The sequence below is a fragment of the Erpetoichthys calabaricus genome, chromosome 9, assembly GCF_900747795.2.
Source record: "Erpetoichthys calabaricus chromosome 9, fErpCal1.3, whole genome shotgun sequence".
Lineage (NCBI taxonomy): Eukaryota > Metazoa > Chordata > Cladistia > Polypteriformes > Polypteridae > Erpetoichthys > Erpetoichthys calabaricus.
Genome location: NC_041402.2, coordinates 93,293,342 through 93,365,430, shown reverse-complemented (window position 1 = coordinate 93,365,430; position 72,089 = coordinate 93,293,342). Strand labels below are relative to the sequence as shown.

The following is a 72,089-nucleotide window of genomic DNA, read 5'->3' as shown; positions in this document are numbered from 1 at the left end:
GGAGTTACAGTGTTGTTGGTAGGCAATTTTCGTCAAACATTACTAGTAGTGCCCAGAGGAACACAAACAGATGAAGTCAAAGTATCTGTGGCCATCGGTGACCATACTCAAACTCACCAAAAATATGAGAGTCCATCTAAGAGGTGATGTGTTCTCTGGTCAGTTTTCAGACCTATTGCTCAAAATAGGGCATGGCGATTTTCCAGAATTGGATGGTAAACTTACAATCCCTTCAGAACTGTGTTCTATCGTGACCACTGTGGAAGACTTAATTTCCAAAATATATCCTGATATTGCCTACATCCTTAATAAGCCTATAGAATGGATATTCAAGCATGCTATTTTGACCCCTAAAAATGATCATGCTTGCATCTTATTAAATTCTTTTGAAAGGGCTTTAATGGAATACAAATCGGGAGATTCGGTGCTAAATATGGATGATGGTACAAACTATCCCGTAGGCTTATTTTGAAAGTGGGTGCTCCAATGATGTTGCTGCAAAACCTACACCGACCCAAACTTTGTAATGGAACTAGGCTGCAGGTAACAGAATTAAAAAGCAATATTATTGAGGTGACAATATTGAGCAAATGTGCTTGAGGGGAGTCAGTGCTCATACCACGAATAATCTTAATACCCTCTGATTTCCTCTTTGAATTCAAGAGATTGCAGTTCCCCCTTAAAGTCTATTTTGCCATGACCATCAATAAGTCTCTGGGTCAGACATTAAGTTTCGCCGGAGAGGACTTAAGGGAAGGCTGTTTCTCACACGGTCAATTTTATATTACATGCTCGAGGGTCAGCTCACCCAGCAGTCTGGTCATTTTGGCGCAAGAGAAAAAGACTAGAAACATTGTTGATAAAGAAGTGCTCTAGCCATAATATGTAAAGGGTTAAACTGTTTTTTGATGACCTGCTGACCTTTATTGAATTTCACATGGATGAACTCACAGGCAAAATATATATATAAAATAAAATATATAAATACAATATATATATAAAATAAAATATATATATACATATATATATCAAATAATATAATAATAATAATAATATCATATTCTAATCAAATCAAAATGAATACAGCATTTTGTTTCATATTTCATCTATGAATAGCCTGGGCAATGCCGGGTAATCCAGCTAGTAGCCAATAAATTGTCAGCCTTTCCTCCTTGTGTTTATCAATAAATTGTACTATTCTGTTTCTTAGAATGAGTGTGTTTCAGTTAATTCAAGTTTAATGACCTCTTACAGAAACCCCACCTACAGAGAGAGGCATGGAAAATAAAATTGGAGCTTTACCGAATTATTGGAAAGCAAAACTAATAATTAATTAACTGATTGATTAACATAGATCAATCAATTCTTTTTCTCAAAATAAAACACAATATTCCTGCATTTATTTAGCATCCCTGGGTGAGCAGAATCAGAGATCCCTCAATTTCCAACAATGGTGTGTCACTCCCAGTTAAAAGAAGGTGGAAAGGACTGCCATTAAGAGATCTGATAATGAAAAGCCACAGGATATGCCAATTTCGGTTCTCAAAAGACAAAAATCAGTATATGTGCTCTTATAAAACTCTCATATCACTCCAGCAGAACCACAGACGAGGCTACCCAGTAAGGGAAGAGGGAAGAAAACACTCCAGACATTTTCTTGATGCAGGCAAAAACTACTGACTTTATTATTGAACATGCTTAAACTATATACAGTACATAACTGTTGCCTCTCCACTCATTACCCCGCCTCCTCCCGCACTGCACTGTGATTGAATGGTGTGTTTACAGAGACGCAGTGCATCCAGCTGCTACACCAGCACCCACCTTCTGACTGCATGTCTAAACAAATAACTAAAGTAAGTTATTATTACTGTCTTGTGTCAGAGTGTAGCTGTGGCGTTTTAACACATATATATCCATAGACCACATGCTTGCCTAATCTGTGTTTGCTGTTATTATGCCATAAAGTGAAACAATAGTCAAAATGACAACAAAATATCATAGCAAATACAAGCATTTTTCAAACATGGGGTGCAAAGTACCTGCAGTGGTTTACATTCGGCTATGTTGGGTGTGTCTATGTGTCTGTCTCTACTGTTGCTGCACTCATTACAATGTTCAAATTAATTATTAAGCTTCAGTTACCTTGTGCTACTGGAGCTCCTGAATTAATAACAGCAATTTTACATTTTTATTTTCTCACAGCATCAAGTCTTTTGTTCAGTTTCTTTTGTTCTCCCACTGACTTTTCATTGTTGCTTTACGTATTTGTCTAATACATGAGGAGAATTTTTTTGTTGTCTTTTTTGTGGTAAACTGCAACCCCAGCAATTTAAAGTGCATGGACAGGAGCAAATTTGGGATGGTTTTTAGGAAGAAACACTGCAAGCTGAGCCTTTTTAGCATCGGATTTCACTGCTGTTCAGTACAAACTTTAATGAGTTGTTCCCAGATAATATTTTCATTCAAAAATCACATCTGTGCATGTATGTGTATTAGCAATTTTTCTCTTCATTTATGTGTGAACTGTTTTTGCTTTTAATTTTCACTAAAACCTTACAAAATGAAAATACTTGTACTGTGAAAATTTTTGTGTACACATCACGCTAAATGCTTTGAGGTTTGTTACATGCAATCAGACTGCAAAGCAAAAACTACTAAGGATACATGGACATAGTGACCAAGCTTAGAATCGAACCAAGGTCTTGAGAATTGCGAGAAAGCAGTGTTAATAGTGCAGACATGTTTTGTGCAATGTGCCATACAAAATGACTCGTAATGGGACGATATTAAGTAGAGCAACATCTATTAATAACTGCTTTTAAAGAAATGCAATTTAAAATATTGAAAGGTTACTTTAAAAAAGGTCTCTTTAAGAATTTAAAGATTCTTTCCTGGTTTTGTTTGAGTACCAATTAAACAAAATACAAATACAGAAATGCTGTAGTTTCATCTGAAAGCATAGATGATTAGAAAGTTGAATCAACAAAGAGGAATGTTCTCTCTTTGTCTAGCCTCTGCAATTCACCAAACCATGCATTTTACAGCCAAGTCCTTAAAATCAACCAACACCATTCGAGACCTCAAGAGTTCTGTTTATGTGTACAAAATTTCTGCTATATGAGTCTTATAGTGCTCTTAGAGTCTATGACTCAGCTAGGGACAATGCTATAGTATAAGGATTGAACAAATATAATTAGTGAAATATGCAAGAGGTAAGCACACACCCACCAATCTATTTACAATTATAGCTACTTAAGATCATAATTCAGAGATGTAATCCATTAGAAGTGCCTGAGTGAGCCAAACATAGCATCATATATTTGCCAGTGGCTTACAGGAGTAAAAGACAGCAGAGTTTGATTTTGTTTTTCTGTCTCCAGGTAAATTTAACTGCCTTATTTTGTTGAAGAAATGTATGACAAAAACATATTAGTGTGTTAAAAACAGCTTACTATATTTTACTTTGCGACACTTAGCAATCTAAAGGGTATTTCCCACTGGCATTACAACATAAATTTATTTGATTGATCAATGCCTTTATCCAAAATGACTTACTAAAATTTGTGATACAACTGGTTACATTTGTTTTTGCTCAAGGTCACGCAATGTTAGTGGCAGTATTTGAACACACAACTTCAGAGGTTTAAGTCCAAAGACTTAACAACTGCACCATACTGCCTGCTGCCTAGGTTGTAATAAAATGTCTACACAGGTTGTAAGAGTTTAGTTTAAGTTTACTGTCATGTTCAAAGGGCATAATCACATTTTTATTTGCATGTCCCCCACAGCCTAGTGACAGAAGTATAATACAAGCCATGGACAAAGAATACAACAGCATACATCTAATTCAGCATATCACGATGTACAGTATTGTATTTATGAACACTCAGAGGTAAAACTTATCCAGTAATCAGAATAAATAACTTTTGCTTCATCTAGAAATTCAGTTAACACTGGGCTGATGATACAAACAAACCACCAGTGAAAGGCAGCAGAAACTACACAATACAAATGTTTAAATTGCATTTGTCTTACAAGCTTCTGTCTACATTAACTGTGTATTTTCTTTTTCATTTAATAAAATACTAATTACCTCCAGCACAAGGAGAAAAGACATTTTTAAAATGTGATTATACAATGAAATAGAGCTCATATTAAACTCTAATGAGAATTAATTCGTGAAGTACACCCTGTATTTTTTTCCTAAACTGAAGCCTGTGTCTTCAAGTTATAATCGCTGAATTGCTGGTCAAGGTCAGTACCCTGGCTGAAAATCACTAAGTTGAAAATACACACTCTCTCCCTTAACCTCAACAAACAAGTTGACTTTGTTTTATATAAAGTGCTTTCTGTGTTGAACACAATCCAAAGCTGTTTATAAAAGATGTGCAGTGCTATATACAACACTACTGTTTACAAATAACATGTACAAACAGGGTATTTAATTTCAAGACTCAAATCATTTTTAGATTCAATCATAACCTTGTTTATTTGGAATTCAAAACATCCACGTATCCAAAGTGTGACCCTACAAAGACCTAAGGCAGAACGTGGCATGGCTTTACCTAACTTTCAATTTTATTACTGGGAAGCAAACATACAAACTATAAAAAAACTGGACATAGACAGAAATAGACAAACATACACAGGCTTGGTCCACAATAGAAATAAAATCCTGCAGTACTTCTTTATATTCCTTGCTTTGTACCCCAATAATTACAAGTCATCACCAATATACTAACAACTCAATTGTGCTTCGCTCACTCAGAATATGGACAGAGAATCTTTTATCCGTGGCACCTCTACACCAGAACCAACTTTTTTCACCCTCTCAAATGTACGCAGTTTTTAATACCTGGAAACATTCGGGATTAAATCACTTAGACATCTGTACATAGACAACGTCTTTGCATCCTATGAACAATTACACTCCAAATTTAACTTTCCAGCAACACATTTCTTTCAATATCTTCAAATTCTAAACCGGTTTAAACAGAACCTGCCCAATTTCCCTCACCTCCCACCTCCCTCTATGCTGGAAAAAATATTGCTCAGTCTCAAGGACTCAGACGGCATTTCCGTAATATATAACACTATTTTACAGTCCCTCCCTTTCAAAGATCCAAGAGAACCAAGAGGAAAAGGATCTCTTACTCACCATTTCAGAAAAGGAGTGGAAGATAGCAATGTGGGGAATTCACTTGAGCTCCATATGTGCAAAGCATACAATTATTCAACTCAAAATTATATATCGAGTACATCTGTCTCACTTAAAATTGTCCAAAATGTTTCCAGGGCAAGATCCAACCTGCGAATGTTGCAATCAAGACCAAAATCTTTAAATGCCTATCAGACAGCCTTGGTGTCACAATCCCTCCTAACCCATTAACAGTTGTGTTTGGTGTTCTTGCAGATGGGCTTAAAGTGGAGAAGGACAAACAAACTGTAATTGCCTTTACTACACTATTGGCACGTAGACTTATTTTGCTCAACTGGAAGTGTCTGCGTGGGTTTCCTCCGGGCGCTCCGGTTTCCTCCCACAGTCCAAAGACATGCTGGTTAGGTGGATTGGCGATTCTAAATTGGCCCTAGTGTGTGCTTGGTGTGTGGGTGTGTTTGTGTGTGTGTTGGCTGGGATTGGCTCCGGCAGACCCCCGTGACCCTGTGTTCGGATTCAGCGGGTTGGAAAATGGATGGATGGATGGATGGATGGAAGAATCCTATCTCACCTATTCTAAGTCAGTGAGTAACTGATGCTATATATTATTTGAAACTGGAAAAAATCGTGCTTAGAGAATCTGTGTAAAACGTTTTCAGAACCTGGCAGGATCTAATCAATAACATTTTAGAATAAAAATTTAAATTACAGATGCAGGTTCTCTCCCCTCTTTTTCTCCATTTATCCTTATTCATTTATAAATGTATCTATTCACTTATCTTTACTAACATAAAGTTTTACACTGCTGGCCTAGCTCTCTTTCTCAGGGGTGGGAGTTGATTTGTTTAGAACCTTTTTTTATTATTTTTGTTTTTTGTAAAACTTGAGTTATGTGTATGGAATGTTATCTGATTTTAATAAAATCAATAAAATAAAAAAAAAATTTCAAGGCTCACCCAGGTGCCATAGGGCTGGCAGGTGTAGAGATGGAGCCATGGTAGCATAGAACAGAAGAAACATTAAGGCCCACACATTAGAATGAAATCCATAATGGTTGTCAGACTATAGCGCAAAATGCAAGGGCAGACAAACAGCAAATGCCAATATCAACATCCCTGGTGTTTTCAGAACTCTGGGAGACATGCCTGAAGGAATACGACTGAAAAATTGAAACCCTGGAGAACTAATAAAACATTTATGAAATTCCCAAGGCTGCTAGGGTGAAGCACACAGTTCCTAAGATAAACTTTGTACTCTGGGTTCCCTTTTTTAATTATAAGAGCATCATAAGCAATTTTATAATCATGTACTTCCTAAGACAAAACAGAGTTCACTGGTACAGTGGTCTCGTACAAAGGGTATTTGGATTAATATTCTCCAGACTTTATACATTCACTGCAGGCCCTCCAATTGGATTCCAATGACCCAGATGTGGATGGGGTGTCTTTTACCTGTAGACCAATTAGCATAGAGTCAGAATATAAGTTTGATCAAGGATTCACAGGAAAGACAAAGGATGGTAGACAATGAAGCGATAAAGAATAAAGAAAAGATGCCAGATCACTCTTATCTTGTTTGTCAATGCAGGTATGATCATTGATATTATAATGTGTGACAGACAGGTATTCATGAGGCAAATGCTATATTTTTGTGACAAAAAACAGGTTTTCAATTAAAAAAAATATATACTATGAAGAATCACTAGGGGGCATTGCAGCACTTCAAACCCCAGACACAACAACACAGGCAAAATCCCAGAAGCCAATAAGTATATTTATTGCCAGAAATGCCTTATACACACACTACAAATCCAAAAATATGATTCTTCCGTTCTCCACTCCTCCCAGGTGAGCCTTGTACCACTCTCCTGACTCTGACCCTCTAGATGAAGCTGAGAAGCTCTCTTATACCAGACCCAGGAGTATTTCCAGTGCTATCACACTGCATACATGAAACACTCTTTCAGTCAGGCGGAATCTCCCTGTGACAGAAGTGACTTCCTCCAGCAGCTCCCCTTCGCAGCACCTGAGGACCCCAACAGTGCTGCCTGTGAAAACTTTCAACTTACATGCAGCCCTTGCGGGTGTGTGAATGGAATGCACACCAGAGGGATGTTGCCACCCAGTGTATGGGGGTGGAGCACATGGCCCTGGGAAGCTGTCTCCCCCATCCGTCCATTATAAAAGCTTCCTGAGCAGGAAATGTACTAGCCTATTAACCAGCCTGGTCGGGATGCCCATCCACCTACATCCTTCCATTAAATAGGCCACCTGGCCAGGTAAGAACCCAATCAACCCATGTTGTGTATTACAACTATATATGTTAATGAAGATCTATTGTTGAGATAACAGGTGTTAAACAGATTCAAAGGAACATCCATCCATCCATTTTCCAACCCACTGAATCCAAACACAGGGTCACAGGGGTCTGCTGGAGCCAATCCAGGGCACAAGGCAGGAACCAATCCCGGGCAGGGTGCCAACCCACCGCAGAACACACACAAACACACCAAGCACACACTAGGGCCAATTTAGAATCGCCAATCTACCTAACCAGCATGTCTTTGGACTGTGGGAGGAAACCGGAGTGCCCGGAGGAAACCCATGCAGACACGGGGAGAACATGCAAACTCCATGCAGGGAGGGCCCGGGAAGCGAACCCGGGTCACCAGGTCTCCCAACTGCGAGGCAGCAGCGCTACCCACTGCGCCACCGTGCCGCCCTCAAAGGAACAAGTTTATCATAATCATTAACAACACAATAATCCACACAAAAAACACATTTTGAAATGGGTTGTAAATTAGAAAAATAAAAGTATGTTGCCCATTAAACAAACCTCTCAAATCAGATTGTGTGACCAATATACAAAAAAACATGGGAGATTAACATTTATTCCATACATCATTATTCTGTGATTCATAAAGACAATACTGGAAGCAATGAGTAATACAGTAGGTGATCAGAAAGTTTTAGGATGAAACAATAATGAGAAACAGTTGACACAAACAGGTTTTATTTACCGTATATACTCATGTTTAAGTTCTCCCGCAGATAAGTCAGGGTTTGATTTTACCGTATAATTTCCTGTATTTTTTTTTTTTTAATATATTTTACTAATTTTTATTGTAATCATTCCATACAAATAGATCAATTTATAACCAAACAAATTAAAGACAAATCAAACCCCTGTATTTTTTAATGTCGGTCGTATGAGTTGAATGCGGAAAACTCACTCTATTGATGCAAGAGATTATGATATGCTAATGCCCACCTGAGAGGGTAACCACCGAGCACACTGCCTTTTTTTATCTATGTATTGTGCCTATGTGACCACACGTTAATACCCGAACTATTCTGAAGCGGCGTTTGTACTGTTTTGTGTTTTTTTGTATCTCACACCCTCATACACCTTTATTGTAAAAGCATCCCTCATCTACAATGAAGCGTTCAATCAGAAGAAAATATGAAGCTGTTTTTTAATTAAAAGTCATTGAAGTGGTGAAAGAAATTGGTAATTGCACTGCTGCAACAAAATTTGATGTATCTGAGAAACTGGTGCGAGATTGGAGGAGGCAAGATACAAAAAAATAATAATAATTAAGTGTCATATTTTTGAACGGGCGTATAAGTCGGGTCTGATTTTATGATTGATTTTTCAGGTTTCAAGACCCAACTTGTACGCGAGTACTGTATATACGGTAGCAACAATATCCTTGTAAATACTAATATACTTGTTTTTATGTTCTCATTTTTTTTTCTTTGCCACTTAAATAAATGTTTTGTCTTTTCTGTGCAAACACTCTTCTAGAACTGATTTAAAGTCATCATCATAGGCTTAGCATGTCCCATGCATAATTCACAAGACATTACCCTGCATTTTAATTTTCACCCACTGCTGAAAAAGTCACCAAGAAAAATTTACATGTGCTCATTGCACTTTGTGGAAAAGAAGCCAGCAATATGATGCTCCTGTTTCAAGGAAGCAGTGAATCTAGGTGTTGAAAGAATGAGTATATATGTAGAAAGTCTTTTTTCAATTATTTGCGGAGATCATGCTTACCAGCCTGCGGTGGGTTGGCACCCTGCCTGGGATTGGTTCCTGCCTTGTGCCCTGTGTTGGCTGGGATTGGCTCCAGCAGACCCCCGTGACCCTGTGTTCGGATTCAGCGGGTTGGAAAATGGATGGATGGATGCTTACCAGCAAATACCTGAGTGCATTGTAGTCAGCGTTGCTACTGGACGTGAAGAGTTTGCTGTTCATATTACTATGGCTTGTCCTTCTTAATCTCAAAGCCAACCAATTCTAAACTTGTGGTGTTTCCATTTCAGTTTAGGGAGATATTTTTTGAGCAGCAAGTGATCACATGGCTATGCCTTTACTAAGAGTTTAATGGCTGTATTTAGTCAGATGAGGGTATCACAATAGCCTGATGCCAATCAAGGTAGAGTGGACAGCAGCATCCCATTGTTTGGTTGACTTTTTGTGATGTGAAACCTGCATGAAACTGCATGTTTTGCTAGTCAATAGCAAGAGAGGAACAGATATTATTAGTTAGGTGAGTTCATGTTTAGGTTAGAGAAGTCTGCACACATAAAAGAAATTTCTTCTATTGATCCACCAGAATTCTACTGTACAGAAACATCGCTGCGAAGCAAAGAAAAGAAATCAAATTCAAAGAATGGCTTTTAATCCATCCAAGGAGTGGAAAGGCATATTGAGAATTGATCTTATTAAAGTCACTTAAACATTAAAAATAAAATCCTGGCAAGTTGCCCGTCCATTGCAGGGTGTGTTTCTATTGTAATGGATGGAAAGGCAAACATGAATATAGAATAACATTTGTTGTATTTCATTTTTCTTCATTGTACCTTTCCCTTCCTGAATTCAAAGCCCTATGAAAGAATGAAATGCACCACATTAAGACAGTGTGAGATTTCTCCTCCTTTCAAAAAAAGAAATATTAAACAATATGGCTAATGGGAAATATACATTAGGTTTTGAAAAAGGCCAAAACAAGTATGCCTTAAGTTTGCAATTTAGCCTGAGATTGTACATTGAAAACAAATCAGAAGACACAACAAAGTAAATTTTATTATTTTTATAGTGTTTTACTTTTACATTGTTTAATTTTGTGAAGTTGTAATAGACCCAAATGCTTGAAGCAAAAGAAAAAAACAAAATAAGTCACAACGTACTAGCAAACTAGCAGGGTGTTTGCCCATTACCGTATGTTCAGTCCACTAACAACAAAGATGAGTGTGTTCAATTCCCATATTTACTTTCATTTTTCTTTGTTTTGGCACAAGATCAGATATGTCAGCTGAAAACAATGCTTCAATATATTATATTTATGAATTATTCTCAAGGAATCCAGTGTAACGTGGATTTTTAATTGTGATGAAACTGATCTAATGAAACTTTGCCTCAATAAGAGCTTTTTCGATCTCAGAAAGAAAATACCCAAACATGCATTACTTCCATGTGTAACATGATACTGTTTGCTTTCCCCCTGTACAGAGCAAATCTGGTGAACACTCCTATTGTGCAGTCAAAAATTCTTACACATTATGTCAGTGGTGTCAGGTGGAGACGCTGCTTTTTCCCCTCTCGTCTTTTCTTAAAGTGGAGGCATCATACACTGGATACCCTGCTTTTATGTCAAGGTCATGATAAAGACTAGGTCATACTCTCTGTTAGACATATTCTACTGCTAAAAGCATTCAACAGAGTACTGAATTTCAAAGAGTCTGCAAATTGCGATAACATGTATTCATTTTTTTTTTCAAAGTAAGATTATATTATTTAGAAACAAAGTAATCTTCCAATAAAGCTTTCTGCAGGCACTATGGCTTCCATCCTTAACATAAATAAGTGAATGTTAGCTAACTGATAGCTGTTTGCCTTAATGTGCCCTGTAATGCATTAGTAGCTCATCCATAAATTTGTTCCAGCCTTAAACCCAAAGCTGCTGGTAGCTTGTTACTTGTTTCTTGCTGGTTACCTTGTAATGGAATAAATGGGTTTGGAAAACACGTGGATGAATGAATTACCTTTCTCTTATTCCCACTGTAATCATCCATCCATCCATCCATTTTCCAACCCGCTGAATCTGAACACAGGGTCACGGGGGTCTGCTGGAGCCAATCCCAGCCAACACAGGGCAGGAACCAATCCCAGGCAGGGTGCCAACCCACTGCAGGACACACACAAACACACTAGGGCCAATTTAGAATCACCAATCCACCTAACCTGCATGTCTTTGGACTGTGGGAGGAAACCGGAGCGCCCGGAGGAAACCCACGCAGACACGGGGAGAACATGCAAACTCCACGCAGGGAGGACACAGGAAGTGAACCCAGGTCCCCAGGTCTCCCACCTGCGAGGCAGCTGCGCTACCCACGGCGCCACCGTGCCGCCCACTGTAATCAGTGTAAACATATACAAGTAATCTTCAGGTCTCATAGTGTTTTGGTCATTTGATTTGTTAAAGCTTGTGTATTTATTTTGCAGTTAACTGTGTGTTTAAAAATGTACTTCTTTAAAGGTTTAGAAATAACCAAGATGTCTAAATATCAATCTAATTCTAAATGGTAAACATTTCTTGACCTAAAAAATGTGGTATGGAACATAACAAGCTGGATGAAAACACAAAACACCTCATTAAATAAGATTGATCTAAAACATTCATCAGCATCGGACTATACAATAGGTTGAAATTAAAAACAGCAGGCACACCAACTGAAAACAGCTGCCTTGGTAAAGTATGAAAATTGAAAAGAAGATTCCAGAGCAAAGTGCACCACTAGATAACACCACTAGAGTGCAGTATACACTGACATGTCCTCATAAATCTTCCTTCAACTTCTCTGTTATTTTCATAATGCGATAATCTTCACAGTGCTTCTGTTTTCTTGTGGTATTTTTACTTAACTTTATTAACTAAAAATTTCTCTTATCCCAGTCTTACAATTCTGCTTTACCTGAATTTATTGAGTCATTGCACCAATATTAATAAAAATGCATAAAGCTAGAGAAAAAGTTTTTGCTTCCTTCCACCACGGGATTCAAAATGAACCTGAATATTTCAAGCTGGAGTATTTGTGAAATACTGAATTTATCTTCCACTGGTATGTACTCGTAAAGATTCTGACTTTTCCATCCACTCAAAGTAACTTTGATCAATTTTGGGTAACAGAGCCCAGTAGCATCAAGTAGAAGGCACGGTTCAGTTCTGGCTAGGGCGCTAGCCTAATTTTTCCAGATTCTTTATTATGACATCTCTCCATCCATCTACATATTCCTCCATTTTAAAAACCCGCCAATGCCATGACAGGACTGTAGGGAGCAAAAGCCTACTCCAACAGCAATAGATGCAAGACATCAGAACTGGTATTGGTCAAGATGGTAGTCTATCACTGTTCAAACTTAAACTTTAGCAAATACACACTTACAGTGGATGCAGAAAGTACGAAGACTCCTTCACTTTCTGCACACTTTTTTGTGTTGTAGATTTAATTTTCCATCCATCCATTATCCAACCCGCTATATCCTATCTACAGGGTCACGGGGGTCCGCTGGAGCCAATCCCAGCCAACACAGGGCGCAAGGGAGGAAACAAACCCCGGCAGGGTGCCAGCCCACCGCAGGATGCACACACACACACACACACCAAGCACACACTAGGTACAATTTAGAATCGCCAAAGCACCTAACCTGCATGTCTTTGGACTGTGGGAGGAAACCGGAGTACCAAACTCCACGCAGGGAGGACCCAGGAAGCGAACCCGGGTCTCCTTGCTGCAAGGCAGATTTAATTTTAAATGGAAAAATTTGCACATTAATTAAAAATAAAAAACTGCAATTCCTCATAGATATAAGTATTAAGAAACTTAATTCAGTACTTTGTAGAAGCCCCTTTTGTAGCAATTACAGTTTTCATTCTTTGTGGGTAATTCTCTACAAACTTTGCACACCTGGATTTGGGCAGTTTATCCTATTCTTTCAGGTAGATCATCTGAAGCTCCATTAGTTTGAATGTGAAGTGTCTATAAACTGCCAACTTCAGGACTCACATGTTCTTTGGGGTTTAAGTCTGGCCTTTGGCTAGTCCAATGAAAGACAGACAGAGACTTGTCCCAAAACCACCCCATTGTTCTCTTGGCTGTATGGTTCAGATCATTGTCACTTTGTGAACTGTCACCACAGTCTAAGGTTGTGTGTACTATGGAGCAGGTTTTCTTCAAGAACCTCTCTGTATTTGGCTGCATTCATTCTGTCCTCAGTTCTGACAAGTCTTCCTGTCCCTGCCACTAAGAAGCATCTCCATAGCATTATGCTGCCACCTCCATGTGTCAACATATATATTGTATTAGGGAGATGATGAGCAAGGTCTGGTCTTTGCCATACATATTGGTCTGCGTTCTACTGAAAGTGGTCAATTTTTGTCTTATCAGACATTTTTCCTTATATTATCAGAGTTCTTTAAATGTTGTTTGGCAGACTTCACGTGTCATATGGCATTTGTTCAAGAGTGGTTTCCATCTAGCCACTCAACCATAAATGTCTGATCAATGGACTGTTGCTGAGATGGTCATCCAACAGGTTCATCCATCTCAGCAGAAGGCTACTGAAGCTCTGTTAGAGTGACCATTGGGTTCTTGGTTACTCAGTTTGGCTGGACTGCCAACGCTAGGAATGGTCTAAACTTCTTCCATTTTTACAATTATTGAGGCAACTGTGCTCCTTAGAAAAGCTTGTCCTGATCTATATCTCACCACAGTTTTATCAAGGAAGTCTGCAAAGACTTTCTTAGACTACATGGCTTGGTATTTGTCCTGACATACAGTTTGAATTTTGGGGCCATACATAGGTAATGTCTTTTTTTCTCCATTAGCTTATAAAGTTTAAACTGTTTTAATTAGTGCTGGTACATATTTATAGGGCTGTCATTGAAAGCATTCTCACTTTCTCCATAACAGTCCAGTATGGCAAAGCATCTGCTCAGTCAAAACATAAAATTGCAGCAATTATTCAGACAGCAGAAAAGACGGTAGGCTTGAAACTGGTCTCCTTTGAGGTCCTGTATACATCACATATCAGGAAATGTGCTGGAAAAATAAACAAAGACTACACTCGTCTTGCCAAACATCTTTTCCAGTTATTGCCATTGAGGAAACGTTACTGGTCACTAAAGGCAAGATCTGTTGGACATGTAAACAGTTTCTTTCCTACTGCAGTCACTGTTGTTAAGCACAACCTCTGATTTATCTCTGTGTTTTCCTGAATTCTATTCTCCTCCTTTCAATAGCACTAGGGTGTTGTACCGTGTTAACCATTATGGATGCAATGAGAAATCAAGCAAAATGACACATTTCAATGACTAATTAAAAGGATTACAATTTGAAAGCTTTCGAGGCAACTCAGGCCCCTTCATCAGGTTTACATCTTCCCTGAAGAAGGGGCCTGAGCTGCCTCAAAAGCTTGCATATTGTAATCGTTTTAGTTAGCCAAAAAAAGGTGTGATTTTACTTGATTTCTCATTCCTCCTTTCAATATAAATTCTGTTTATTTGGTGTTAATTTTATATAGAATTTACCTAATATAGTGATATTCTGCTTTACCATATTGTTTAATATATCAGTGTTAACTGTATATAATATTGTTATATATTGTATATTGTGTTGTTTAATTGTATCTACCTTGTTATGTGTAAGGATGTAACCTCAAGAGAAATCCCTAGCAATAAAGTTCAAGTTCAAGTTGATGTTTGACACAGGTGGACTCCAATCAATTTCTAGGCCTGTTTCATGGACAACGAAAGCAAACTCGGTGCATCTGACCACAATTTGGAGTGGGACAGCAAAGGGTCTGAATGCTTCTACAAAAATTGGGGTGGAGTGGTGGCTCTGAGGCTAAGGATCTGCACTGGTATCCCAAAGGTTGCCGGTTCAAATCCCCATCACTGCCAAAAGAGATCCTACTCTGCTGGGCCCTTGAGCAAGGCCCTTAACCTGTAATTGCTCCAGGGGAGCTGTACAATGGCTGACCCTGCTCTCTGACCCTAAGGGGTATGCGAAAACTAACAGATTCCTAATACAAGAAATTGTATAAGGTGAAATAAAGAACAAAAAAAATTAGAGATTTCAGTTTTGATTAATAAATTTGCAAGCCTTTCTGAAAATGAACTGAATACTTTCTAAATTCACTGTACAGTATACTGAGACAAATTATAGTCTCTAAATTAACCGATCAGGCAAATTTTAGGAAGAACTAAGAATCAAGGGCAGCAGAAAAAAACCCAGACAGACACAAAGAGAGCTTGTCATACATAAAAGACAGACAGTGGCTGAGCTGAAAGTGTCTAACCCAAGTCCATGGGACAAAAGCACTTAGCAGTGTGTCCTCTTGATTACTAACAAAAACATTACAATTTTGCTACTAAATGGGAAATTATTAGGCTACCAACAGTCACGAAATGTTAAAGTAATTTATAACTGGACTTTTTGACATGATCAGTTCATATTCCTAACAGCTGCAGGGCTATTCCCTACTCTTCACTGTATGGTCATTCTTGTTAAAGCTGAACTGATAAGTTAAAATAAAAACTCTTTGGTTCTGTACCCATGAATACTATCACCCGTTCCTACTTCATATCAAGCTAATTATTGAAATGGTCTTAGATTTCAAGTGATTCATTAGTAGCATCATTTGGTTTTTTTTTCTCAGCTTGGAGGAAAGTCAAAACATGTATCCTGATCTCCTGCTTCTCTCCCCTGTGGTGTAGAAGTGATTTGTGGACCACTCTACACAGTCTCTGCCTTTTTTCTTCACATATCCTTCTCAGCAGCCAATGAGTTCAAAAGTTCACCTTTGCTGTCTGCTGCATATCCATGGAAACCAAATGATTGGAGAGAGCAAAGGTAATGCTGTCCATTTGTTGTTTACTGCTGACTTCCACTAATCCTTTATCTTTTACCATTTGTCACTCACTCACTCTCTTCCAAGCTTGAACTTCTTTATTTATTCTAATACTTTTTCATTCCCAAAAAATACTTGAATACATCCAATCACTTCAAGACAATGTGAAAAACGTTATTTAATTAAAAGGAACTGATACCAAATTAAAATGTAGTTAGTTTTTCTAAAAAGACAAAATCTTGTTAATAGCTAAAGTCCATTTGTTTCAATCTGGCACTTGTTGAGCATTTTAAACAATATATAATAAGAAGACTCTTCTTTAGGAAAGATGTATTTCATGAATGATAGCAGCATCTACAGATATAAACTGGCTTTGTAATGTTCTTCTTCTAGATTACACTGGACGTATACAGAGCAGTGAAGATAATGTTGAGGCAGCCATCTTCACTTAACTTTCTTAAATATTTGTTTGCAGATGACACCTTCAACTGTCATTTCCTGTAATGAAAAAAGATTAACAAGCAATAAGCACTTAGATATGGTATTTGAAAATAAGTAAACATATTAGTAGTATGTGTATAAACAGCTCTGTGCACGAAAACATTAAAATTAAGGTTTTATTCTCTGTTGTCAGATCAGAGGCAGTAACTGTAACACATTTTTGATGGTACAAACTTTTGAATGAGGACAAACATAATAAAAGTCATATGCTGCTTTTTAAGTTGGTTGGTGCAGGGCAAGAATTTTTGGCAGATGAAAAAAGAACAAAGTAAGAAATATTCTGGTTTCTCAAAAATATGTACAATAGTGAGGTAATCAGTCCACCCTACAGAGGTTGGAGTTCCTACTCTTTGATAAAGTTCATACTGTAGATACAGTAGATGCTCTGTGTGTTTTTTTTTTGTGAGAGTTTTATTTCTTACACACAAATAAAAACAACAAAACTCATAACTGTACAGTAGATTTTACACAAATGTTTTAGCATGCAGAAACATAGATAGATAGATAGATAGATAGATAGATAGATAGATAGATAGATAGATAGATAGATAGATAGATAGATAGATAGATAGATAGACTTTACTATTAATGCCTGTAAACTTGTTTTTAGTTTTGATGTGAAATTTTATTGTCTGTCCTGAACCATGTTCTTCTTCCCTGGAACCCTGGACTGGATAAACATTCTACAAAATTTACACAGGTGATCAGTACGCTGCCATGTATAATTATTTACTTTATACATTACTTAACATTGTTATTAGTGCCTAACTGATCAATTAATGAGGTTTTCAGTTCTGATTTTAGCTATGTAATTTTGTATCACTAGTATTAATTTTAATAACATTCTCCTCAACAGACTCTTCATTTAACGTCTTTGGCATATTCTTCCAGATTTATTTGTAAGAATCATTACATAGGTAGTGCTGTTTCACAACTCCAGTGATCCATACTTAAAACTTGATTCAGTTTTTGCAGCAATTTGCCCATTCTGCCCATGTTCATGTAGGTAATTTCTTTCAAAGATGTACACTTTAGCAGGTTTCACAACTCAAAATTAGCCATAAATGAGTGAACGTTGGTGTGTGCCCTTCAATTTATTCTCATACCCCCTAAGATGGGTTTCGGTCTTCAAGATAGTCCTACCAGGATGGCTCAGCATGCCACATCCATGCAATGGAAAAAACATGTTAATAAAATGGATGGATAGGTGGCATATTATATACAATGGATTTTTTAACTTTTTCGCAAAGACATGAAACAACAAATAGGCAAATAAAACATGGATTTCAGCTTACCAGATGCAATAAATCACCTTCTAACCAATGCTTCCAACCCCGATTGGCCTTTTCACCATTTTGAATGCAAACCAGGTAATCACCCTCCCAACGAACTGTAGTCTGTTTGAGAGAATATTGATTGATCAACAACAACATTTATTTATACAGTGCCTTCCAATACACCGTTCAAAATGCTGTTCAAATGGTAAAAAATGAAAATTAAAGTGAACTACATCAAAATCTATGAAAGCAGAGCAGTTCAGTCTATGTTTATAAAAGGGACTGCCTCATCTGCACAGCTTCCCTTTTTTATGTTACTCCCTCCTACATTCTTTCCCTGCTGTTCCTGTGAACACTAGGCCAAGACACTTCTGAGTCTAAGAGCAATGAACTTTTGAGACAGTCATTGTTTATCCTTATCCTCTCAAAGAGCATGGGAAATGTGCACAAGTAGCATTGGGGTATGCAGTAAGATTGATTTTAATGGTAACATTCTCTCAGCATACATTACTTTTTTAATTTAAAAATCACAAAAGTCTTTTCAAGTTGTTCAGTAAGCTCTTCTACTTTTACTATTAGTAATTACTTATTTGCTATTTCTGTAATTAAGCCAATTCTCAAGATAACAAAACTTTACATGCAGCCATTAATATATTAATGTAAAGGCCTAATGTGGCACACATTCTGGGTCCCCACATGGAGGGGGTAGGGGATTGGATGGTAGTGGCCCCTTGTAAAGAAAAATAAGAATGTAAGAAAGATTACATCACTACTAGGTCCAAAGAACTAAAGCCCTGGGACCTATTATATTCTTAATGCAGCTTTGTACAGTATAAAATCTTCCTACAACTCTAGAGTCTTAATATGATGTTGTCTCTACAGGTATTCTGATATTCATATCTTCCTAGAATTTGTTAAAGCAGTTACTTATAGTGAAAAGCTCACCCGGCATTTGCGTCCATCAACGGCACTTAGGTCTTCTTCAAACTCTTCATCAAGTGGAAAGTCCATCACATAGTTTCGAAAAGTGGTCAATGTTCGAATCACCATTCGGTTACCATTTTGTATAATCTCTTTGTCTGGCCGCAAGAGACAAACAATCTTCCTCAAAGCAATATTGATGTCTGAAAGGGAGAACACAAATGACAGAAGATATCACGTGAAAGTGACTTTACAGAATCAGATCAAAGAGCAATGCAGATGAGGTGAACATGACAGAACTGAGGAATGAGCAGCAGAAAATAAATGAATGAAAACCCTGAGTGCTATACAGTGGCACATTGGGTAGGAGTCCAAGTATGGACTGACAAGCACAATAAACAGAAAAGAAGAGTTAATGATTAGAGGGACCTGTGGAAAAAAACACACATGATAAATTAATTTTGTTAGAGCGACATGATTTGATACACGATTGATCAGACAGACGAGCAGACCCACCGAGAGCAGCCAAGTATGCTTCCATGTTCTCTTGGGAAACTAGCTGGTAATAGCCGCTAAGGTCGATGCCCATTTTTTTTTTTTTTTTTTTTTTGCTTCTCTCAGTAACCGAATATTCTCTTTTGCACTCCTGCCTTCGGAGTTTATCTTCTCCAGCTGTCCTCCCCTTTCTTTCTATCTCTCCCTCTTCCCTCTTACTCTCCCTCTTCTCGTTAAACTTTGCTTTACTTGCCGAGAAAGAGTGGGAGGCTAAGGGGGAAAAAGGACGAGGGGGCGGAGAGAAGAGCGCAGCGGGTGTTGCAAACACATTGTAGACGCGCCCCCTGCCCTGCACGCGCTCCTCTTTGGCGTTTAACGCTTTCCTCGTTTCATTTTTATGTGTACTGCTTTCTCGCTCATTTCTTTTTCATCTATGAGTCTTCTTTTCAAAGTGTGCTTTCCCTGCCGAAAAAGCGACGAGAAGACGGTGTAGCAAAGAATGGGAAAACAAGCAAGAAGGTGGGGTTTCCAGTCTCATTACCGCCCTCCTCCGACTCTATGCACACACGCCCATCATACCTGTAATCTCCAGCCATCCCTCTCGCCCACTGTTTCAAAATGTGTTAAAATGACGTGAAATGCGTGAGCAGATGGAAAAGATGGTAAAAATGGGACGTTTCTAATACAAATACATCCCTGATCCCACCAGCAGAGTTTGTGTATTGATCATTTATCCATCCATTAGTCAATATGTGAATGTGTTATGTCGTATGGCTTTGTCATCTGTCTCACAGGCGGGAGAGGGGGCGGGGATTCGAGTCACGCCCATTAGCTTCTGATAATCAGAGACTCAGGAGCTGCCATTCGTACTTCGCATTAGAGGCCGTTACCTGTCCAGTTCGACGAGTCCCGTTTTCCCATCCCTCTCTTTCTCTCTCTCTCTCTCTGTTTCCCTATGCCGCCTCAGCGTTTTCTCCAGTTCGTCACGCCACATGAAAGAAGAACGCCTGAAAGAGGCCATTGTGCTCTTTTATGTAGAGCAGAGAAGGAAGGGGAGGGGTGTGTGGGGGATTTTTTCATTTAAACGATCGTCGGCCTAAATAATCTCCTTTGGCAAGACTAACGGTATGCGATATTGTCAGAGGGATTACACTGCGAAGCACAGAAGAATAACAATTCAGGTAAATACATAATAGCACTGATAGGAACTGCTAAAGCAAAACTGTACTATGCAACACCCACCTGTGCATGAACTTTATGTGAAGGTCTTACTGTCTCTGTTTAAGCATTCTGTTCAGAATACATTTATTTGTGCAACATGGGGAAATTCAGTGCTGCTATAATATAACATTCTTAAAAACATTTAATCCAGTTTATGATTTTTGGAGTCACAGCCTCAAAGGTAGCACTGCACATATAAAAGGAAAGAGCCTTGGGACAAGGCACCACACCATCCAAGGGCCCACTCAAGCACACACTTTTGCACTGGGGAAAATTTGGAAACCACAATTAACAGATAAATAACCTTTCTGTCCCCCAGTTACCGCAAACAAAGGTAGAGCGCTCTTTTTTTTATAAGGGTGAGAGGTAAAAGTTCCGTACATTGCAACATGGCAAAAAAAATCTTGCATACTCATTTGAAAACAGCTTGTTGTACCTCTGGAACAATATATATTTGGTAATGGCATCAGATTGGATAATTATAAATAATCATAGGATGTGACAGGCTCTCCTTATTATGTAATGGGATGTGGTTCTTTCTCTGGCCACTTCTCAATGTTTTTATCTCCCTTTCACGTTTTTTCATGTGACTGACACATAATAGTTTTTGTGTAGAAACAGATATAGGTTGCAGGATACAAGGGCAAGCACCAGGTAAAGTGTAGGAATAGCAGTAGAGTTCTAACTAATTCTAGATATAAAGAAAGGGGTAGTGACAGAGCCTTGGCCAAAATTAAATATAAAGGGCCCCTTCCTAATACCCCTCAATTTATTATTGCATGGACAAACAAGCAGCAGCACCAAACCAGCTGTCATACGTAAATAGGCCCCACACTCACCGTTCTGGTGACATGATATTCTAAAATGTTGTAGAGTTTAACAGATGTAATGGAGAAGTGGGATTCTTCACTGAAGATGACTTTATGCCAGTCCATTGGAGTCCAGACTAATCAACACTAACAAGAGTCCTAATGCTTTAAACAGTAGTAAGCATTTAAAGGAAGACACCATAATGGATTACATGAACAGAGGTCCCATCATTGCAAGTCATCAGGCCATGATCCAAGATGTTAACTTGTAATCTGCAATAAGCACCATATTTCAGTACTTAGTGAAAAGCATTGATGTAGGCTTTGAGATGGTACATTACATTATCTTTCAGTCCTCATGTGGTATTTCATTTCTGGACATCTAGTGGCACTGCCAAAGTCATCCAGCTGTCACATTCCTGTAATGGTTATTTGTTTTATTATTGGTCATGTTTGATATGCAGCCCTTTAGTGGGAGTGATAAATATAAAAAATGCAGTATGTATACCTAATTATTTATATTCCTGAACATATTTTATCTATCATGTCGGTTTTCATACACGTTGAACCACTGCTTCTGGGTACCAGTTTTTTTTTTTGTTGCTGTTGTCGTATTTCTATTTACATAAATTCCAAAGTTAAAGTTTTATTGTCTAATTGTAAAAAGTACAACACAATTCTTATTAGTGTCCCCAGTTTCAGAGAAAAAAAATACAAATTGTTTAAACTGAGCAACAGAAGAAAAATATCTCTCATCTTTTTCTCCTTCTTTCTCTCTCTCTGTCTCTGCCAAATGAAAGGACCAAAAGTGTCTCTGAAGGCCTCTCCGTGTATGCAGCTGCAGCACCTGCTTAACATAACATGGAAAGCCAATCTTTTTTTGTCTAGGGATCTTATAGAAGTGTCCTTTGGAAAAGAAGGCCTGACATGGTGTCCTAGGTATCAACAGAAACCTGCACTGATTCTACTCATTCTGAACCAGGATGGCTGTATCTTAGATGCAGAAAAGGGGAACCAGTTTTTCTACTATTGTTAGGGTTGTTTTCGTACTCTCAGCACATTTTATTTTTGCAAACCCTACAGGCCTATTTACATAGACAGCTAACAGTAGTTCTTAAAGATGACAGTGCTTCTCATAGGTTTGGGTCTGCCAGACAGTTACTTTACGCAAGAAAAGAGTGTCCCAAGTATTTTTGTATCTACATAATTCAAGACCTGCTGCATGTTTCCAAGCCTTTAGCATGTTTCTCATCTTATTTAATTTTTACTTTGTATTTATCTGAATTCCAGTGGTAACTGGTAGTTTTGAGCATATTCATTAGTACAGGTAAATAAAGGTGCATAAAAATAATTGGAAAAATGATTTTTTAATAAATATTTGATGTGATTATTTGAGCACAGATTAAATAACACCTTATCTTTCTTTTCTTTCCCCTCTCATATTTTCTGTGTGCCATTCTCTAGTTTGGTTTTTGCTGTTTCATTTATTGTTGATGGACCTGGGTTTGCTTCCCGGGTCCTCCCTGCGTGGAGTTTGCATGTTCTCCCCGTGTCTGCGTGGGTTTCCTCCGGGCACTCCGGTTTCCTCCCACAGTCCAAAGACATGCAGGTTAGGTGGATTGGTGATTCTAAATTGGCCCTAGTGTGTGCTTGGTGTGTGGGTGTGTTTGTGTGTGTCCTGCGGTGGGTTGGCACCCTGCCCAGGACTGGTTCCCTGCCTTGTGCCCTGTGTTGGCTGGGATTGGCTCCAGCAGAACCCCGTGACCCTGTGTTCGGATTCAGCGGGTTGGGAAATGGAAGGATGGATGGATTTATTGTTGATTATAATGCCTTCACAGGATTGGTAACACTTCAAGAAAATCCCGTCATAGTTTTATTTCCAATTGAATCTTAAAGTACAGAGGAAATGAGAAATGTAAGGAGGATGCTCAAGGGTCCTGCATTAAGGTGAAGACTTACTTACTGGAGTTTTTTTTCTATTATGAGTTTATTTAATATCCACAAAAGCTCAAACTTCCTGTAGGTCACGGATTGCAGTATGATTTATTATTTCCTGAAGTTCAGTCATGCTCTTTCCTTGCAATGAACTGATCGTGTTCCATTTTTTTTACTTCTCATTTGTTGTTTGACAAGCATATCCTGCTCTCTGCTAAGAGACAAAAATGACCCGATTATGTCTTATGACTAGCAAGGAGCTAGAGCCTAGTGTGGCTTAGCACCTGGAGGTTGGAACTTGAATCCAGAAGACATGCTTATCCCATTGTCTCAAATGGCTCACTTTGCAAACCTGAAAGAATCATTTAGTGAAGTATGATTAGGTTCCAACTGTGTAATTATCTAAAAACAGAACATGCTATGTGTTAATCATATAAAACACTTCTTGTATATTATTAAAAAAGGTGTTATATATAATTAAAGTGTTTTGTGATTTGCAGATAATCCATTACTTTGTTGTGGAACTGATTTCACATCGCAGATGACAGTTCAACCCACATATCCTAAACTGATTAGTCTGCTCCTAATGTGCTCTAGTTGGGGGTGAGGTGATTTGTGGGATGTGATATGCTGACCCTGCACTAAGTTCTGTGGATGACAGATGTATTTCTTACTGACTTGCAAAAATGCAATCTATGTAGTTGATTTCAGTATACTATCACAGAATGCTTTTCCGAAGCATCACATTACTATATAACAGAGTATATAGCACGTGCATGCTCCACTAACAGACACAGATGGTGATATTTGAATAGCTAAATAGTATTTCAAGGAAACAAAGACTGACAAAGGAAGAAAACTGTATGTTGCAGACTAAATAATATGTATCACAGAATCCATTTCTGAAAAGTTGGATGTGAGCCGACCCCAGGACAGCATTCTGGATAATCTATGCTGTAAAGCTATACTGCAAAGCTTTGAAATGTCAGTGTTTGGCAATAAAATAATAATACTGTTTGGTATTAGATGGTCAGCACCAGCTTAGAATAGACCCAGCTATGCTTTCTTTAGAGGATGGTTAATGCAGTTTTCTCATGACTGACATAGATAACACAATTGTATCACTGCCGAGGGGCTCTTGTTTAGAGTACACTATTTGTAATTGACTGATTCTACTACCAATTTGTGTTTAGAATCTGCTGTCTTATGCAATGTGGTGAGCATAACTCATTCTGTGCTGTGAGCTAAATGCCTCCATGAATCTGACTTGTTTTGTGTTTTCTTTTTCAGTTGTCTCATAGTCTAAGTCTGGTCTAGCTTCTTTGATAAATGGACTAAACCTGATTTTTTTCTGTCCTTTAAGGTACTAACTTGTCTTTTTTCTCAAATAAAACTAATCCTGTATGTGCAGTGACCTGTAAATTTACACTTAATGGACCAATCCTGTGTTCTGCTTAAGGCATAAGTATTTAGTTGTTTACTCCTTGATTAATTGCTTCTTCTGCTTATCTTGCATTTGGCTCCTGCCACTGGTCAACAAGTATTGTTTGTATACTCCATTCTGTTATCTAATGGACTCAGTTTAATTATAGTATTAACATGAACATACTAATACTTAAAGTAAACGTTTGGTACTTTTCAAGCCAAAGTTATTTCTACTCCATCATGTCATGTCAGTTTCTAACCATATTAATCCAGAATAGGGTCGCAGGAGCCTATGCCAGCTAGCATAGGCCGCAAGGCAGGAACCAATCCTGATTCAATTATTATTGATCCATGTCTTGAGACTGCACATATATTACCAAAGAGCATGTCAAAGTTGTTTTAGGAAGGAAAAAGCAAAAAACTTTTGTAAGATTCAGACATTTTTAAACCAGCCGGGATATGCACTTCTCACTACTTACTTCCATTTTAAAGGGCAAAACCCTAGGTTCTTTTTTTAATTTATACAAATGCTTCACTTTAGGGGTCAATTTCTTGTGGCAAATTAATATATACCATGATTGTGATGAAGTAATTTCAACTTAAAAAATACTGAACTTATCCTATAAAACCCCATCCAGGTTTGCAATTTGGCTTGCATAATATTTTGCTGGGATAGCTGGAACCCACTAACTCTAAAGCTGAATAAGTTACCTTTGAAATGAAATGGACAGATAATCCCATACAAATGAGGTTGGAAGATACTGTAGTGTTATTTAAAGGGTAAGCTTCTAACATTTGAAATTCATAAAAAATGATTTTTTTAGTGAACTTACCAATCATTTCTCAGTTCTATGGTAACAATGATGCTAGAATTGCATTTTGTGACAATGTATTATTATTATTTTGTATTATGTTCTTATGTTTAAAAGGGAGCATCAACCTCAGTATTTTGAAATTATTTATTGTTTATTATATATTTTTCTTATTGCCTATTCTCTAAGGTGCTAGATTACAATAAAGATGTAGGACAAGCTGATTATGAACAGCATGAAAATAAGAAGAACCTTGTAGATTTCACACAAACAGTAACTAAACCAGCATTAGAATCCATATATCCTGGAGGTTTGAGGCAGTAATGTAGAAAAAAACTGCACCATCATGCCTGTCTTTAACAAGTAATAGAGAAATGTTTCTTGGTTTCAGAGACTGTGTTATCATCCAAGGGGCTAACAGGACCAGTGATCTGATTTCTGATCCTTATTATTCCAGTTTAGGATAGTATCAAGATAAAACCCATCCTGGCAGCATGTGAACGTAACTTGCCTTGGGTAAAGCACTAGTGTTTCACATTGGACACTCATTTACACATCTACTGATAAAGGATCAAATCAAAATGAAATGCATAGCTTTGGAATGAGAGCGAAAAACGTGAAAATAAAATGTGGATATGGGGTAAATGTGCAAGCTCTACACAAACAATGACTGGGCTGTGATTCTAACCACTGTTCAAACATGGGCCCCCCAAGTAAGAATATGAGCCAAATGCTCTGCTCTCACCTATGTTTCCTAGATTCAGTGATGAAGATTGTACAGTATATCCATTATGTAACATCCTCACTAAGAAGAAGTATAGGCCATGAGGTCTTCTCATACCTACAGTATGTTTCCCTTGGTTCCATGGAAATATATCATCTGCCCAAGCATCCATTGTGCAATGTGCTTATCTACTTCTGGGGTCTTCTTTACATGTTGGCTTATTTTAGTAATGTATTCTGCAGTTATTGTGTGTCTCTGTGTGTGTTGTTTTTCTTTTTTTTTTTTTTTTGTATAGGCACAGTCCCTGTTGTTCATTTAAATATATACTATGTATTTCCTTAATTCCAACCTTTATTAGAACACATGTGCTTTCTTCCTAAAACAGTGCTATTTTGAAATTTCAGTATTTGCACCATACTAATCTGGAGACATCTCATAGCATTTGTATCATGCAACAGGATTTCCTGTCATGTCACCTCTGAAATATTCAAACTTTGTGTCTATCAGTCTGCCCAGGTATTCTCTTAACATATGCCATTGGTTTACTTGAGAATTAACCTTTCCTTAGAAAAGTTGTTTTCGTGTATCTTCTTGTCTTTTGTGTTCTTTGATTTGCTTCAAGTGTTTATACAATGATAAACTACTGTAGGTAATGTCGATGCTGATGTGGATCACTTTGGCTTGCTTTCCTATAATATAGACTTATTGTATGTTTCAGATATAGATTTCTAGTTCTTCCCATTTTAGGACATGCTGTTTGCTTTTTTGATAAATTCTTTGTGATCACTACCATCAGATGCATCATCTTTTTTTCTTTGTTACTTAAATATTTCTAGTTTAGTGTTGAATGAAATTTCTGCAGTCAACTTTTTGATTGACTTTGGAAACCTGCGTCTTTGCTATTATATATATATATATATATATATACTGTATATATATATATATATATATATATATATATATATATATATATATATCTGTGTGGGGAGAGAATGATCAAATGAGCTTTATTTCGTTACTGCTCCTTTTCAGTCACTTTGTGTTTTAAGTATTTGAGAAAAAGTACTGACCTCAACGCCCGGTTTTATTTTTCCTATGCGCTTCGCTCTCTCTCTCTCTCTCATATGTCGTGGTGAACAGGGGGAGTGTAAGGGGTGTCATGCTGCGATGACGTCATCCTGCAGTCTGGTCGGTCAGGGAAAGAGAGGTGGGAGGGGGCACCAGGTTGTTTTGCAGGAGGGGGCGAGGCCGATATCACTTTAGAGCGATAGAAAGGGGAGGGGGACCAGGGGGAGCGACAGCCACAGAAATTTCTGTTTTATCCTGAACCTTAAACGACGCGGAGAGAATCGGGATCACAGTAGCTAGAACTCCATGAATAATTAAAGGATTACCCGGGAGAAGAGAGGGAATACTACGAATGGACGAATCGAATAGATAGAAATTCAGTCAGCAGGGAAACGGGGAAACGGACGAATAAAAATATTGGAAAAGGCTTAATAGTAATCATCCAAATCCTGCACAGAGGCAGAATAGAGGAGCACAGATTACAGCGTCCGGCAGCATACGGTTTGGGCAAAAGGTAATCACTAATCACTTACAGTTATATTCGTTTCATCGCAATTGCATTAAAAGAAGGCGTGATGCGAAAGATGTGCAGGCTGCAAAAGAAGATGGAGCGACAGAGCGAGCAGCGCGGCAGCACTTAAAGAGTGCTTTCTGCTGCTGCTGCTGTTGGTGCTGCTGCTGCTGACAATATTGCGTATGGCACCGACTGATGTGCGTGGGGGTTTAAATTGCCTACTGGGGGGGCTCTGTATTAATGTCGCGCTTGGCGCAGCTTTTTCAGGGGTAGGGGGAGCTAATGAGGTACTGTGCGCCGCAAATTGTTAATCCACCATTGTCTTTCTTCTTTCCTTTTGGCTGGTGGCTCATCTGCTCTATAGGATATTAGTGATGGGGGCACCGAGGCAGCGGGCAGCTCTAGCACTGTTGGGGGCGCTGGTGTTGCTGTCCGGGAGCCCGGGAGCCGCCAACAAAGGTAAGTTACGGATGTGCAGTCTCGCACCTGCGTCAGCGCCGCCCCCGTTATCACATGCTTCATCATCGTCTCTTTTCCTAATCATCCCAACCTTCATGTCCCTTTCCATGTCTTCTCATTTGTATCGCTGTTGACATGGTTCTTCATCTGAAATTTCGCATTTATTATAATACATTGTATTTTGATTGTGATTGTCATGATAGTCCTTACATATGTATAATTCACGAGGTTTCTGAGGGGGATAATGAATTTAGAACAATATTTGGAAAAAAATACCCTTTATGTAATCAATTACTTTATAAGCACTAGTAAGATGCTGTTTATATATTTCTCCTTAAACAAATGAATTCATAAATCAAATTCAGACATAGATCACTGACCCTGAAATGGATACTTTTGATCATTCTGGAACTGATTCTTTCAAAAGATGCACTGTACAGTCCCAACTGGCTTCACAATAATCCTATGCAGATAAATAAAGAAGATTATTAATGGCAGTCCCTGCATTGCTGTTGCGGTTGAGCAGCCTAAATCGCAAAATATGTTAAAATGTTGTTGATTTCTCTCTTGTATGTTGCTTTTGGCATAGGATAACATTCTATAAACCTCGTGGGACACTTTGGTAATATTTGGATGGACATTTTTAATGGTTCATTTGCACCCTGTAAGATTTGGTCTTTACTCTGCAGGGCCTCTCACAGTTTAAATTAGCAGAGGCTTAACTGTGTGAGCTCCACTTGAAGAAATGCTAATTTTCATTATCCTCAATTCCCACTTCCACATAACATGCTGACTGCACTGTGCATTTTAAGGTGACACAAGCATTATATTTGTGCTGTTTTAAAATTATTTTTTAAATCCAGATTGTTGAAATATGGGATAGAGAGAGTAATCTGCTGTAATCCATGCGACAGAGTTAGGAGAGAGAGAGAGAGAGAGAACAAGTCATAGAAAGTGTGTGGAGACTATTCATAAAGAACCATTCTATCAGGTTTCTATCTGATACTTCTAGACTTATGTTTTTCAGTTATTTAATTGTTATTCTTACTAATTTCTATTTTTCCTTTAGCCAATAAACATAAACCATGGATTGAAACAGAATACCAAGGAATTGTGATGGAAAATGACAACACGGTGTTACTTAACCCCCCACTCTTTGCCCTGGATAAGGATGCACCCCTGCATTATGCAGGTAACTTGGCCAAGAAAGATTGATTTTTTTTTTAGGTTTCAACTTTTGAATGTTCAATTAGCTTTCTCTTTGGGGTATATGGGGGTTGGATTCTATCCCATAAGCAATAAACACAATGCAGGAAGCAACCCTAAAAAAAGAATGCCAGTCATTTGCAAAAAACACATACAAAGTTGCCAGTTCACCTCATTTGCAATCTTTTTACATGTTGCCCAAAAATAGACAAACACAAGCATAAAGAGAAAATGTAAATTCCATATAGGAGTTACCCAATCTGATAAGTAAGCATAAATCAATAGAGTGGTAAGACAGCCATGCCAACCTCTGCAGATATGTTGTCCCTCTCTAAATTACAGTAATTAAGACATATTGTAAATAAAGTTTTTATTGTAAAAGATATTAGAACTCTAATCCTAGATAACAGAATATTGTAATGCAGGTGTCAGTCTTGGAGAATTGGTTAAAACTTGCACATAATCGATTTATTTTTTTGTTTCCATGAAAATCATGACCAAGAATCCTGTAAAATGAAGAGATTGTCTCCTAATTACCTATAGCAAGGACATCAGTATTAGTAAATATATTATTTAAAACTCTTGGAAGTTAAACAGAAAAAAACAGGTGAATAAATCTGTAAATGTAAGAAATATAGGATGGTAGGCGAAAAAAACATAAACATAAGATAAAAGAAGCCATAAAATAGCAAGTTTAGCCACTCACACCTTGTTTTAACATAGACATATAAACTTACAAAAATAGATTCACAAAGAAGGTAAATTACCACCGTTTGTGTGGTTTATAAAGTGAAATAGGAACATGTTTGAGCTATTTATTCATCATTTTTATCTCAGGATCATTCTAAATTTTCCATCTGCAATTTAACCTACAAAATTTTATAATTTTATACCACAGTGACTTTTTTCATCTTACGTTCCACTCATGTTTTTTTAACTCATGTCTGTTTTTATTTACACCCTTAGGAGAAATTTGTGGGTTTCGAATCCATGGTGGTCCAAACTCTGGAGGATCAGTGCCATTTGAAGCTATTGTCCTAGATAAGTCCACTGGGGAGGGCCTTATTCGAGCAAAAGAGCCATTGGACTGTGAATCACAGCGGGAGCACACTTTTACCATCCAGGCATATGACTGTGGAGAAGGCCCTGATGGAAGCAACACAAAAAAATCACACAAGTGAGTCTTATTAACAGTAGGTTTCACAATGAGCAGCAAGCACAGCAAGAACGGAATGCCTTTGACTGAAAACAGTGGCACAAAAAGCAGCATATAGACACAATTGTGTTTATTACCTGAAAGACACATTGTCAAAAGTACTGTGATAAATACATCCATAGTTAGAAAATCTAGAATAATGTAGAATTTTATACACTACTTGTAAAATATAATACTGCGTTTATAATGATCTGTAGCTATATTATAAATTGTTAGAAAAAACACATATAAAAGAAGTATGGCATTATTTTGGTTTAAAGGAGAGCATATATGTCAAAAATACTGAAAGTAATATCTTGATTAAAGTCTAATGTCACAGTAAATAAGAGAGAAAAAGATAAGACTACTTATGGATTTCATGCAACTAAATACTCTGCAGATTTGAGACGAAATGCATAATTCTAAAGACTATTTTTTCTAGAAGAAGTGCTGCTAAAATGGAAGTCAGAAAAGTATAGATTCTTTGCTTAATGCATGCATAAATGTAAAATGGCAAATGTTATGGGAATAATTAAAAACCTAGAGTTTTTTTTACAGGAAGGAGAAGTAATAGGTGATATAAACTAATCCTTTAAGTCTCATTAGATATACCAAAAGGCAATGCTTCAATTTTTCATTTTAATTTGCACAAGGCTGAAATGTAAGAAACTTTTTTTAAAAGGGTGAGGGACTGAAAAAAATAGATCATCACATCAATAACATAAGAAAATAATCACATACAGGATGAATGTTTTGTAGTTTCAGTGGGAGAAAATGACAGGTATTCATCAAAATATGGATACAGGCAAGTTAGAGGAGCTAAACTGTGCATGTTATGTATGTATGTAAGTATATGTGTGTGGTTAGACAGATTGGTAGAAAGACACAGTTTATCAAGTTGTGTTTATTACTTGAAGGACACATTATCAAAAGCATTGTGATAAATATATTCTGGATGACAAAATATGGAATAACAATGTTGTGTTCACAATGTTATGAGTCTATACCGTAAATTATATACAGTATAAAGCTATTTTTTAATTTTGTATAGTTTTACAGCATAATAATTAATGATACACAAAGTAAAAATCTAGTAAAAAATGCCTGCACCTACAGTATTGCACTACACAAAGACTTGTTTAGATAGAGTGTAGAGTGAAAATGAATAACTCACATGATCAAAACAATATTGGATAAATCAAAATGACAACCATAAAATAAACACAGCAATACCAAAAGCTTCTCATGACAAATCTAACTTTTCTATTTCCTCTTAGAGCCACAGTTCATGTGAGAGTCAATGACGTAAATGAATTTGCACCTGTCTTTGTTGAGAGAGTCTACCAGGTGTCAGTGAGCGAGGGGCGTCTCTATGACCGCATACTGCGTGTGGAGGCAATTGATGCTGACTGCTCACCACAGTTTAGTCAGATATGTTTCTATGAAATCTTAACACCTAATATTCCATTTTCAATTGATAATGATGGTAAGTAGTCAAGTGTCTCTTTTGTCTTGCTGATTTTTTTCCCTTTCTGTCTAAGATATCACAACCTAATAGAGATGATGTGAAACTGTGTTCTGTTGGAAATGTTACCATAATGGGTTCTGAGTGAAACGTAAAAGGGGGTGTTGTAAAGCTCCCACATTCATCATGAATACACACCATGATAAATTATTATTACTATTGTTATTTATTTAGCAGATGCCTTTATCCATTAAAAGGATACACCAACTTTATTTGTTAACAGAAGACACCTAAAAGTAATAGTGCATTTACTCTGTGTATTTAGCAAGAAACAGTTTATGCCTGAGATGATCAGAGCTACTGGGTTGGCTTAAGTGCAATGCTAAAGACAGAGACTTGTGTGGCAAGCTACTCTCTGAAGAACCTTCGTTGCTGGTTCTCAGTTATATTATCAATAGATGCTCAATTCATCTCCTTACTGCTATTTTTCTCACGTCACCCACTCTGTTTCTAAGGAAACATCAAGAACACAGAGGTCCTTGACTTCCGCAGGCAGCGGTACTATCACTTCTCAGTGACGGCTTATGACTGTGGGAAAAAAAGAGCTGCCCAAGACACAGAAGTCCAGATCGAAGTCAAACCCACTTGCAAGCCAGGCTGGATAGGTGAACATATTTTTAATTTAATCTCATATAAGAATTTTCTTGTTTCCTGTGTAAGAAAAAATGCATGCATGCTGGCCATTTTGTAATTTGAATATGTCACTGATTATTACTTATTCTGCATGCACACCTTATTGTATTAATTAATATACTGTACACAGTTCTGCTCAGCACGTTATAGCTTAGAAAATGATCTTAAGCTTTCAATTTATCTTAAGTTGAATGAATATTTTCCACTGATGAGTCATCAATTCAAAAGGGGTTAGTTCCATTTTGACACATTCCTGATGTGCATGTATTTAACACAATTTTAGCCAAAATATATCTTTGGAACGTAAGATTGGATAACTGGCAGATGGATTGTGGGACATAAGCAACTTTCTGTTCTTTCCATGAACATTTTGTTACTGTTTGCTGTAGTTCAATGTTGGTCCCTATTGACACAAATTTGTATCAGTAATTTTCTGATCGTCATTCTCCATGAAAAAACAATCTTCTTCTTCTTCTTCTTTCGGCTGCTCCCGTTAGGCTTTGCCACATCGGATCATCTTTTTCCATATCCTCCTGTCCTCAAATCTTGCTCTGTTACGCCGATCACCTGCGTGTCCTCTCTCAGCACATCCATAAAACTCCTTTTAGGCCTTCCTCTTTTCCTCTTGCCTGTTTTTTATTTGACATTACCATAACCAACACAATTTTTGTTTGGAGTATTCCTTATTATTATTATTATTACCATTATTACCAAAGGCAACATGCTAAACATCAGTAATAAAATATAAATAAACAAGAACAGATTTTAATATTTAATGTAGAGCACAAGATGCTTATTGCTTTAATTATTTCCACAGCTAAATATAAACTAATAGTATAGCAAAACCACCTCAAGGTGATGGCTGTTAGTGTCAATAAAAAGCTATCCAGAAGGAGAACAGAGGGCAGAATATTTAAGAGGTCCCAATAGCCCTGTCTTCAAAGAAAGTCTGAACATCATATCATTATATTGGAAGTAGTTTGGATGGTCATAGTATGCTCATTTCACAGCTTTGGAATAAGAACTGTGAAGTATAATTTTAGCTCTTATGGGAAGAACAAAGGCAAAAGCAGCTATCAGGTGCAGATCAGAGGCTTCTTAAAGAAATGAGGAACTGTAGACTAAAGGTGATAAGGAGAAGAGCCTTGTCGGAACATGTAGGTTAAAAGTAAGAGTTTTAAAATTAATTCTGGTAACACTGAAATATTGATGGAAGCAGGTAAAAAAATACACCAGCAGAATTCTAGGTGAATATTGCAATTATTGCTATCACAAAAAGAAGCAGTGAAGCTCTTACTATTCTAGGTAGTCAAGAGGACACCAGCTGCAAGCTAACATAAATATTAAGCATTTGTAAGCCTTTATTCTTTTTCTTTTCTGTATTGTTTTCCTTTTGTTGACTTATAGGCTGGGTTAAGCGCATTGAGTACACTCCAGGCTCAGGCAGTGTACCACTCTTTCCAAATATGCACCTGGAGACATGTGAGGAACCAGTGTGGAATATCCAGGCCACGGTGGAACTGCAAACAAATCATATTGGGAAGGGCTGTGACAGAGATGGCTACTCAGATCGCTCAGTCCGACGTCTCTGTGGTGTGTATAAATTATTGGATAAGACCAAATGTCAGAATAAACAACAACTTTCTGATTCAACACCTCCCTTCCTTACAGGAGCTGTCCGTGGTGAGGTGGACCTGCTTCCACCTCCTTCAGTTTCATCCAATTGGACTGCTGGACTCCCAACACTTCCTTCACCAGATTCCTCGTTAGTCTACTCTTTCAATGGCTCAGCTCATGTGGCAGTGGTGCCCCAGGCTGCTTTGCGTGATCTTACACTGGCAGCAGGAGATCACTTTACTCTGCAGCTATGGATGAAACATAGGCCAGCAGGACCAGCACAAAGTAGGAGCAGAAAGGATGAAGAAACTGTGATGTGCAGCACGGCCCGTAATGGTATGTCAAATTACCATCTTAAAGTAGCATAGCACAAGGTAGCATCATCTTTTTCCATGACTGAATTGCAGTAATTATTTGCCTGTCTGACTAGACAACTAAATTCTCATAAGTCACTCTTTATCTTTCAAACTTGAAATCTAAGTATCTGTGCCTTTTCCTGTCTCACTCTCTGTCTCTGATCCTTTGCCTCAGATGACTCATTTTCCCACTACTCCTTGTCTGTCCATGGCTGCCGACTGTCTCTGCTCTATTGGCCGCAGTTGGACAACGCCAGACCCGTCAAATTTCTATGGAAATTAGAACAGGTACGCAGTATAGCTAAAACCCTTTTACCCCAAAGTGGAAACAAATGTAGGTTTAGCCATTAAATCATGATAGATTTATGGTGTTGTGGTATAATTACCTAGTGCTGTAGACTGAAGTGTTGACAAGCTTTTAAGGTTAAAAGCTCTTTAACACTTGGTTTGAATTGTCTTGAACGTAATAAATTAGCTTCTTTCACTTTCCACTTTTTATGTTCCCAATTGATTCATTGCATTTCAGTATACAAGTGACAGTCACAAAGATTATTTTTTTGGTTCAGAAGCAAATTTATTTTCAATATTTTTTAATTATAAAGCCATTTTTACAATGGCAGGATTGACATGACTGGGAGGTTATCATTGTTGTTTCAGGTGACAGAAACCACTTTCCTTCACAAAGCACACACACATATGTTCATATTCATACTCACAATGTTGTGGACCAGTTTGAATCTCAAGTTAACCTGGCATGCATGTGTTTACAGAGTATGTAGAAACCACCATAACTATGCAAAGAATATGCAAGCAGATAGTTATTGATTTAAGAATCAATGTGTTGCAGGAGATGCGACACAGCAGCAGTAACCACTGTGCTACCATTGCACCATAACTTTAATTATTAAATAAACAACATATTCATGTTTTGGGAGCCAGAGTGATTGTCACTATACAAACAAAATTCTAGAAACATTATAATAAACTGTCTAATTTGTCTTACAAAAAGTATCAAAAGCATCAAAAAGTTTTGTCACAGAATGCAAATTTCTCAAAGACACACCTGTACTTTACATATACACAGAGTCAAAGTTAACAATGAAGTATGGGTAATGTATAGCATACCATTATTATACAATAAATACTGTATGTACAACTTGCCCAGCCTACCTTGTACATGTGTCTGTTGTCATCACTATCCAAGAGAGAAAACTCCTTGTTTTCCTCACATTATACTTTAGTGAGGCTATAATCACAGTGTGTTTGTTTCCCTTCCCTTTTTTCTGGTGTGACGAAGAGATGGTGCTCTATTAGTAACCCTTCTACCCAGACAAATTCCAAGGAGACCAGAATATACAAAAAATGAGTTTCTTTATTAAAGGTAAAACAAAAAGAAATGATGTGCAAATGAAGTGAATGAGTATAAAATAAACATAAAAAGCAAGTGACTGCTTCTCTAGATCTTACTGTCCAGGTGTTAATTGCAATCTGTTAAGAAGGGTACCTCGTAATTCTGTTCACGTTTTCACTCCAACACACACACACACCCTTCTCTCTTTATGTCTCCATTGTCTGTTCATCCTAAAGTTGAATACTTTGATCATGTTTTTTCCATAAAATGGGATCGTGTGCTGCCCAGTATTGGTCAGGTGGTGGTTCTCCTCATGCCAACTTCCTATTTCCTCCCTCTCTCTCTTTAAGGGGATTGGTCAAGCACCCCAGTATATCCCAGTATATACCCTCTAGCATCCTGGAGCATTGCTCAGTTTTAAAATGCTGCATTTCTGCACACAGCCACAGCTCTCTTTCACTTTTCCTGGTGCTCTTGCCTGTTTCCCTTTGGGAGTAACCAATACACATACAGTAAAGGGCATATTGCCCTCAAATGGTACCCATTGTCCTACATTTGTGTGATGATATAGGTAGTGCTGGTACTAGGTTATTTTGTGTCCTAGACTAAGCTTACTATTGCACCCACTGACTGCTCGGTAGCTAACCTGTGTAGCTAGGTCCTCCCCCCCTTATGATCTGCGCCTTAGGCGAATGCCTAATTTGCCTTAATAGTAGTGCTGTCCCTGGATATAGGTTGTAACTCTCAGTACTTGCTTTCATCCTTGACCTTGGTGAGCCATGCCCCTGTCCTGTGCAACCTTTATTTATCTCTGCAGTCCCCTTGTCTACCCAACAAACCATTATACTGGTCACATATTGTTCTTACCAATGAGTCAATGGTCTTTCAACTCCAAGCTTAATTTCCTCTGGTGACCATTGCATCCTTAAGTCTATGCTCTGTTCTAGGTTCCATTCAGCCTGACATATGCTTAAGCAAGCAATCCCATTTTATCTTGTAACACTGTCAAATCACAGTAAAGGGTGTCTGAGATTGACCATAGAAACAGTGATTTCATCCACTGTTGCTGATTCTCTTATGTTTAGAGTGTTAATTCAACAGGCCCATTTTATGACATTTTTATTATCAAGTCAATTCTTATTCTTTTACCTCAGTCTTGCTCATAAATTAATTTCTAGGAATCTTCACCCTTTAATGTTGATTTTCTTCCCTAGTGAATACCAACCTTTAGGCCACACTGTGAAATAAATCTTTTCCTGGATTTGGACTCAGTTTAAGGGTCTTCCATTCCCACAGTTCTCACATAATGACTCCTGGAGCTATTATATCAGGACTTTATCATACACATCTACAGTATACTGTAGATAATAACTGCATGTAGTGTTAAATATGCACCAGGGCCGTCTCAACAGCATTATAGGGCCCCGGGCAAAGCAGTGCACTAGGGCTCCTACATACACAAACCACTCAGCAAGTCACAACATACATAGATTAGCATGGGGCCGCTATACTCATGGGGCCCCTGGGCAACTGCCCAGCATGCCCATGCGTTAAAACGGCCCTGATATGTACTATAAACTGCATGAAGCACGTGTGTAATGCATGATGAAACGAAATGGTCATTACATGCTGCAAAATCCAAAAGCACTACAATTATAGAGCACTTAATACTTTATTCGGCATATGAAAGACCACAGAGTATAATAAAATCTTATATTTAGTAACATTACAACCTATAGGTTTTCTTAGTAAAACTTTTGGTATCATTTTTGGAATTGCTGCCCTGTAATGAGTGTAACATTTAAAGACCTTGTGTAGGAAGAGCTTTGTGTTTTGATTTGCAAGCTTTTTCCTTTAAGGTTAATAAAGGAGGTTATGCATTTAACATTTTAGTTTGTTATGGTGCTGGACAGTGGCAGTGTATTGCATGCTTGTTCGACATGCAAGTATGAATTTCACTGTCCTACTATTGTTACTTTCTAATACAGATTTTTTTGTTTATTATAGGTATGTGATGATGATTGGCATCATTATGCTCTGAATCTTGAGTTCCCATCCGTCACTCTGTATGTTGATGGTGTGACCTTTGATCCTGCTCTGATCCACGATAATGGACCATTGCATGCACCTTCTCCTGTGCCACGACTGGTAATTGGTGCATGCTGGACAGGTATGTTTGGGGAAAAAACAATGTGAGAAAATGATAAAGTTTATTTTGTGTCAGTAGAGGTTCTAGTGTGATGTGAAACTATGTTGCCATTTCAGTAATACATACAGTATTTCAGTTTATTGATAGGCATATATTGATATGCATATAGAATTATATGTTGATACAAATTGGAAAAAAAATCACAAAATAACAGCTTAGTGTTAGGGAAATACAGAACATCATAAAATGTAAAATGTTAAACACACAGTAAAATACAGAGTGTATCTGATTTTGATTGTATTACAAAGAATTCAGTATTTTCTGATGATATAGTAAGGTTCACTGAGCAATACTTACTGTATATGTTCATTTGTGAATCACTTTGAATCAATTTTATTTATAAATACAATTATAAAACACACACAGTGTAAGCTAAATAAGATTAATACATTGATAATTTTGTGGACTTATTTTAATTTTATTCTATTATTTGTTTAAGAAAAATCCTGCTAATGCCAACACTTGAGTAAAGCCATACTAGGGTGTACATCCTAAGCATTAACAGATGTTCAGACAAAGAGAACGATTTAGATTAATTAAATAAGATACATGCTATTTATACAAGAGAGGAATGTATCTACTATATGACAGAAGCCATGGGTTCTATTCTCAACCATTGTTGGTTTTGCTGGTAATTGGTATTCACAACCAGGGCTGATTTACATTTTGTTACAGCCAAAAAAGTTCAAGTTAGGACACATGGTCAAATAGTCGGATGTAATTGTATGAAGGAACCAAACTATATAATTCAACATGGAGTCCTCTCCTGGCAGCACACCAAGACCCCAGCAAGATTACCCAGTCCAACCTGGAGCCATATCAGAGGAGATCTGCCACCTAGTGCACTGGGGGAACACCTGATCTCAATTTTTTATCCCTGCTCTAGTTGGGTCAGGATACACATCCATACATCTTTTTCCTCCATGGCAGTCAACAGCAGGTGCCTTAGTTGGGATGCCCATCGATCTCTGTTGTGCAACCATCACGAGATCCTCCTGACCGAAAAAAGGAATACCATCCATTCCAGCAGGGGTGCCAGTCCATCCGTGTCTTCCATCACAGCTGTGACTTGCACATTGGTCACATTTACAGCACCAGGAAGATTTGGGATATCTATGCAGTTTTTATTTGGATTGCAATAACAAGAAAGATGCCTTTTCCTATTTCTGGAAAAATGTTGGGAACTGGAGACACAAGCATGACGAAACAGGGGTATTAGGCCTCCAAAAGTTTTCACTAAAAGACTTTACAGACCAGGCCATACCTCCTTTTTCTGCCTGGAAAGGCCTCACCTTAGTGGGCCTTAATCCCAGTTGCAAATGGGACTGAAGCCTTCAAAAGAAACTTAAATATAAAGCCAGAAGAAGGACCCAACAGTTATGACATCACGGTGGCCCTGCCTCTTGGGGAATCACCCAAAAAATGACAATTAACACTTGCAAACTTAAGAAGATGGTACATAATTAATCAATAATAAATAAAATCAACAGAAATAAAATAACTGTAAGGAAACTAATAATTTAAAATGAACAAAAACAAAGCAAAAATATACATGCGCAACAAAAGGCCAGTTTGCTAAATACAACCCCTTTATGTCTGCTCTTTCTCTGACATAGACGCTTTTCTTGCTCTTCTTATCTGAATTAATTTTTTGTCATCAACCACTAAGTGGTGCATTGTGTTTGTTTGTTTTATTGTTTCAACTAAATTAAGTCTTCTCATTACATACGGTATCTTTTCTAAGCCCTTTACTGTACAAAAATGCTGACCAATGTTTGCACTAGTAACGTAACAATGTACAGATTCATTTGTTTACACAATTTTCAAAGTATATCACTGTATTTATTTTGCTTATAAAGCAGCTTGTAATTTTTGTTTTATGCGAAGTGCTCATTATCCTGCTCAGGCATTCTGATAACCCCATTTGTAAATATTCAGTCATAATGAGAAGGAACATGTTTCTGCAGCATGAGGTGTAATTTAGATTCCAGCCACAAAAGAAACATGAGTCTAGAATGCACTCAGATACACAAATTCATTACACTCATAAAGTGCACAAAGAAACCCTCACAGGTGCAGGGAAAATATGCAAACTCCACAAAGACTGGGCACAGTAGTATTATTATTATTATTAAGAAACTGACAAGTAAATCACCTTATATTCCAGCAAAATTTTACCAGAATAACAAAAAAGATAAAGTTGCTGTTGTTATAATACAGCTCTACATTAAAGTGAAATTACAATATTGAAGTATGGGGACATTGTATTTATATTCCTAAATGATTGCATACAACATACTATTCCATTAATTACTCCTATCAACCCATGAAGTAACATGACATATGGAGAACTTGAAATAGAAAGTTAAAAAAAATGTCAAAGCAATTGTTAATTTCCTTTTTTACTGTATAATTTTGAACTGCATTGTTTCATGTAGGCTGTGTCTGCACACAATAAAAAGTCAAATGATTAACTTATAGTACATAAAAAACATTACAAAGTTCTTTGCCTTACTTGCTGTAGGGGTCCTGTTGCACTTGTCAGGAAAGTGATAAAGGTTAACCCTTTCCAAGACAAGTTAGAAAATATTTTAAATAAAAATATGAGATATTTAACACACAAAATACCCTAACTAGCTTATATATTAATACATCCACAACGACACAGTCCCATATCAAAGGCCATTACACAGCAATGTTTTATCCCAAAGACATTCACAACAACATAAGAATTTTGTCTGTCTAGATAAAAGAGTGATTCTAAATAAGTAGAAGAGCAATGTAATGAGCTCTGTCTGTCAATTGGTCTTAAATCCCCAGTCTTTTTTTACTTATTGTTCTGGTTCCAATAGTCATTAAGAAACAAAAGATACAAATTTTAGACTTTAACAAGAGTTTTATAATGTCCCATCATTAGGTCTCCTTGACCAAGCATGTAGGAGACAGGAACACATTAATTATTTTTCTACAATGGAAACAATTTAACTTCAATGGAAAACAATATAAATCTTGTTAGTACTTTTTGAAAAATTCCACCTCATGATGATTTATAAACTGTTATCATTTGTTGTGTAAAGCATCTAAAATGTTCATTTGTATACCCCAGATGAGGGTTACAATATGCTGAACTGGAGTAACTAATCCTCAGAAAACTTCTTCTAGCACCATTGAAGAATTTCCAAATACTCCCCAACCAGTGGAGAGAAATAATTGCAAAAAAACTTTTCTCATAGTTGTGAACAAGATATTTAAAATCCGTCATTTGGGTTAGATACTCACCCCTTATTTGAAGAGAACAAGCTTCTCTATTCCAGGACAATACTGTCTATAAATATCATTAAGTAGGGCCCTTTGCTGGGTCCAATCCAATGCCCACACTGATTGAACACAAGTATGCAAATACAACTCTCAGTCCACAAATACAGGGACCCAACGGCACATAGCAGCAATACCAGAAACAAACAGCATATACTTCAATTTTAAAAAATATACATTTTTATTGAAAGTTGCTGCATTGTACTTCTATAGCACTTTAGGATTGCATTCTGCATTGAAGGCATTTGTGACAGCATATCTGCTGATGGGCATTCCATCCTAGATTTAAAGGTGTGTTCTAAAATGTCAAAACAAAGTTAGCAACTGTCTCATCAAGCTGGGCTTATTAGTTAGGTCAGAGCTAACAGGGTAAGATGGTCTACACAATTTCTCAGGATACAACTTTTAATCTCACCTTCTGTTTCCTATTTTCCCCAAAATCCATGTCCTCACTAACTCCCTGATCCATAATAATAGTAATAATTTTTTGATCACATTTGTAGAGTGTGCCAGAATCTTTGACTAGAATACTATTACAAGTGTTTTACAGAGCCATGCAGCAAAGGTGTTTTTCAGTGTTTATGTATTGTTCAATGTCACTTTCTAAAAATATTAACCCAATGACATTAGACAAGTATTATGATCTAAAATTTGGTAGAAAAATAAAACACACTAAGGTGTCATGGAGGTTCTCACGTGCTGATGGTTTTTATTATTGACTTTAGAAGCCAATTATTGATGCTAAAAGCACAGTCTTTTTGGCTTAAATTTCCTGTTAAGATTGAAAACCCTTAACTGTTTCATTTACTTTTAAAAAACTGAAATTACGATCTTTATTTGCTCTTTTATTTACCAGTTGCCAATTAACAATTTGTAAGCAAATAACAAGAGGGTCAACTAAAACATCCAAGCTATGTGGAAAGGGTACTATAAAGTACTTTATACATTTATGTATGACCGCTGGGAAAACATAAAGAAAAAGTGAAGAACTCAGAAGTACTGATTACTACATCTCATAAACAATTTTCATACCTTTCTTAAAGGAAAAAAAATGTTTTGGAAATGTCTGATATAGAAGAATGAGTGCACTAACCCATGCAATACCATGTTTCTTTAATGACTTAGGAATTGACTCCTTTTTTATATGTTTTATTAATATTTGTAGTCATGTAGTGAGAACCATCCATGGAATGGTGAATTCATACTCTGAGTGGGTGAAGATACACGCAGTAGGTTGGCAGAGCAGACACAGGTTGCTGAGGACGGAATTGCCGTACCTGTATTCATGTGCAGCTAGGGATGGGAATCGAAAACCGGTTCTTGTTGAGAACCGGTTCCCACTGTTTCAATTCCTTGGAATTGTTTGCCATTTTTGCAAACGATTCCCCTATCGATTCCAGTCGCCTCGAATGACGTCACCGCGTTGCGTAGCGTCATTTACCCAGCAGGAAACATGGCGCCTAAGCGGCACAAATGCTCAAAAGTTTGGTTATACTTTACGAGAAAGGATGACAACAGGGCAACTTGCAATACTTACAAAGTAGATATTTCATCAAAGGGAGGAAACACTATGAATATGCAAAAGCATTTGCACACAAAACACGCGATAACCTTAAATGAATGTTGTGTTTTTGATCCGCTCCGGACTAGTGAATCTCAACCCAGCAGCAGCGGTAACGTTTGCAGGTCCTCTCCCGTTAATACGGCAGGTAACTAATCAACTAACATTGCATATTATGTTAGCGCGATTTGCCTTATTGCAAAACCTGCTATTACTGTGCATTGCATTTAGATGACCATGACGAGAGAGACAGACAGAGTCTGGCTGTCTCAGATGCTGGCAGTTCTCGCTGCAGTCTACCGGTAGCTTCTCCTTTCACAGAGGCGGGGAAAAGTAAAATGACACAGGCCAGGATAGACGAATGTCACCGCAGTTTGTGGTAAAAGGCTTGCACCCATTTGCCACAGTAGATGCCCCCGATTTTCGGTAAGTGAATGTGTTTAATTGTAGGCTAGGTCAGGGAATGTCAAATTTGCGTGTTCTCCTCTTACCGGATGTTTCATCCGTTTCCATTTCTGAGCTGAAACGTGTTGAAGGCAGCCGTCACTGCAGATGGATGGGTAAGTTTTAGTCAAGATCATTACCTCACAGTAACGCTGCATTATGTCAGGAATGGCCAGGCTCAAGAAAAAGTCCTCAAAACCAAACCAGTGTACCACGCACAGACAGGGACAGCTGTAGCAGAGGAGACTGATGAGATCTTGGAGGAGTATGGTATCAAAGACAAGGTTGTGGCAGCCACTGTTGATAATGCGGCCAACATGGATGTAGCTGTCAAAATAGTTGATGGTTGCAGAATTGCACTGTGCACAGTTCCATTGGACTTAAGTTGATTGTATTTGTTGCTGGCTGATGTAGTTTTATTTTTGAGTGCTCAGCTCATATATACTTTTAAAAAGGAGAGTGTAAATGTTACTGGACATTCTTGTGTAATTGCCACAGAATAATTTATGCTATACTTTGTTATTGCTACAGAAGAATATTTTATTATTATTTTACATTTACACATTTTTTTCTGGGGACCCCGTGGCACCCCATCGAGGAGCCGTAGGCTGTGGATCTCTTAAGATCTCACTGTTGGGTTTGTAAGGTCATGCTACTCCTAAATTTCTATCTTGTTCAAAGATATAAAACAAAGTTCAAAGCTAATCGACCCGTGTGTTCTCCTTTTTTAAAAATAAGAATCGATAGTAGAATCGATAAAGAATCGAATTGTTAAACAGAATCGAAAATGGAATCGGAATCGTGAAAATCTTATCAATTCCCATCCCTATGTGCAGCCATAGTGCTCTAGGGTGCATAATCAAGTTACCTGAACCTCTAACAGTTTAAAAGGAGCCTGAGAAGAGAACTAGTAGGGACCAGACTAAAAACTAAAGAGAAAAGAAGAAGAAAAGGAGGGTAGAATCATGAGTATCAGTCAGCATGGTGGTCGGGAGACATGTTGTCAGTGACCCTGTGAAGGAGGAAGCGTACGACTCTTCCTCATTGAACTCAATTGAGGAATAAGGAATGATCAATTAGTCTCCTAAGGATCCCATATATGTAGAGGAGGGGCATGAGAGGAAGACCAACGTCCTGCAAATGCCAGTGAAGGCAGTGTAATGTGGATGTCTACCTTAGAACATTCTGGCAGATGCTGAAGGAGAAGTCAAAACAAAGGCTGGAGAAAGGGACTGCAGCTGCTGGTGTCTCCGCCAGCTGAGAAGACCAAATAGGGTGAGCTGGGAATACAAAGGTGAAAGACGTGCTAGGATGACAAGACATGAATGAAGGTCTTCGTGGTTTACATTATGGATTTTATGAATTTTATTTATTGCTGGAATTAATCTCCACTTGAAGCACTGGTTTGTATTAATTTATTATTCATTAATGAAGTGCACTGCACTGAATTGCACTGTAAGGTTTTGAACCCCTGTTTGAAGAAAAATTAAAGCACATTGAACTTTGCACCTTTCTCTATTTCTGTTATGTGTTCCTATTGCCTGGTTCATCCCGGTCATGACTATCAACAGTTCCGGGGTCAAGAAGGACATGGCAGCTGTGGCCAACCCGGACTATCACAAGTCATATATGTATATCCAGAGCACTTTGATTTCTATTGTATATGATACATAATCACTGCATTTCTTTTCAAATACTATATACTAAAGAGTGGAGTACTTTTTGTCATGTATACAAAAAATATCTTGTGCAGAATTGTTTAAGACAAAAGAACTTATAATTGTATATCTAGTAGGACGGTAAAATCACAGTAATCTTTCAGACAATGTGTACTGTGCAAAATATATGAACATACGGAGCTGTGACACAGTGAGACACACTGAGCAGCTTGCCTGTTCTGCTTGTCCTCCTTTCTACTTTTTTGTCCATTTTTCTTAGCTATTATTCTCCTCTCATTATTCTCCTCTCCCTCCAAATCAATTTATCTCTTTTGCAAGACATGGGGTGGGGGGTTCATCAGGGCATATATGCCTGGATTAGCAGCACTGTCTTCAATGCACGTAGATGACACAGTTACGCCACTTTGATTAAACGTATTGTTTAACTGTTAAGATATTTATTCTTAAAATCTCTAAGGGCACTAGTCCATCACAAAACACACTCACCCATGCTCACTTACATAGCCCCCAGTTTAATGTCACCAATTACACACATTTTTAGGCTGCAGAAGGAAAGATCAACACCTGGAGAAAAGCTCCACATATACACGTTCAGATTGTCCTTACAGTCGCTGGGCCAGGATTTAAACCCCATTTTCAGTTGTATGTTTAGAAATTTAAAATTATTTTGACTGTAAAAATATTAAATAGATTTTGTCAAGCAGTTTTTACACATCAGGTGTTATACAAAGCACACAGATATAAGTGAATGGGACAAAATAAAGCAACAGGTGTACTGGTTTTGAGAATCAGTGCTATTGTGCTATCAGATAGTACTATAGTAAAATAAAATTAAACAAATAAAATCATGGAATTTCTCCATAAATAATACTAGGCTGATTGCCACTCTTTTCACCCAGAGACACAATGGAATTTTTATTTAGTTCAGAGAGTCCTCCCTCTGGTGACATCAGCTTTAGCTCTTACATCTATCATAATGACAATTAAGCATAAAACATTTGTGAAGCATCATGTTAAAGGTTAATTAAATATATAAACAATTCACAATAGCATACACAATTCACAGTCTTTATGAAAAAAAAAAAATCATCTCAGGATATAATAATTGATTTATTGAATGATTGTTTGACTAATGGCAAAGGAGACAGGTGAATGAAGAAAATAGTTCAAATCATCCAAATACAAAAAAACAACACAGTGTGTCCTCATCATATTGTTAAACTAACAAACCTTAAGTCACTCCATCTAAGAGTGCATATCCTCTCCTAAGTTTAGCACCCATTTTCTCCAGCATGGAGGCCTTCAAAATTATATACTTTAAAATACCAGCTTTTAATCCTTTGACTCCACGATAAATGTATTCCCCTTTGGTACTGATGTTGACTGGATGTGATAGTGCCTTGGTTTTTTGCAAAGCCCGCCAGTAAACCTCAAAAAAATAAAAGGCAAAAAGCAAAAGAAGAAATTAAATGAAAAAAAACAAACACAAAAGGCACTGTGAAATACTGTTCTTCTTTCCTTGTTCTGTTAAATATATCAATAGTATTGATGTATATGCTTTTCTTCATTTCTAGCGATGGTCAATAAAAGTGTTCAAAAAAATTTGCCTTTACAGTTAATTAATTTATATGTAAAACAGATATATGATATAGGCTTTCTTGCATGCCATTACCTTTTAAATTGCATTATTGGTGCAATTTAACTAAATATTGGATCTCTTCTCTATTTTGTATCATGAACACATAACTAATATTTATTATACTGTATAGATATTAATGCTCAGTTCCTCAGTTCAGTTGCCAGTTAATACTCTTCCTGCTTGGATGTCTTGACAGTTTTAATTGGTATACTTTCATTACTGCAGCCGGAAAATAATCTTGCAAATCTTGTAATGTTTTATCAGTGGGTTTTTTTTTGTACAAGAATATATAATAGTAGGTATCTTCTAGGAATGAATGCTTCTACAATCTGAGTGTAGCTTTTTAATAGCACTTTCAATAAACTTTCACAGATAGCAGGAAGATAACAAAATTAAAATTACAAATAAAAAAAATAATGCAAATATCTGGTTAAGGTCTTCACCAAGTATTTAGGTTTTCCTTCTCTTCCCAAAGATATGTGGGTTAGGTTGACTGGCAACTCCAGATTGTTCCAGTATGTGGGTGTATAGGGGAATGTGTTTTATGTGGGATAGATAACCCCTTCCAAGGTTGTTTCCTGCCTTTGTTCTACCAAGATAGGTAGTGGTTGTCCATTAAACTAGGATTGGATTATGCGGGAATAATACTGAAAGGATAGATGGAAAGGATTGCAAGTACATTAATTTTAAAAGCCATCATCTAAACATGTAGTACAATTAAATTGACAGACTCGAAATGGTCAGCTTGTAGGGGAAGCTGTAAAGGTAATTTACAGTTTATGATTTGCTAGCTGTGTTGCCCAGTTACACCCAGGAAATTTCCTAAGACAATGGGCCTCAGTTAAAGTACGGCATGAAGTGGGCATCAAATTTGGAGACCTGGTTCAGCCAAGAGAAGCTGTTGTAAAATCTTCAACTTTCATCTGGCTTAGGGACCTGATGTATTAGTCCATCTTATGTATAAGAAGTACAGTATAACTTATTGAGTGCTTCTCTGTATATAATATTTGTATTTTTTTAGCAGGGGTAATATTATGAATTCATTTGAGCTCCTTACTCATGAATATGCTACATACAATTGCCCAAGTGTACAACAGTCCTGCAGTATATCAATTTGCATTTTTCCTAGTGAATTGGCTTTTACTGATGATCATTTCAAAACAGAAATTTACAGGAAACTGTTTTGTTTTGAATTGAAACAGGTTATTAGTAGGAATAATGGGAATTTTTGGATATACATATAATTACACCTTGGAATATAAGCAATATAAAAATGGAAATAGGACTAGTGTTTCAAAACATCAGTATACCTCAGTGAAAGTGGGGAAATAACAATTAAAACAAATAAGAAACGAAATAAACCCCAAATAAACATATAAAATGGAAAATAATGAAAGTCAAATAAAAGGTAGAGAAAAAAACAAATCAAAGCTTTCCAAGCACACTGTGTACATATCATACAACAGTAAAAAGTGAAGTGAACTAAAGTTAATTTCAGATTTTTAATTTGCTCACTGAAGAATTTGTTTTTGAGTTTATTTCCTTATGTTTACCTTGTGGTAGGTAGGGTGCAGTACTATAGTATTTCTATTAATTATTTTTAAAATGTTATTAATATGGTATTATTCCAAAAGCCATAGCCAAACAGTAAAGCTCTAATGCTGAATCTTGTTTTACTTTAATTTATTACAAACAGAAATGATATTTACAGGCTTCACATTTATGCCATCTATGGAATGTATTGAACATTTCAAGAATTGTACAAAAGGGAACATGTGAAAAAAACTTCATTGTATACTATGTGCAGTGTCCACCCAGTGTCTGTGTTCTGATCATAGGAAATTCCTTAACTGAACTGTGGTGAAGTAACACCTACAGTCACTCACAGCCAAAGCAACTGGCACTCAGTAAAGAGTTATGGTGTGGTTGCTAACTTCATTTTACTTGAGCTTCACCTACTTTTCATTCATCCACTTCCATGCATATTTTCCATGCAGCAGGCCACCCAGTCTCTTTTTCCTATGCGGAACACCTCCTCTTCTTCACTCACTGTCAGGCCCATTTAACTGCTGAAGATAGGACACAGTGTTTTACCATAGCATATTCTCTACAGCATTATTATAAACTAATAAAAAATAGAGGTTAGCTAATTTTATTTTTTGTATAATGCCACCAAATTTCAATCCAATCAATCAAAGCATTTTTAAAAATTTTCCATTCAACATGCCACCCCATCTCTTTTTGCTGTGTAGAACACATCCCCTTTTTCACTCATCCATCCAATCTGTTGGTCAGTGGTCATCTGCATAAACTGGTATACCCCATTTCTCTGCAGGATCACATCTTAGCACTGAACCAAAAACAGAAAGCGGTGTGTTAGAATCACCCACTTGTTACAGCATTATTATTAACAAATAATCAACAAATTAAAAATACAGCTTGGCTAATTTTCTTTTTTCTATAACATCACCAAATTTCAAAACAACTTTAGTTTAGTGTTTAGTTTTTCTATTCTGGGGAGAGGGTGGGGTACCCCTATATGTTGATATATTGAATAGTGCTTTTCTAGTGGATACCAACAGCCCTAGATTTAATTTCAGCTTTTTAATAAATAGAAATAGTGTTTTTATTGATGAGTGAGTCAACTTTGAATTTTATACTGTATAGATTTGTGCATAGCATTCTCTCCACTCCAGCATGGGTATTCTTCCAGTTATTTTAGTTTTCTTCCCATATCTCCAAAAACATGCTGTTTGTTCTGATGGCCTTTTCTAATTTGTCTCTGTGTGAGTGTGAGTATGTGTATGTGTGTCAGTGGGGCCTATGAGTGACTGGTGTCCTGCCCAGGAGTTGTTTCCTGCTTTACACCCGATACTGTTGGAATAGGATTCTGACCCTAGCAATTATTAATTGGATTAAACAGGTCTGAGAATGCTGGTTTATGCTTTGTAATTCATCCAGTATTTCAACTCTGGATTTTCTGGGAGATTTTCTCTTTTTTATACTGTACAGAACAAATGCATACAGTGTAGTACATTTCAGTGATATTAGATATATATATATATATATATATATAATTCACAGCCTTATCCTGTGCTGTGACATCTTTCTTATAATATATAGATTAAAACTACAAAATGTTGTAAAGCTTGGAGTGGATTCATAATTACATTATACAGATTAAGCAAAACCTTTCTTGACATCTACCTATTAGACAGTCAACTAGAACTTCCTCTTTCATAAAACAAAATCTCTATACTTGCCATTCAATAAGTATAAATACTGTTTGTATCTAATTGTAAGTCTTTGTTTATGCTAAACTTCATTTGCCACACATTGAATATGCCGAAATTCAAATACAAATTTTGTACAGGGCCATCTATGCACTGTATATTTTACTGATAATTGACTATCTGCTTCTCTACCTAGTTCAGCATCAGCTGCAAATTTAGCCAAATCTAAATAATTTCTCTAAATGAAACAAGCAGCAGCCCCACTAATCATTTTTTGTGTTCTCCACTTCTGACCTGTAATAATAAATAAAGTTTCTTGTTTAAGCCAATTCTGCACACTTTGCTATTGATCCCTACCTCTTGTGGTCTGATAATTTAGCTAATTTACTGGCAGTTTTTAAAGGTAAACTCCTGTATAATCAAATGCTTTTGTTATTTCCTACAAGTCTCCAGCATACTGCTGGTAACAACAACAACAATATTTATTTATATAGCACATTTTCATACAAATGATGTAGCTCAAAGTGCTTTACAGGATGAAGAAAGAGAAAAAAGACTAAATAAAAAAATAAAATTAGGCAATAATTAACATAGAATAAAGGTAAGGTCCGATGGCCAGGGAGGACAGAAAAAACAAAAAAAAAACTCCAGACAGCTAGAGGAATAAAAACAAAATCTGCAGGGGTTCAGAGGCAACAAGACCACCCAGCCTCCTCTAGACATTCTGCCTAGCATAAATGACCACAATCAGTCCTCATGGTTTTCAGGCTTCACATGAAAGAACTTGATGATAATGGTTATGTGGACTTCTGGCCTTTAAATCATCAATGTAGGGACATCACTGTGCTTTGATTATATGGTGCTGGTGCAGATTGCCACCACAGAAAACCGGAAAAAGAACAGCAGAGAAGGTAGGGGTTAGTTCGGATTTCAGAGCCATCATGACTGATAATGATAATTAAATGCATATACAGAATATCAGGGTTAAACTAAAATGAAGATATAAGAAAGCCATGTTAAAATAATGTGTTTTATCAGTTTTTTAAACTGTATTAGCCTGGTGAATTTCTATTGGTAAGCTATTCTAGATTTTAGGTGCATAACAGCAGAATGCTGACTCACCGTTTCTTTCTTATAAGCAGACACTCATTTGAAGATCTAAGGTTACAATTTGGAGTGTAAGGTGAAAGACATTCTGAAATATAGGATGGAACGAGATTATTTAAGGCTTTGTAAACCATAAGCAGTATTTTTAAGTCAATTTTAAATGACACAGGTAACCAACGTAGTGACATCAAAACTGGAGAGATTTTCTTTTCCTAGTTAGAATTCCAGCAGCTGCATTCTGCACTAGTTGCAACTGATTGATTCTTTTTTGGGTAGTCGTGAGAGAAGTGCATTACAGCAATCTAGCCGACTGAAAACAAAAGCGTGAATTAATTTCTCAGCATCTTGCAATGTTATAAGAGGTCTAACTTTTGCTATATTTCTTCAGTGAAAAAATGCTGTCCTAGTAATCTGATTAAAATGTGATTTAAAATTCAGGTCAGACTCCATAGTTACCCCTAAATTCTTTACCTCCATCTTGATTTTTAATCCTAATGGATCAAGTTTAAATTTTGGTAACGTGATGTCTCTCATTTTAACGTGGCTGGAGAGTTGATTTCTCTGTCATTCCATTTGTAATTTGTTAATGACTCTAAATTAGTCATTTGTTGAATTGTTTGTGACTGAGCCTTGTAATTGACTAGTGCATTGCCAGGGGTTATGTTCTGCTTTACACCTGATGCTGCTGAGAGCAGCCTACCTCATCCCTAAATTGGATTAATAAGGTTTGAAAATATTATGTTATGCTATAAGCCAAAACATAAAGAAATCATTTATCTATTATAGAAATTGCTGAAGTTGACAATTCTATAAGGAAATTAACTTCATCCATGCATTAATTTTTAAGACAATTTAGACTCGGAAACTATCCGAACAGAGATGAGCAAAAGACAGGAAACCACCACATAGATGGGATGCCAAGTCATCACACTGTACACACCCAAGCTACATTCAATGGTTTAATTTGCAACTTAAAGCAACATACACATCTTGGAAATGTATAATGGAACCGTCACACCCAAGGGACAGCCACATGGTCAAGATAGAAATCTATACTCCACAAAAGCAGTATCTAGCCTGTGAATCAAACCTAAACTCCTGGAATATTAAATCACCAGCACTCCCCACTCTATCACATAGCTAGTCAAAATAATGCTCCTCATAACTGTGCAATTGGTATAGAAAACACTTTTTAAAGTGTATTTATTCATGTATCTATGATGGCAGCTGTAAGCAACTAATGAACCCATTATAATGTCCATCCATCCATTCATTTTCCAACCCGCTGAATCCGAACACAGGGTCACGTTGGGGTGTTTATCTGTTTTAGTGTTCTATTCAGGAAACATTTGTATCCAATGTTACATATACTGTACCTGCTGCTTCTTTCTGAGACTCTGTGAAGTGCCTTGAGCATGGGAAAGGTGCTATATAAATAACCATCCATCCATCCATTTTCCAACCCGCTGAATCCGAACACAGGGTCACGGGGGTCTGCTGGAGCCAATCCCAGCCAACACAGGGCACAAGGCAGGAACCAATCCCGGGCAGGGTGCCAACCCACCGCAGGACACACACAAACACCAAGCACACACTAGGGCCGATTGAGAATTGCCAATCCACCTAACCTGCATGTCTTTGGACTGTGGGAGGAAACCGGAGCGCCCGGAGGAAACCCACGCAGACACGGGGAGAACATGCAAACTCCACGCAGGGAGGAGCCGGGAAGTGAACCCAGGTCCCCAGGTCTCTCAACTGCGAGGCAGCAGCGCTACCCACTGCGACACCATGCCGCCCCCATTATAATGTGCCTTATATAATAAAAATTTAAGGGTAGGAAGATGTATTTAACTTTGAATGTGGCTTGAAAAACTAAGTCAAACATGTATGATACAATACTGTATGTACTTATGGGACATTTATGTGGGTGGAGCAGAAGAAGGAAGACTTTAGAAATAATCTGGTGAGCCATATTGTAAACCTTTCTTCATACAAATAGTACAATGTGTTCCACCATGTAATATTTTCCAGATGACTAGATCGGATAATAGCAAAATAATGTGTCCATGTAATAAGACTTAGGTGAATATGGACCCTGGCAGTGGCATAAGTTAGTTTCAAATGTATAGGGTATGTTTAATAAAACAATGCCATACCTTGCATATTACACTGGACCTCTACTAAAGATTTTAGTGTACTAATATAATTTTTTTTCATTATGGTATACATAAGCTTGTGTTGCATACATTATGACTTTTTTGAATAAGACATGCATGTTAGTAAGGCATGCAGAAATGACATTTAAATCATAAAATATATTTATTGTCATTAGATTAGTTGTTTGAACCAGTCTCACAAAGTGGATGCATGCAAATGTAAAATGTTTTCAGACTGTACCAGTTTTTTATTGTAAAACTTGATTGGCATTTTATTTTTTGTTTCCTATTATAGAAGAAACAGAGCAAGGGAAAGTAAACAGCACTGAGGCAAAAAGAGGTAAGTGCTGACTGCACCATTTTTTTGTTCCACTATTTGTGAACAGACTCTGACTGACAATACCAATGATCTAGCCCGGCTTACCGAAAACATTCTTTAGACACACTTACAAAGTGTTTGGATACAGAACAAATTCTTCCTTGATAAATGCAGCTATATCATAAAAATGCATTTACACCATAAAGTGGTCTGCATCATCTATCCATCCATCCATTTTCCAACCCGCTGAATCCGAACACAGGGTCACGGGGGTCTGCTGGAGCCAATCCCAGCCAACACAGGGCACAAGGCAGGGAACCAATCCTGGGCAGGGTGCCAACCCACCGCAGGACGTCTGCATCATCTATCTGAAAGCAAACCTAATGACTTGGCATGAGTATTGTTTTCTTTTCAAATCTGAGCATTGAGGTAGACAAGTGCAATGTATGCTACGGCAAACATCTCTGCTGGTGATGGACTTGCAAGATAAGGTGTAGACTTCGTGCATTAGGAGCCCTTTGGTATGAACATACATACTGGATTTATTGGTAGTGCCACTGACTTAGCCTTTAAACACGAAAAGTTATAAGCACTCAGTAATTCAATTATTTTCCAAATTAACCTCTTTCGACATGGGGGCTAAAACTTACCAAGACAGCACTTGGTGCAAAGTATGAGCCAATTCTGGACAATTCACAAGCTCCTTCATGCACTTTGCAAAATTCAAATGGTATTAGATCAGGATCTGAATGTGTAGTTTAAATATAATGATTGACAGAGGAGCATAACTGAACTGATTTTAAAAAAGGATGATGTTGATAAGGCTATAAAGGTGAATTGACAGGGAACATGTATCATTGGTAAAATTAGATAAAAATAACTGAACTGAGGAATGTTATTGCCACAGAATTCACAGGTTTGTAGGATAGTTTTCAGTTGAACGACCAATATACATGTTTCTTCCTTCTTCTTTAAGTATTGATAAATTGCTGTTATGTTTGGTTTTGCTTACTAGAGGAGCCTCTGCATTTCCAGTCCCACTTCCGAGGACTCTTAGCAGGATTCACATTAAGGCCAGGTCGAGTTGAGCCCCACAGTGTGATTGAATGTCTCTATGCCTGTCGAGAGGGGCTTGACTTTGGGGACCTGGAATCATTAGGCTCCGGAATGAAGGTATGAATGGACTTTCCTTGCTAATTTTTGAAATATTGAGTAAACAGTTACATTTCTCTTTGTTTTATCAAAGGTTTACCAAGCTGATAGTTTTTTCCTGTTTTAGTTTTAATCAGCTATCTACTTTATTTAGATTCATCATTTAATGTTTATGTAATAAGCATGTTGTATGTTATGTTATGTTGTAATATTAAGATCATTTAATTTTCTCTTAGGTTCATGTTAATCCATCACAGTCTCTGCTTATATTGGAAGGAGATGACATTGAAAATTTTAACCGAGCTATTCAACAGGTTACTTATCGCAACTCATTGAGATTTGCTACAGCAGGGGTACGCCCCCTTAAAATTTCCACATCATTACGGTATGTACCCCCTCTACATATAACTACTAATCTGTCTCCCAGTCTAGTTTTACCACACTGTCTTACTTTCTTCTCTATTTGTTCAGCTGCTTTAGTGAAGAAGGATGTATTTCGATCCGAGATGTTGAAGGGTACTTAGTAGTCTTGCAGCCTGACGCCCCTCAGATCACCCTGACTGGCATGGGTCACTTTGCGCGCCCTGCTACTGAATTTGAGAGCCCCCAAGGTGTCCCCCTTTTTCCAGAATTACACATTACCTGCTCTGTATCTCATGCTATCAACCGAGCAAGCCAGGGCATGGAAGGTGGAGGTAAGGATTCAAATTATACAGTTTCCTTTTCTGTAGACACTTTCACAGTAACACTCTCACCCAGGTTGTAACTTGCCATAATTCTGACATTCGGTCACAAGGAATTTTTTTTTTTCAAATTGCAATGAACAAAAATGGGTTACCTTCCTTGATTAATTAAGTACACATGAATGCAGTCTATAAATGATGAATTCATTAATAAAGAGTTTCATAAATAAATGCATGACATGTTATCTTCCTTTGCCCATTGTGCTGCCAAGAAGTGTTATTTATCCATTTGCAGCTTACAGTCCTGTAGAACGTCAGGTTGCAGTCATATGACCCAAAGAGTGAGAATCTACTGTACAGTATATTGTTAGTCCTAACAAAGATTGAGTGAATATAATAATTAATGTTTGCGTTTCTAAGAACTGCAAACTGTTAGAAATTATATTATTAACTGCTAGTAATTTTTTTATCATTTTTCAACTGTGAGCACCTTATGAGTGATGTATCAAAAGTATATACAGAAACAAAAGATGCTTCTGTTACTTGTAGTAGTGATGATATAAAAAAAACTGAGGCAGCCCATTAACTGTTACCAAATGAAACAGGTGAAAGTTTGTGCAGCACAGTTATAATAAGAGTCTAAAACTACTAACCTTTCATTTCCACTAAAAACCCACCAACATTTAAAAAGTTAAGCAATTCTAGTGATCAAACACTGCGCTGCAAATATGTACATTTTGATAAAGCAGTCGACAGTTTTGTGCAAAAGAAATCAAAAGGTTTACAGTGTTTATTATTTATGTGTGTATCATACCGTATATCACTGGTAAGAAAGTACTGTATAAGTAAACTTCACATTTGTAATTACACTTCAGAAATTAGGAATGTAAAAAAAACTATACATCACATTGGATTCAAGGTATATCTTAACAGTAAAACAAAAATAAATGCATGTATATGTACATTTGAGAAGTGTTTCACTTGCTGGTAACAATTGTTTCAATGTGATAGATATTTTATGGATAAGTGTGGTACTTCCATAGATTTACAAAGATGCTGACTTTAAACATGGACTGTCTGTAAAAATAATGAATGTGTTACAAAAAAAAAGTTGAATCTATGTGTTATTATGAATGTCTGATCAGCCTAAATTATTTTTTTTTCTCATACTAGGGGGCTTCACCCCCTGCTCGCTTTGCTTGCCACCAGCCACTCCACATCTCTGCCGCTCGTGTTCTGAAGAGGGGGGCTGAACACACCCCAAGGAGATGCGGTCAGTCCTCTGAAACCCCCTCTTAAACAGTGATACAATGGGAAACAAATAGTTTTTTTTTTTGCCTCCTCTTTGCTCGATCAGATGTTGGCTTGCTGCTGCTGCCGTGCCACATGATCTGTATCTCACATGGCACACTTCTGTCATATCACCTATGTCCATATACAGTATTCGATCTCTTTTCTCTTTTCCCTTTTCATCAATATCACATTGAATTTTGATTCCATGTTTGGAATTACTTCGTGACAATGCAACATAACTGCCTGTGAGTGAATATCGTTTCTTTCTCTCTATGAGAAATGTGTCTGACAATAGCATTCACACAAATGAGAAATGATTTCTCTTGTGGGATTTCACTTTCACCAAACAACAAATCTTTTAATTCTCACAGATACACCTCTTTATTGGGAAGAAACATTACTTTTTTTTCCCTGTTGGCAACACGAATTAGACGATCTACAAGTTTCCGACTTAAAGTTTAAATCCAAACAATATATTCGATCTCTTTTCACTGTTCCGTTATTTCACCGAGTAATGATTTCCATTTGTTTGCGCTAATGCGATCTTTACTATCCTTTTTTTGAGACTTTCGAATTTTTGTACTTCCATTACCTCTAACCTGCTCTACTCTTTGTTTTATTTCCGGTCCCAGGCATGGTTAAATCTCTTGGCACAAAGACTCATCTTGCGGGACGTGAAAGTGTCTCTCTGAGAAAATCACGTCTGGTCTAATTCCAACCTTCCAAGATTTTTTTTTTATAATAGAGAGATTATATTCCAAAAAAAATCTAACACTAAATACTTTGGAGTATTGTAATGAATGGATCTATAAATAAAAGGACACTGTTATAAAATATTTATCAATGTTTTATATTTAATTAAAACTAATGTCTGCTAAGCAAGTGTGAGCACCTTAACCAAAAACTGTTTTTTAATTGATAATGAATCAGTGTTTTATGAATCTGACCATTTTTTGATCATTGGATTTTGAGGAGTGGATTTTGAATGATTGGAAATGCAGCCATTTAACTGTTAAATTATGCCAAATTTCAACTCAAGTCAAGTTTATTTATAAAGCCCTTATATAAACACAGAAGTGTTTACCAAAGTGCTGTACAATTAAATAATCCATTCATCCATCTATTTTCAACCCGCAGAATCCGAACACAGGGTCACGGGGGTCTGCTGGAGCCAATCCCAGCCAACACAGGGCACAAGGCAGGATAATAATAATAATAGTAATAATAATACAAAGTGACATAATAACATAAAACATAATAAAATCCATCCATCCATCCATTTTCCAACCCGCTGACTCCGAACACAGGGTCACGGGGGTCTGCTGGAGCCAATCCCAGCCAACACAGGGCACAAGGCAGGATAATAACAATAATAATAGTAATAATAATACAAAGTGACATAATAACATAAAACATAATAAAATAACATTCCTTAATTACTCTCATTATGTATGGAATATGTATGAATATGGAGTACGAATGGAGGGTGCATGGGAGTTTGCCCAACCAGTCTACATGTGTTTTGTGGACTTGGAAAAGGTGTTCGACCTTGTCCCTCGGGGAATCCCTGTACAACCGGTCTCAGAACTTGGTCCACATTGCCGACAGTAAGTCAAACCCATTTCCAGTGAGAGTTGGACTCCGCCAGGGCTGCCCTTTGTCACCGATTCTGTTCATAACTTTTATGGACAGAATTTCTAGGCGCAGCCAGGGTGTTGAGGGGGCCCGGTTTGGTGGACTCAGGATTGGGTCACTGCTTTTGCAGATGATGTTGTCCTGTTTGCTTCATCAGGCCGTGATCTTCAGCTCTCTCTGGATCGGTTCGCAGCTGAGTGTGAAGCGGCTGGGATGGGAATCTGCACCTCCAAATCCGAGACCATGATCCTTGGCAGGAAAAGGGTGGAGTGCCCTCTCAGGGTTGGGAGCGAGATTTTGCCTCAAGTGGAGGAGTTCAAGTATCTCGGGGTCTTGTTCACGAGTGAGGGAAGAATGGAGTGTGAGATCGACAGGTGCATTGGTGCGGCGTCCGTAGTGATGCAGGCTCTGCCTCGGTCTGTCGTGGTGAAAAAGGAGCTGAGCCGTAAGGCAAAGCTCTCAATTTACCAGTCGATCTATGTTCCTACCCTCACCTATGGTCATGAGCTATGGGTAGTGACCAAAAGAATGAGATCGCGAATACAAGCTGCTGAAATAAGTTTCCACCACAGGGTGTCTGGGCTCTCCCTTAAAGATAGGGTGAGAAGCTCAGTCATCCGGGAGGGGCTCAGAGTAGAGCCGCTGCTCCTCCGCATCGAGAGGAGTCAGATGAGGTGGCTCGGGCATCTGATCAGGATGCCTCTTGGACGCCTCCCTGGTGAGGTGTTCCGGGCACATCCAACTGGGAGGAGGCCCCGGGGAAGACCCAGGACATGCTGGAGGGACTATGTCTCTTGGCTGGCCTGGGAACGCCTTGGGATTCCCCCGGAAGAACTAGAAGAAGTGGCCGGAGAGAGGGAAGTCTGGGCATCTCTGCTCAAGCTGCTGCCCCCGTGACCTGACCTCGGATAAGCAAAAGAGGATGGATGGATGGATGGATGGAGGGATGTATGTATGGAATACAGTGGTTATCCAATGCATAAAATACAAACCAACAACCATTTTGTTTGAATTAAAAGCCAGGGGGAAAAGGCGTGCTTTCAGCCTGGATTTAAAAATTCTCAAATTGGGTGTAGATCTAATCTGTAGTGGCTAGTTATTCCAAAGCCATGGAGTAGCCACCGCAAACACACGATCACCCCTATACTTCAGCCTTGTCCAAGGTATCACAAGTAACAACTGGTCAGACAGTCTTAGAGACCAAGAACAGGGCATATGGTTTAAGGAGATTGATGAGGTAGATCGGTGCTAAACCATTCAGAGACTTATAAACAAGCAATAAAAGCTTAAAATCAACTCTAAAGCTAACAAGCAGCCAATGAAGAGAGACCAATATGGGAATAATATGCTCAAGCTGCTGCCCCCGTGACCTGACCTCGGATAAGCGAAAGAGGATGGATGGATGGATGGATGGAGGGATGTATGTATGGAATACATTGGTTATCCAATGCATAAAATACAAACCAACAACCATTTTGTTTGAATTAAAAGCCAGGGGGAAAAGGCGTGCTTTCAGCCTGGATTTAAAAATTCTCAAATTGGGTGTAGATCTAATCTGTAGTGGCTAGTTATTCCAAAGCCATGGAGTAGCCACTGCAAACACACGATCACCCCTATGCTTCAGCCTTGTCCAAGGTATCACAAGTAACAACTGGTCAGACAGTCTTAGAGACCAAGAACAGGGCATATGGTTTAAGGAGATTGATGAGGTAGATCGGTGCTAAACCATTCAGAGACTTATAAACAAGCAATAAAAGCTTAAAATCAACTCTAAAGCTAACAAGCAGCCAATGAAGAGAGACCAATATGGGAATAATATGCTCTTGCTTATGAGTTCTAGTTAAAAGCCTAGCAGCTTCATTTTGAACAAGCTGTAGGCAAGACAGAAGTCACTGGCTGACTCATATATACAGAGAATTGAAGTAATCAAGGTGGCATGAAATAAAAGCATATATAACCTTCTCAAATTCAGAAAAGCAAAGAAAAAGCTTTACTTTTGCCAACAGTCTCAACTGGAAAAAACAGTTTTTAACAACAGAATTTATCTGTTTGTCCAGTTTAAGACAGCTGTCAAAAATGACACTCAAATTCCTAACTGATGCTGTACAATACTGTTTCAGTGGACTAAGACTACTAGCAGTCTTACCAGAAACCTCAGAAGGACAAAAAATCACAACCTCAGTTTTGTTCTTGTTAAAATCCAGAAAATTGAAGTACATCCAGCTCTTGATGTCATCAAGACATTTTAATAGAGACTATACAGAGCTGTTTTTAAGTGGTAAGTTATTGTGGGTGTCAGTGGCATAGCAGTTGAAAAACTTTCCATGCTTTTTTAAAAATAGAACCTAAAGGAAGCATATAGATGGAAAATAAAATAGGGCCAAGGAGGGACCCCTGAGGAACCCCATAATTATAAATGGACATGGAGAGGATGAAAATTCACCTATACAAACAGAAAAGTTCCTATCATTAAGGTATGATTTAAATCAGTCAAGCATAGAGCCTCTGATGAAAACAACCTTTTCAAAGTGAGATTTCTTTACTATAGCAGTGGCTCTCAAACGCAGTCCTGGTGACTCAGTGTGGTTGCTAGTTTTTACTCACACAAATTACACAGCACTGAATGCTGAAAGGCTGGCAGCTACTTTAGGTTGAGCCCCACTAGCATTGTTATTAGTAAATAATGGAGAATGAGAAGTATAAAAACTAAATTGCAGTAATCCCTTGTAATTTGCAGGGATTAGGGGTGCAGGACAAATGCGAAAATCCATTCATATTTTTTGGGCCCATGATTACTGTATATTCTAATTTTATTGTACAAATAAGATGCAAAAAGCTGAGAGAAATGCAAGATAAAAGGATTATTGTGCAAGCAAATCATGTGTGCAAGACTGGCTGCCTAGACAAAGATGCGTGGCGTTTTCAGCAGTTCTTTAGTGAACTATAACTTTTTACAAAATTTAAAATGTAATAAATTTGTGTGTGTATTTATGGTGGTAAATGACAAAAGTGATTCATATTACAGATGCAAAAGAAATCTAACAAAACACAGCACAAAATGATAAAACACTCACAACATAGTCCCATTTTGTGGATGTAGGTGATGGTGGTGTATTTATAAAATTAAATCCCCTGTGAAAAGCCTCCTGATAGTTATGTAAAGTTTTGTCCTACTGTGATGCTGATGTATGTGAAGATTTGTAGATGTTGGGAGCACTCCCAGTACAAGATGTATTCCAGCCCAGATGACTTTGCTTGGACAAGTGGCACAGGACAAGAGCATGAATCAAGGGAAAACTGTAATCCAGTGGGTGTAATTGTAATCCAATTGCGCAGTGAAGTGTTGAAACAAAAAGACACCACCTGTTGCGATCCTGCCAGCTTGTTGTGGCTCATTTTTAAAGCTAGTGCCCTCATCTTTCACATAGCAGCCCTTGCGTCAACTGTTAAAACTGCCCAATGACACAGTACTCCCAAGGTTGCTAGGAGTTGCAGTCCATTTATGTTGTCTGTGGTTTTCCGCAGTAGGTCACAAAACTTGCAGAATAATTTCCATTTAATTATTGATGATAAACCCGTGAATAGGCGGATCCACCAACCATAAAGGGCCGACCTATGTAAAAAAATAAATAACACTAGATGATTCTCACTTAACATGCACAAATGTCTGGTACATTCTAATAAAAAACTACCAGACCTACCAGACTTAGTTTGATTATTTCTACAATGACCACAAAACAAAAACTGGAAAATAAGAGTTTCTGTCATTAGGTGAAGAGCCCAATTAAAAAATAGAACTTGGCTAGAACAAAAACCTGCAGCTGAGTCTGAGAACCTCTGGATTATAGTAATGTAAATCAAACATTATATTTAAAATCTGAAGCAACCTAGTTAGGTTACAATGTCCTTTACGAGCCTGGTAAATCAGTTCAATGTTTGGCTTTTTTTTTTGGTAACATGATAGGCTTCCTATGCCACGACATCAAAATTTGGCACTGATTCTAGACTGAATTGGGTATATAGTGTTATTTTTGGCCCTCAATAAAACTGAGTTTCACTCCTCTTCTCTAAATGTACTGCATAAATGATTGACTCTAAATAAAAATGTTGATATACTATGTCAATAATAAACCTTGACATGGTACTTACAGTGATAGATATTGTAAAAATATTAATTTTGTTACAATATTTTTGATTTCTGCAGCCCTTATGTCTGATGCTATTGCTCACACCTTGGATGGTTGCGAAGTGTCACCAGTGGGTGAAGAGCTCGATCTGCGAAGAGAAGAACTTCTGCTCGATCATGAAATTGTGAAGGAGAAGGGCCTGGAGCTTGTCAACACAACTGCATACTTGGCTGTGTCAGGCAAGTGATTACAGGATGAGCTATTGTAGTTTAGATGGAAAGTCTGTATGTTTCACCTTAATTCATATTATCTACTTCATCATACAATAATTTTCCTCTCTATCCTATGTCTTTTCAGGCCCTGAATCTATTTCTGTGTACGAAGACATCTTACGTTCTGTGCATTATAGGTTGTCTCAAGGTGTAGCACTGTATGAAAGAAAATTTCGTCTATCCTGCACTGAGATGAATGGACGATATGCAAGTAATGAGTTTACAGTAGAGGCAAGTAAAGAATAATAAGGTTTAGAAAAATTGAATTTCAATACTTGTATATAGATTGTATACTTTTACACAAACCTGGACTCATAGTAGGGTAGACATTATTTTACAAAAATATTTATTGAATGGTGCAGATCAATTTTTCACTATGAGTTTTAAGTAATTTCCTTAGAACATTAATTATAGTGAATGTTTTATATAAGAAGTATGAAAAGTCTAAGCATAACTCATTACTACTGAGTTAATTTGCCATACCGGATAGGATTGTAAATAGCATGAAATTGCAATGGTCAATATTTAGAAAATAATGCTGTATAAAGAAAATATGTGGATTTAGTAATAATCACATTAGGCAGTAAACTATTTATCTTAACAGTCATTTGCCTCTTATCTAAAATTAAAAATTAAAACAGCATTGGTAATCTGGTAAGGGATAATATCCAGTATCATATATGAAATAGCATAGTCTTTGACAATTGTATTTTACTTTCCTAAAACATATATTTTTTATCTTTTAGGTAAACTTCCTGCATAGTGTTGATGGACAATCACACCCAAGCCACCTGCTTTCATCTCAGCAGTTTATGCACCCATCACGCCATTTGCCTGCAGAGTTGGCAGGACATAATGTTCCCTTGGAGCACCGGAATTCTGGTACTATTATACCAGTCACCTGTTTTGTTAACAAATTTTGTCCTTTTATCCTTATCTTGCACATTGTGTAATTTTTTTCCTACTATTCTTTTTCAACCAGTCTGTCTCTCTTCTTCTAGTGATTCCTGGCGCAGCAACTATCATCATTGTTGTCTGTGTGGGTTTTCTTGCTCTTATGGTTGTGCTTGGCATTTTCCGAATTCGTTCTATCCACCGTCGTGGAACAAAGGAGCGAGCTGGATCTAAGGATGGAGAAATTGACTGGGACGATTCAGCTCTGACTATTATAGTTAACCCTATGGAGGTAAGTCATTTCATCAAATTAAATAATCATTTTGTTCAAAGGAAAGAATGCTTTCATCTTTGCCTGGTTCAAAAGTAACTCAGAGAGAGTCCCAAAGGACCCTATCTGAGCAATCCAACGTCCAATCTTGATGCTGTATGTCATAATGGTTCTATTTGTCTGTACTGTGTTCTGGATAACTTCAAACTAGATTATTAAAGTTTTACAAAACTATAATGGTGTAAATTGAGAAATGCATTGTGCTATTAGTAAATCTGTTTTCTTTAATATTTTGATAAAACATCCATGAAAGCTGTTTTCAGCTGAAGAATAAGTGAAAACACTAACCGCTCTCATTTTCAGTCTCCAACCTACACAGTCATAAGTATTCTACTTTTGCTGCTCTGCCATGTTCTCTGACATATTTTCAGTATATTTGTATATACAGTGGAACCTCTAGATACGAGTTTAATTCGTTCCAGCACTGAGCTTGTATAGCGAATTTCTCGTATCTAGAACAAACTTCCCCATTAAAAATAATTGAAATCCAGTTAATCCGTTCCGCACCCCAAATATATTAACATAAAAATCAATTTTCCTAACAAATAACACTGATAAATTATATATACTGTAGTCTACCTTTAATAAATAACACTGGTAAATAATATAACTGATTATTAAAAGAATCAAAACAGGTGTCCAAAGTGCAGTAGAGCATTCAATAAATCTTTAAATAAATAATCCTTAAAACAGTTGTGAGTGGAGGTTTAAAATACACAAGAATAACAATCCTTTAACACGAGGTTAAAACGTCAAAAGGATGCAGTCTTTATAAAACAGATGACAATCCCCGGTGCTTCTTCTCTGTTAGCGTCTCACCTGCGGGCTCTGCAACAGGCGAGACACTGTTAATGCAGCTGACCTTCTCTACACCGTCCTGCTTCAGCTGTTTGGCTCGCCTGTTCAGCTACACGCGAGCCTGCACACACACACGCACACGCACACGCACACGCACACACACACACACACACACACACACTCACACTCACACTCACTCTCTCTCTCTCTCTCTCTCTCTCTCTCTCTCTCTCTCTCTCTCTCTCTCTCTCTCTCTCTCTCTCTCTCTCTCTCTCTCTCTCTCTCCTTTTACTTCTTCTCCCCCTTAACCGGCTCGCGCTTCTCTATATATGCGGGGAGGACATGGCAGCTGCAGCCCATCAGCCACAGGAACAATCATGGATGTGGGCAGTTTCCCACCTGTGCACTTAAGTGAGAAACGCAGACACCGTAGATCGCGGCTCGCAACTGCTACCACGCCCCCTCGCTAAGCCGCGAGCTATACCCACAGCCTGGCTCGTGGCTCGTTACGCGAGCCAATGCTCGCATTTAGATCTGAATTTTTCGCTCATACTTTCCTCGTATTTTGAATTTCTCGTATACAGAGGTGATCGTATCTCGAGGTTCCACTGTATATATATATATATATATATATATATATATATATATATATATATATATATATATATATATATATTGTCAATAAACGGACGTTCGAGGGCACTGTTGCCCCGTGAAACCCAACAGATAGATGCAGACACAGGCTTAAAAGCACCCAGAAGTATTTTAATTTTCTTCTTTAAAGTACCCCAAAGCACCTCCACCATGATAAACAAGTAATAACTATTATAATTACACAATACTAAACAAAATAATTCTCCTCCTCTCCTCCCAGCAGCTCCATCACACTCCCTCCCAACTCCGGCTCGCTTGCTGGATTCCCATCAGTCCTTTATATAGTTCTTGACCCAGAAGTGCTTCTATTCTTCCTCCCACGTGACTTACTAGTACTTCCGGGTCAGCTGGAGAATTCAAGTTTTCCATCGGCCTGGAAGTACTTCGGGGTTTCCGTTGTCGTAGTCCATTAGTACTTCCGGGCTAGGTGAGAATTTATTTTCCCACCAACTTCCCACAGCGGCACCCACGGTACCCCGCAAGGCTGTGCTGCCGAACTCCAAATCCCATAGTGACCTGCAGGCAACCAGGGTACCACTGCAGTCCTGGGAAGCTGCATTCTATCATCTTGGGGTAAGCAGTGTCGGCAAGTCGCTGCCTTCCCCTATCCTTTTATTCCAGGGGCATCCCGGCTGGGTTGAGCTGCCAGCTGTCCATCACAATATATATATATACAATGGAACCTTGGGTCATGACCGTAATTTGTTACAAGTTGTAACCTGATTTAGTCGTGACCCGAAGTAATTTCCCCCATACGATTGTATGTAAATACAATTAATCCGTTCCAGACCATACAAACTGTATGTAAATATATTTTTTTAAAGATTTTTAAGCACAAAAATAGTTAAGTATACCATAGAATGCACAACGTAATAGTAAACTAAATGTAAAAACATTGAATAACACTGAGAAAACCTTGAACAGAGAAAAGTAACATTGCAAGAATTCACGCTATAGCCTTATGAACCGCTCGCTGTAAACACCTTTTTTTAATGAGTTTTAAGCACAGGGAAAACATCCATCCATCCATCCATTTTCCAACCCGCTGAATCCGAACACAGGGTCACGGGGGTCTGCTGGAGCCAATCCCAGCCAACACAGGGCACAAGGCAGGAACCAATCCCGGGCAGGGTGCCAACCCACCGCAGAGGGAAAACATGAACATTTAAAAAATCCGTAATTTAACAAACAACCAAGAAAAGTAACATTGCAACAATGCACGCTTCAAACCAATCACTGTAAACAGAAGTGAAGTGGAGGTTAAAATCATCCAATAGAAAAAAGTCTTCATTAAATACAACGAGGTTAAAACAATGCTCGAATCAGTCTCTTTAAAAACAAGTCCGGTGCATTCTTTAACTGCCTTCTCGGCCTTACGTGGCCAGCCCTCTCTCTGTCTCGCTCACTCTCTCGCATTCTCTCTCTCTCGCTCGCTGTCTCGCGCTCCCTCTCTCTCGCTGTCTCTCTCTCTCTCTCGCTCCCTGCACAGGGAATGCACAGGGAGAGACTGAACACATGCGGAAATCATCGGCACGTACGAACCGGAAGGGAAACTGGCTTGTTCGTCACCCGAGTGTGTGGTCATGAACAGATGCAAAAGTCTGGCGAAGTTTTTGGTCGTAACCCGATTTGTACGTGGTCCGAGACATTCGTGACCCGCGGTTCCACCGTATATATATTTATAAACTGTTATGCGGCTTCACCTGGGAAATTTTGGGCCTCAGTTAGAGTACTATGCAACTAATGTGTGGGCTGTAGGAAAATATTTGCAGCCTACACAGAGCCTATTTGGGCTGTAATTTAAATACTACAGTGATTTTTTCACACTTTTGATGTACCTTAATGCTAACGGCACTTTTTCAGATTTTGTGCCTGTGGAGTTCATGGCGGTGCTAGGACAAAATGTAGAACATTTTATTATGTAAGCCCGCCCCAATGAACAAATTTTGGTAAAGAAACTTTTTTTGAAAATGAGTGTTTATAGGGTACCTACTGTAGAAAGTCAATGTGACCCAGGAAATAAGGGGTACACCCAGAGTTAGAACTGTTGGGTCAGTCCACGGTCTTCTCCTGATGAAATGAAGGAAGTCATGCGGTACTTAACTGTAGTAGGATTGAGGCCCCCTTGAAATGCAGGTACCTCTGGGTGCCAGGATAAAATGTAGAAAATATTATTATGTAAACCCACCTTGTAGAACAACTTTTTTTAAAAACAGTTTGTCAAAATTGGCATGCTAAGCTAACCATTGTAGTAACTATTTCAACCCCCTTGAAATTTGAGTACCCCTAGGGCCAAGACAAAATGGAGTAAATTGCTTTATACAAACATAAACTTCAAACTCAAAACTTCAAACTCAAAATGTGCAGTACAGTAATTCCAAATAAATAACTGTTAGAATTTGCATCTGAGAATATTCATGAGTAGCAGTATTTAGTCTAAAAAACAATGCAGAGTCAAAGAAGTAAAAAAAAATAATGGTAACTACTGCTAAAAATGACCCACTGGGACATCCAAGCTCATAAAGGAACACTTGGTCATACTTAAGCAGTGCCCACAATCCACACTCAGTGCATACTACAAAAATGTCGAGACCCAAAAAGATGGAAAACAAATAATATAATAAATAATAGAGAGACAGAATTATCTGAAAACAATAGCAGGATTTTTACACAGACAAATGTAATGTAGTAACCTGCTGTTTTGATTGATTGGAAAACAAAAATTTTTTCTATAGCACACTTGCATACAAAGAATGTAGCTCAAAGTGCTTTACAAGGTACCAAATAAAAAAGTTTAAAGAAAAGATAAACAAAATAAAAATAGTTAAGCGTAGGAATTAATAAATGGCATAGGAAAATTAGTAAAGAAAAATAAATGAATATGTACTTAAGTCATAGATAAAGTAGAGTCCTTATTTTCAAGTCTCTAATGATAGTAAGTCTGATATTATGGTCAGATGGCTGGGAGGGCAGAAAAAAAAAACTCCAGGGGTGCAATGCTGGAGAAAAAACAAAATCTGTAGGGTGTCCAGGGCCAAAGGACCATCTAGGCCCTACTGGGCATTCAACTTAACATAAATGGTCTGAAGAAGTTCCTTATTGTTTTTTAAGCTTCATCGTAGAAGATTCAATGCAGTGGGTGAAATCAACAGTTTTTTACAAACATCACAGGTGGCTGCACAGTACTTTGATCTGGAGTTGGTAATTAATAAAGACTGTAAGTTAATTAAAAATATGATACTTCTATGCATATTTTGGTAACGTATTCAAGATTTTTGGTGGATAATGGCAAAAAGCTGCCTCACCTCTTCATTTATACTTAGCTCTTAGAATACTCGTAATAGTCAAGCCACTATTAGAAAAGTTAAGGTTATGACTGGGAGTGTTAAGGTAAATGCTCTTCAAAATATTTAAAGGAACAAGATAATTTAGAGTGTTATATACCAAAACTGACTAAAAACTCTAATGGAGAGACAGAGACAGAGACATATAGAGAGAAGAGATGGTCGGTGTGTTCACTGGTGTTTCAGACAGTAGACAAATAAACAGGCAAACAAGAACGGGCCACGTTGTAAGGCCTGCAACTGACCTATTGGAGAAAAGACAGTGCAAGAGAAACTAGACAGGTTTCCAAGTTTGCTCAATCCATTCATGCAGGTATCTTGAACTTAAAACAAAAAAGAATTTTCTTTCTTTCTTTTTCTGTGGTAATCCATTTTATCCAAGCATCAATTTATCTGGTTTTCACTTTGATGTTACAGTGTTTTTCTCTAACTTTTCCAGTCGTATGAGTCCCGCCATGGTGTCTCAGTTGATGGTAGCAGGGAAGATTTAGAGGAGGAAGACGGTGACGAAGATGAAGAGACACCAGAATCTCCTCCAGGTGATGCCTGTGATGATCAGCACATCATTCTCAAGACTGATCCTAGAGGCCATGCCCCTCGACGTTACTGAGAAACTTTACTCAATTGTCTGCCATTTTGGCTCTGGTTCCTTACTGGTTTGTGAAGATGAAGTGCTTACTCAATGCTAGAACCAAGGTGGCATTGATTTCCTCTAGCCTTCTGGTCCTGGGGTCAAGAGACATACACACAAAAGATTATTCTTTCATAAACATCCCCATACTGCATAGTGCGGGGCCAATGAAGCATTTCATGCCTCCTAGTATGCCTCTTATTCATCAGAGAGCATGCCCATGTTTGTCTGAGAATGAATGTCTACTTGTCTTTGTATTGCTATTTATACATTTATTTTTTGATTGAATGACGGCCATCAGTTTCTTTGTGCTTTCCCCTAATCATTACTTAGAAGTAGGTATACATTCAAACATTCACAAATGTGCTCAGCGGAATGTCTATCTTTTCTGAAGTTTCAGCTTTTTGATTGTATAAAAACACTGTAAATATGTTTTTCTTCCTCTCCCTCACTTTTCTTTCTTTCTTTCTCTTTCTTTCTTTCTTTCTTTCTTTCTTTCAACCACTGAACCTTGTCAACCCCCTTTGCACCCTATCTCAGGTTAAAACTTTCAAAGAAATTACAAAAGACCTCAGTCAATTAACAAGTAAATATTTTTTCACTTAATTAGAATAAAAGATTTTACATTCATTGGTAATATAAAAACCCCAGAGTTTACACCATTTGAGAATTGATTATTGGTGATAGTTTTTTGTTTGGACAAAAAGAGGTCCAACAACCAAGAGCAGTTAAATGTAATGTCTGCTAATGTAAATGGGAAATGTGACATAATTATTACTGAAATAATATGTGGGATTGAGTTAGGACTATGTAAAGATTTAAAACAACCTTGACATCACACTTCTCTATATAAAATATCTAAATGAGGGAGTACTGCTTACAGTCCATACACTAACACACGATAACCATTTTTTCTATCATAATAAACCTGAGGAAGGATACCTGTAGCCAACAATAACCCTTTAGAATAAAATTTCAGGAGAACCAGATTTGAAACATATCCATTAAAAATCATTCAACAACTGACTAATCCCCAAGTAATCGCATACATGCTTGACACATAATTAGAGAGAGAAAATGAAGAAGACAGCTTCTAAGGAAGCGTATCTACTGTTTAACAATATTATTTGAAATAACAGGGCATTTGTAACCCTAAGAACTGCTTCAGTTCAGTATTTCTCTTTCAGCCTTCAAAACATTCTATCTGTTAGTGAAGATGAGGAAGCACAGCTATTTGTGAAGCAACTGAATTCTATTTATTTTAAAAGTAATTGTGGCAATGTTGTCCTTTTCCGTCCTAAATTCCTGTTCCTGTGTATCTTCTAAAAAGCTGCTTTACTCTTTCTCACATCTTGTCTCTGAGAACACTCTCCGTTTCTGATGCCCCCCATCTCTCCTCATGTTTTAACCTTTTCCTGCTATCTTGTGTCTTGTAATCTTTTTGAAGACAATGTATTGAAATTGTGTCTGTTGCTAAGAATTGAAACATGAAAAATTATAATTAAAATTTAAGTTGTCATTAAAAGGATACAATTGGACTGATGTTAAAATTGTTTGTCTTAGACTCTTTATTCTGTCCATTTCCTTTCCAAGTCCATTCAATGATTTTTCAGTGTCCTTTAATGCCTTCAGTAACATAACAGATAATGTAACCGTGTTATATATATATATATATATATATATATATATATATATATATATATATACCAATAAGATAGATGTCATTTAGCATCTTTTTGTCCTCTTCACCATAACCAATTGCAATGTAAAGCACTAAATAAAGAAAAATAGGGAGAACACAAACTACACAGGAATAGACACATGCAAAAAAAGATGACCTTATTGATGTCTCTGTTACGGTTTTTAGGGTGTCAGTCCACTACACAGAAGTTATTCACACAACTGTCCTTATTCAAATTTAGATTTAAATTTGTAAATCAAATAACAGCCTATTCCTATGATGCAGGGCATCAAAATGGACATTAGCAGAACCAGTTATTTAATCTGGTAGGAATAAAGGTTACTTTGGCAACATAAATTCATTTAAAATACCCAAGATAAAATGCTTACTTACACTTGGAAGGCTTATCATCATATCAGTGTGACTAAAGCATGGAGGTTCAGAAAATTTAACAAAGTGGTGAGTGGAAAATTTGAGGGGTCCCATGCACAAATTACAAGATTGGCAATATTACTATGTGGTACACATGTAATTGTTCTAACTAGCAGAAAACTAACAGGAACAGAAGATGGATAAGATGATATTAAATTCAAAAGCACAAGCAAGGGTCATTGCCAAAGTCAAAATTTTCCAAAATGAATTAAGCCCAATACACAAATAAGAAATCAAAATGAAGAGACACAAAAGAAGGTCTAAGCCTTTAAGTACCACCACAACTGTTTTGGTTATTATTTGGCGTCCACAATCATGGATAACCAAGTAGTAAGTGATGCTGACTTTTATACCATCACAATAGTCACATCATACTTT

General features: G+C 37.6%; 2 protein-coding genes across 4 annotated transcripts; one reads left to right on the top strand and one right to left on the bottom strand.

The window, feature by feature from the left end:
• Positions 1 to 16,231: 16,231 nt before the first annotated feature.
• rbp5 (retinol binding protein 1a, cellular) lies at positions 16,232 to 27,297 on the bottom strand. 3 transcript variants are annotated; one of them, XM_051932131.1, is made up of 4 exons: positions 27,269 to 27,297; positions 18,802 to 18,980; positions 17,875 to 17,976; positions 16,232 to 16,576 (listed from the first exon to the last, which is right to left on the bottom strand). In XM_051932131.1, exons 2-4 carry the CDS (start codon positions 18,904 to 18,906, stop codon positions 16,523 to 16,525), a joined length of 261 nt encoding a protein of 86 aa, XP_051788091.1. In that variant the 5' UTR covers positions 18,907 to 18,980; positions 27,269 to 27,297; the 3' UTR covers positions 16,232 to 16,522. The 3 variants fall into 3 exon arrangements, with proteins under 3 accessions (XP_051788091.1, XP_028665766.1, XP_028665764.1); XM_028809933.2 differs by lacking the exon at positions 27,269 to 27,297 and adding an exon at positions 20,163 to 20,301; XM_028809931.2 differs by lacking the exon at positions 27,269 to 27,297 and adding an exon at positions 19,294 to 19,546.
• Positions 27,298 to 27,462: 165 nt separating this feature from the next.
• Positions 27,463 to 71,148, top strand: clstn3 (calsyntenin 3). The gene is made up of 19 exons (XM_028809930.2): positions 27,463 to 27,780; positions 28,145 to 28,239; positions 29,309 to 29,431; positions 30,412 to 30,622; positions 31,918 to 32,126; positions 32,621 to 32,770; positions 34,206 to 34,391; positions 34,470 to 34,751; positions 34,947 to 35,059; positions 38,130 to 38,292; positions 53,761 to 53,805; positions 54,800 to 54,957; positions 55,173 to 55,321; positions 55,408 to 55,631; positions 62,752 to 62,913; positions 63,032 to 63,177; positions 63,693 to 63,828; positions 63,948 to 64,132; positions 69,407 to 71,148. Exons 2-19 carry the CDS (start codon positions 28,155 to 28,157, stop codon positions 69,575 to 69,577), a joined length of 2,898 nt encoding a protein of 965 aa, XP_028665763.1. The 5' UTR covers positions 27,463 to 27,780; positions 28,145 to 28,154; the 3' UTR covers positions 69,578 to 71,148.
• Positions 71,149 to 72,089: the final 941 nt, after the last annotated feature.

What these genes read in the sequence shown, in the direction of transcription:
- rbp5 (XM_028809931.2), bottom strand. Translation starts at nt 19,366, where the DNA reads ATGGGCATCGACCTTAGCGGCTATTACCAGCTAGTTTCCCAAGAGAAC. An exon ending in AGCATACTTGGCTGCTCTCG is followed by an intron (nt 18,981 to 19,293) that starts GTGGGTCTGCTC and finishes TCTCCCTTTCAG; the next exon opens with ACATCAATATTGCTTTGAGG. An exon ending in AAGGTGATTTATTGCATCTG is followed by an intron (nt 16,577 to 17,874) that starts GTAAGCTGAAAT and finishes TTTTCATTACAG; the next exon opens with GAAATGACAGTTGAAGGTGT.
- clstn3 (XM_028809930.2), top strand. Translation starts at nt 28,155, where the DNA reads ATGGGGGCACCGAGGCAGCGGGCAGCTCTAGCACTGTTGGGGGCGCTG. An exon ending in ATTTTCAATTGATAATGATG is followed by an intron (nt 32,127 to 32,620) that starts GTAAGTAGTCAA and finishes TCTGTTTCTAAG; the next exon opens with GAAACATCAAGAACACAGAG. An exon ending in CATTAGGCTCCGGAATGAAG is followed by an intron (nt 54,958 to 55,172) that starts GTATGAATGGAC and finishes ATTTTCTCTTAG; the next exon opens with GTTCATGTTAATCCATCACA.